The sequence below is a fragment of the Mesoplodon mirus genome (assembly GCF_964341445.2).
Source record: "Mesoplodon mirus genome assembly, chromosome: 11".
In the NCBI taxonomy this organism is placed as follows: domain Eukaryota; kingdom Metazoa; phylum Chordata; class Mammalia; order Artiodactyla; family Ziphiidae; genus Mesoplodon; species Mesoplodon mirus.
In genome coordinates this window covers 35,014,408-35,083,352 of record NC_138987.1, presented here as the reverse complement: position 1 = coordinate 35,083,352, position 68,945 = coordinate 35,014,408, and the positions used below count along the sequence as shown (strand labels likewise).

Here is a 68,945-nt window from a genome sequence, read left to right as displayed (position 1 = left end):
TGCTCAGGTGGGCAAGGTGCTTAAGAGCATGCCTTTGGCACGAAGCCATCCAGCCTCTCCACTCACTAGCTGTATGATCTGAGTAAACTGCTTGCCCTCTCTGAGCCCCGGCTTCCCCATCTGGAAACCGGATACGCTAACACTGCTCACCATAGGCGGTGTGGTGGCCATGAAGCTCGGTGATGTATGTGAAGCAGCCCGCTTCGGATGAGGGCTTCATAAAAACAGCGGTCGTTACTCACTGATCCTTATGCACTTATGATGCTCTTACCAAAAGAGGAACTTAGGAGTGATCTAGTCCCATCTCCCCATGATCCAGATGAGGAAACTGAGGCCCAGAGAGGGGACAACTTACCCATGGTCACATGGCTGGTTGGCACAAGCTGGGGTACGGCGTCCAGGGGCAGCCAGGCCTGTGCTCAGGCTCCAGACAGAGATCTTAGGGGTTGGCAAATCTGGCCCAGGGGCCAAGTCTGGCTCACCGTCTGTTTTTGTACAGCCTGCCGGCTAGGGCTGTTTTTTACAAACCATTTGCAATCGATTTGATGAAGGAAATGTTAACTCTGAACTCCGATGAAGCAAAATGTTATCCCTTCCAAAAAAAAAAAAAAAGAATTCCACCCTCATCAGTAGTAGATCTGTATTAACATCAACAACAACAAAAAAGTCCTTGATTATTTATCATTACATTTGAAATTTTGCCAATTTACAAAGAGTAGAAATTTGTGTTCTCCTGTATACTAGCTTTGATGTTGCATCTTGGCCCCCAAAGCCTGAAATAGTTCTTCTTTACCCTGTCCTTCTATTCCTCATCCTGCCCGGGGGGGCTCTCCAGACTCAACCAGTCTCAGGGCTGATAACCCCCACCCGGCTGTCCTCTGCGGCTGGGGGACCCAGACTGTAGGACTGTGTACTCCCCACCCAGTGCTCGCCCCGTGCTCCCAGCTCTCCTTGCGGCACTGGCCTTGGAACCCAGCTGTCACCCTGGGGGACGTGTGCACGGTGGCCTGGGCGGCGTCCCACCACTGGCTCTGGGCCCCCAGCTGCCTTGAGTACCACGCTCTCCTTTCCAACCCCTTTCGGGAGCCAAGGCCAGCGTGGGTGGCTGAAATCTCCCCGGTAACAGGATCTGCGACCCCTTCCAGCTTCCTCCCCTAACCTGCCGCCCCTCCTCCCTCACCCGCACCTGCGCTCCGGCCCCTCCTCCTGGCCCCTCCTCCGGGCTCCTCCCGCACCCCACTCCTGCTCCCTCCTTCCCTGGCTCTCCATGTCACCATCTGTGGCACAATCCTTCTCTTGTCACTCTCCCTGCCACCCCCTCCTTCTCCTCCCTCCTTCCCCGCTCTCTCTCCCTGCATCTCTTTCTGCATCCCTCCCTCTCACCCTTTCTCTCTCTCTTTCCTCCTCTTTCTCTTCATCCGTCACGCATTTCTCATCACTCCCCCTCATTCTGGCTTTCCACCCACTGCCGTCTTCTCTGTCTCTCCCTCTCTCTCTACCTCCGACCGACCCCCCTTTTCCCTCTCTTTCTATTGGTTTTCTATGGTCCCCTGTTCCCCATTTCTCTTCTTTTTCTTGGGAGGCTTCTCCCTCCTCCCCCACCCCAGGCTCCTGCTTGCAGACCCCCAATCTGTGCCCCTACCCCCCCCCCACCACCCAAGACGTGTCCTGGAGATGGGGGGTGACGCACCAGGCGCTGGTGGGAAGTCAGGGCCGGAGACCAGATGGGAGCGGCTCTGTGGGCAGACGTGGCCGCTGCAGGTCTAGGAGGGGGCTCCATTCACCAGCCGTCTAAAAGTGGGCACAGTGTGGGGAGCCCGGCTAAGGGGTGCTCGGGGGCACTGGGGACTGGGCAGGGAGAGGGGGCAGCAGAATGATAACCGGCTTGGCGGCACGGAGGGGAGCCCTCACCCCATGGGCAGGTAAGGAGGCTGGGGCCTGGATGCGGTCCCAGAGGGTGGGGTGCTGGAGCTCACCCTCTGCGCAGGATGAACTTGGGAGGCTGGGGCTGGGGACTCGGAGAGGGTGGAAGGTCCAGGGAGGAAGGAGGACATCCTGCGACCTCTTCGTGGATAGCGGGGGGCTGGAGGGTGGGCATTAATCTCGGAATCTCATACCATGATTCCAGAATCTTGGAGTCACGGAAGAGCAGAGTGTCGGAGCTGGACAAAACCAGATGCATCATGGCATTTAGCCTCCTTGGCTCAAATGCCAGCTTTCCTGAGCTCCCCCTCTGGGCCGGGCACTGTGCTCAGCACACTCCCATTTAATCTTTACAACAACCCTGGGAGGTGGGTAGGCTTGTCTTCTTCTTTTTTTTTTTTTTTTTGCGGTACGCGGGCCTCTCACTGTTGTGGCCTTTCCCGTTGCGGAGCACAGGCTCCGGACGCGCAGGCTCAGCGGCCATGGCTCACGGGCCCAGCCGCTCTGCGGCATGTGGGATCTTCCCGGACCGGGGCACGAACCCGTGTCCCCTGCATCGGCAGGTGGACTCTCAACCACTGCGCCACCAGTGAAGCCCTTGTCTTCATTTTTATAGGAAAAACTGAGGTCCAGAGATGGGAAGTGAGTAGCCCAAGGTCACACAGCAATTTGGCATCCTCCCTCTGTGGCAGAGCCCAAGACCCCAACTTAGGGTTTGTGGGCTTGTGGGGTGTGTTCCTGTGGGTCAGACCCCAGGTCTGGGGGGGCGGGCACTAAAGATCTGGGCCTCTTTCCTGGGGGCAGGCCCAGGGGAGCAGAGAGAAAGAAGGACTTAGAGTCAGCCAGGTACTATCAGCCTGCATTGTCCAGGGCTGTCTCAGTCCTTGATGTCTCTCAGCCCGAGGCCTTCAGGGAAGCCCACAGGGCTGGGAGGTATGGATGGTTTAGGACCAAACAGAACTGGGCTCACCTTCTGGCCTCCCACTCACCAGCTAAGTGACCTTGCACAGCTTACTGAACCTCTCTGAACCTCAAGTTCCTCCTCTCTAAACCCACCCCCCCCTTGGGCTTGGTGAAGATCTCATGATGTGAGTTCGAGGCCTCTGCCCAGGAGCGCCCTCCTACTTCACTCCTGGTTATACTTGCTGAACGGCTTGGTCTGCTCACATTTGCAGATGTCCTGCGTGCTGTGCTGGGCGCTAGGGTTACAGATATAAATAACTCAGGGTCCTGCGCCCAAGAGCCAGCAATCTAGAGGGGAAGGGGGTGGGAGATAGACAAATGGAGAACGACTGGGGTGTCTGGCATCCCTGAGGGGCTATTCTGAATTGCTGTGGGGCTCAGGGCAACCACTCACCCTCTCTGGACCTCTGTTCCCTCTGGAATAGTCCTCTGAGGAGTCCATCCCCGGCTTTCAGGCAAGCTTGTGCCAAAGATAAACCAGACAAGGAGAAAAAGGCCCTCCTCTCCAAAGGATGAACTAGATCATGCACAGCACCCTAGCTGCTTAAAGAAAAGGTGGCATCTAAATTGCAGGTCTGACTTACCCCAATGGAAAGCTATAATTTCCTTGCTTCTGGCACTCTGGCCCATTAAACTTTGACAGGAAAGATGGGCCCAGATAAGGGTGGAGGCAGGGAGTCTTCTGGGGGGACCAAGGGCTTGGGGAGGGGCTATTTCACCCTGCTGTACAAAGGCAGGGCCTGGCTGGTACACTGTGTTCCCGCCAGGGCCATGTGTGTTAGCACGTGTGGCTGTGGGTACACATGTGTGTGTCTGGGCAGGAGGGGCCGTCCTCAGAGCTCACCCTCAGGCTTCCCCGGGGCAACTGTCCCTGTAGCCTGGAAATTAGGTTTGCCTGGCTCACTGCTCCTCTCTTGGGAGTCTGCTGCTCCCCTCCTTCCTCCAGCCCTGGGCTGTGATTTGTCACCTGGCGGGGATGCTATAAAGAGGATGTGCACACACGGAGGCGAGGTGGATGGACAGGTGACGTAGGACTCCCCAGCCAAGGAAGTCTGGACTCTAAGTTCCCAGATTCACAATTCCAGGTCTAAGAAGGGCTGATTCCAGCGTTCTGGAATTCTGACCTTCTCCATTCAAAGATACAGAGTCTAAAAGTCTATGACTCTACAACTCAGTTCTAAGACTCTAAAATTCTATTTTTAGGTCTCTAAGGGTTTAGGGATGTGGGCCCGTGATCTTAATAGTTCAAGAGCCTGAGGAGCAGTGAGGAGAGCTCTGAATAGGTTGATGGGAGAGCTGGATGCCAGCTGGTCGGCCGGACCAGCTATGACCCTTAGACAAGTGCCTTCTCCAGGCCTGGCCTCAGTCTGCCGGCCTGTGAAATGGAGCGGGCGGGAGGTGGCCTTACGAATCCTCCCAGCTTTGTCCCTTCCTAGCTATGTGACCAGAGTGTATGGACTCAATTTTTTTTTTTTTTTTTTTTTTTTTTAGCCGTATGCGGGCCTCTCACTGTTGTGGCCTCTCCCGTTGCGGAGCACAGGCTCCGGATGCGCAGGCTCAGCGGCCATGGCTCACGGGCCCAGCCGCTCCGCGGCATGTGGGATCTTCCTGGACCAGGGAACGAACCCGTGTCCCCTGCATCGGCAGGCGGACTCTCAACCACTGCGCCACCAGGGAAGCCCTATGGCCCCAATGTTGTTCCCTGTCTGTACTTTGGGGACAACACTAGTGCCTCCTTCATAAGACCCGATAGGATGCTGCATGTCACTGCTTAGCGTGGAACCTTAGCTCCGTGACGAAGGGCTGGCAGGACGGTTAAGACCCTATGCACCCACTGTCCAGACTGCCCCTTGCTTAGTGCCTGGGGTGAGGGCAGGTTGAGGGCTCTCATCAGGCTTGGAGGAGCAGGGAGAGGGTGCTCTGAGCCCGGCCAGCCTGGGGAAGCATCAGGAAGAGCCAGGGCCAAGGGGTTCTTTGCCATTCTTGGCATCACCCCGCCTGGTGCTCAGAGCCCTTGGAAGTCCCAGGTATTGGGCAGGGGCACCGGGCATGCTCACCCACCCAGAGACGTTTGCTCTGAGTTGGGGTGCCTCCCCTTTACAGGAGCTTCGCATGTGAAAAGTGGTGTCCGGACAGGGCAGTGGGGACCATAGGTCTCACTGGAGGCATTTCAGGTCCAGTGTTCGGCGGGCAGGAGAACACGGGAGGAAGGCTCCTCTGAGAGGTTTCCTTCTCCCTTGGGGTTTCTGTAGGGAGAGTCAGGGCAGCCAGCAGCCAAGGGACTGGGGAAGGGGGTGGTCATTTAGATGGAGGGGAGGAGGTCCCGTCGCAGAGAGGCTCCAACTTCCAGCCCTGGCCTCTAACTGGGTCTCCGGAGAGTCAGAAAGTCCTGCTGAGGGAGGCTAACCAATCCTGGGGCAGGAGGTCTCTCCCTGCTGAGGGAGGCTAGCCAATCCTGGGGCAGGAGGTCTCTCCCAGCAGGGCCTGAATTCCCACTATCAGCAATGCATCCTCCCTTTGCGTTAAGATTTGTCCACCGGGGTTCCTCTGATTCATTCGATGCCTCAAACACTGATGCAGAACTTGCGCTTATATGAAAGGGACGAGGGAAAGGACCAGAGCCGAATACTAGCATCTCCACGCTTGAGAGTGAAGTCTAGCAGGGTAGCCAGGAGGAGTCTCAGCTCCTTATAACACACGAGAAGTGTAGTAAGAAGGTGCTCACAGAGTGAATGGGGACACTTGTTCCCACTGTGCCGCTGGGCAAGCTCTTACTCACGTTTCAAGACCCACTTGAAGTGCCCTCTTCTCGGGGGAGCCCGCCCCACCAGCGCAGGGGGGAGCTGGCTATTCTTGTCCTTACCTCCAGGGTGTTGTGAATTTCTCCACCATGGGTCAGCCTTTGGGGCAGAAGGGGCCCCAGCTGCCCACCCCCCCAGGTTCACAGCCAATCATCCTTCACAGCAGGGCCTTTGTCGGGGTGCAGTGGGATAAGCAGGGCTGAGAGAGTCCTCAAGGGCTTTGAGTTCCAGGGGAAGGGACACCTCTGAGCTTGTGGTTCTTAACTCCATTCAGAATCTGAGGAATCTGATGAAAGCGCTTGGGCTCTGCCCAGAAAAAACAAGGATGTATTAACTTTCACCAGAGTTTGGGGGGTTTATGGATCCTCTGAAGTTCATCAAGAGACTTGGGTTCAAGGTTAAGGACCTGTGATATGCAGCAGTGTTTTTCTAGTGTGAGAGCTGAGACCTGTTTGGGGGGTGTCTTAGTCCGTCCAGATTGTCGTAACAGAATACCATAGACTGGGTGGCTTATAAACAACAGAAATTCATTCCTCACCGTTCTGGAGGCTGGGAAGTCCGAGATCAGTGTGCCGGCAGATTCGGTGTCTGGTGAGGACCTGCTTCCTGGTTCATAGGTGGCTGTTTTCTTGCTGTTTCCTTGCATGGCAGAAGGGACATGGGAGCTCTCTGGGGTCTCCTTTAGAAGGGCACTAATCCCATTCATGAGGGCTCTACCCTCGTGACCGAATCACCCCCCAAAGGCCCTCCCATCTAATACCATCACACTGGGGGTTAGTTTTTTTTTGCGGTACGCGGGACTCTCACTATTGTGGCCTCTCCCGTTGCAGAGCACAGGCTCCGGACACGCAGGCTCAGCGGCCACGGCTCACGGGCCCAGCCGCTCTGCATCGGCAGGTGGACTCTCAACCACTGCGCCACCAGGGAAACCCTGGGGGTTAGGATTTTAACATATTAATTTGGCGTGGGGGAGGACACATTCAGTCTATCACAGTGGGTGATCCACTTGGGGCTCTGCCAGCAAGCTAATCACAGGTAGAAAGGGCAGATATTATTTTATGGAACAATATGACGTCATCGGGTTGCAATGTAAAACGCACCGGTGTCAAAAACGTTTGGAAAATGCTGGTATGGAGGAAAGGGCTTATGTTGTCATCAGCTTATCGAATGATCCCTTTACTGAACATTTGTGGAGCACTTGCCCTGTGCACAGGTGAAGGGACACTGGTGTCCAGGTCAGTGCTGGTTCTGCTCTTTGGGGCCAGGCAAGCCGGAGTCCCATGCCACACCCCGCTATGTGGTACAGAGTGGTCGCTTCACCTCTTTGAGACTCAGTTTCCTCATGTGAGAAGTGGGGATACCTTGCCCGCCTCCCTTGCTGGCCTGTGCAGAGTGAATGAGCCGTGACACGTCAAACTCTGGCCAGGTGCCCAGGAAGTCTCCAAGTTCAGTGTGATGGGTGGGGGGCTGAAGAGAGAAAGCCGTGCCCTGCCATGACCAAACTGTGTCCTCCCTCCTCCAGGCCAGTAGCTGACTGCTGACCACCCTCTCTTGGCCATGGACACCCCTGGCTATCCTTCACTGGTGCCGACGCCCTCGGAACCCTGGAACACCTCTTCGGCTTGGCCCCTGGACGCCATCCTCGGAAACGCGTCCGCAGCGCAGAGTGCAGCAGGGCTGGCTGTCAGCGGCATTCTGATCCCACTGGTCTACTTGGTGGTGTGCGTGGTGGGCCTGCTGGGCAACTCACTGGTCATCTACGTGGTCCTGCGACAGACGGCCAGCCCGTCGGTCACCAACATCTACATCCTCAACCTGGCGCTGGCTGATGAGCTTTTCATGCTGGGGCTGCCCTTCCTGGCCGCCCAGAACGCCCTGTCCTACTGGCCCTTCGGGGGCCTCATGTGCCGCCTGGTCATGGCTGTGGACGGCATCAACCAGTTCACCAGCATCTTCTGTCTCACCGTCATGAGCGTGGACCGCTACTTGGCGGTAGCGCATCCCACCCGCTCAGCCCGCTGGCGCACGGCGCCCGTGGCCCGCACAGTCAGTGCGGCTGTCTGGGTGGCCTCAGCCGTGGTAGTGCTGCCCGTGGTGGTCTTCTCGGGCGTGCCCCGTGGCATGAGCACCTGCCACATGCAGTGGCCCGAGCCGGCAGCGGCCTGGCGGGCTGGCTTCATCATCTACACGGCCGTGCTGGGCTTCTTTGGGCCGCTGCTGGTCATTTGCCTCTGCTACCTGCTCATCGTGGTCAAGGTGCGCTCAGCTGGGCGGCGGGTGTGGGCACCCTCGTGCCAGCGGCGGCGGCATTCTGAGCGCAGGGTCACGCGCATGGTGGTGGCCGTGGTGGCACTCTTTGTCCTCTGCTGGATGCCCTTTTATGTGCTCAACATCATCAATGTCGTGTGCCCGTTGCCCGAGGAACCCGCCTTCTTCGGCCTCTACTTCCTGGTGGTGGCACTGCCCTATGCCAACAGCTGTGCCAACCCCATCCTTTACGGCTTCCTCTCCTACCGCTTCAAGCAGGGCTTCCGCAGGGTCCTGCTGCGGCCCTCCCGCCGTGTGCGCAACCAGGAGCCTCCCCTGGGGCCTCCAGAGAAGAGAGAGGAAGAGGAGGATGAGGAAGAGGATGGAGGTGGGGAGGATGGGCAGAAGGGAGCAGGGAAGCATGACGGGCTGAAGGAGATGAATGGCCGGGTCAACCGGATCACGCAGCCGGGTCCCAGCGGACAGGAGCAGCCTCCCAGCGGCCCCACCAGAAAGGAGCGTCAGTTCCTACCCCAAGAACCCTCAGCTGCAGAGAAGTCAGGCCCCCTGCACATCAGCTATCTGTAAGGGCCTGCGGAGGGCCAGGGTAGCCCAAGGACAGGGCAAAGACTGTGGGTACACCTAGGGCATGCCACCTGAGGTGCCAGGGGCCCATGATGGGAAGTTCAGAGGCCTGGGCTCTGATCCCATTGCTGCCGAGACTTGCTGTGTGACCTCAGATAGGTCACTTCCCCTCTCTGGGCCTTGTGTTCTCCTCTGTGACTCAGGGACGGGAGATATGGCCTGGACGAGCTCTATCAGATGAGAAGTCTGGAGGGGCATCACTGCTAGGCTGGGTAGGGTCAGGTTAAAGGGACAGGTACCGACTGGCTTTCCCCTTCCAAAACAGAGCATCCTCAATCTTGGCCCTCAGAGGGATAAACCAAGACCTGGACTTTGCGGGCTCAGAGTCAGGTTCACAAAAGAGAGAGTGGGGGCCCACATTCACAGGGAGTGGTACTGCACCCCCAAATAGGATAAAGTCTTACCTGGTAGGGAGAAGGGGTGTGAGATTGCCCAGGCCCCCAGCAGCTCTCCCCCTCTTGCTGCAAGGCTGTGGGCCAGCTCTTCTCCTCTCTGGGCCTCAGGCCTCACCTGCTAAGCAACCCAGTAACCTCCAGGCCCTCTTGGCCCAGACAATCAATGCCAGGACTCTTGTATTCCCGGACAAGAGGAGAAGAGGTGATTTTCCAGGAAGCTAATTAAGTCGAGCTTCAGGGTCCTTGACTGCTCGGGCCCTTCTGAGGCCCTGAGTCTAATTTTGTACTTGTAGTTTTGTATCCCTTTTCTTAAAGAGGGACCCCATGTTGCATAAGCTTAGGCCACCCAAAGGCTAGCTCAGGCCCTGTTGGGGGCAGCTAATCAATCCTCAAAGCAGCTCACTTTGTGTCCTGTGGCTGGAGGGGGTCTCAGGGTCTTTGAGGGCTCAGGAACCTCCTCATAGGAGAAATCCTCCCTGCTTCTCCTCCCTCGGCGACTAAGGCAGGGACCTGGCCCAGGCAGACTGGAACGGCAGAGTGTCTAAACAGAGCTGGGAGGAGAAGGAAGAAGAAGAGGAGGGAGAGGAAGGGGGAAGAGAAAGGAGGAAGAGAAAGGTGAAGGAGGAGGAGGTGGAGGACAGATCTGCTCCATGACCTTGGGGCCGACCTTGGCCCCTCTGGACTGAGCTCAGTTGCAGCATCAACGAAACATGGTTGCTGGTGCCTGGCCTGATCAAACTCAAGGAAAGGATGCCATCAGGGTAGAAAAGCAAACGCTCTGAAAGGTACAGGCTCAGCCCCCTTGAGGGCCTGCAGTGCTGGTAAGAAGGGCTAGGCCTTGGTGGAAACCTGGGGGCAGAGCTGAGAAGCAAGGCCTGGCTCCCCGGAGAGGTTGGGAGGAGTGGTGCAGCGCTGCAGGCTGGGGAGCAGGCCTCCTGGTCCTCTACATGCCCCGGGGCAGCAGGTCGGGAAGGCCCAAGGAAGACAAGGCTAGAGGAGGCTGGAGTGAGGCCACAGGGAGAGGCCACTGTCCAAGGCTGGGCCTGGGCTGGCCTGGACTCCCTCCCAGAGATGACCCCTTAGAGCCACAGCGAGACTGGTCCTGGAGAGGGTGGTACCTCCAGTTAAATCTCCCAACCCCCCACCCCGCAGAGGGTAGGGGGTCCTCAGGGAAAGCATGGGAACCACAAGTTGGGAGGCCTAGATCTTCAACTCACCTTCAGATCCTGTCTAGCCTTGACCTCTCTGGGCCTCAGTTTCCCATCATAAAATGGAAGTGCTTGTCCCAACGTGCCTGCCTCCTGGGATGTGGGAAGAAAAGGAGTTGTTTGGGGTAAACTGCCATGCACACTGCAATGGCTGGGGGTGGGCCTTAACAGGTTATAGAGTGGAGGCAGCCCCCTGCCAGGCGTGGCCTCCAACCCCTTCTCCTTCATCAAGTGGCTTCTCTGTCTCCAGCCCTTGAGGGTGAGAGCACTACAGGACATGAGGAAGGGAAGTTGGGGGTCAGAGACCAAGGATCAGGAAGGCAGGGCTTGGGGGAGAGTGAGACCCCATCAGGGGGAAAGAAGTTTACAAAACTAGAGCTTGTGTGGAGGTTGGAGGCCCAGTCCTCAGTCTGGTGTTCCCCTGAGGGGGATCTGGGGGTCTGAGGAAAGAGGGCCCCTGGCATTCCAGCATTTCCTGCTTTCCTGGCCAACCCTACTTTCCTGATTCCTGGGGCAAGTGAGCCTGTTCTACAAGGGTGGCTAGGAGGCCCCTTAGGGAAATTCTGACTCTAACTCTTGTCAATAAAGTCAGTGACACATGACAATTGGCCTGGGCCAATTCCTCTGGCGGGCGCTGTGTTTTTAGATGGGTGTGCATGGGTGGGGGTGGGTACGGGCATCCATCTCTATCGGGATGCTCCTTCTCTCCTGTCTCTCAGCTCTGCGTGCCCAGGCCTCTTTGTGTATAGCCTCCCAGAATCCTGGTCCTCCAGGAGTCACAGAAGACGTTCCTGACAAGCCTCGGCCTGCGCCCTTACAGATCTTGATCCAAAGGCAGTAGATAGACTCTCTTCCTGTGTCCAAAGGGCAGATCTCATGCAAGAGAGCTGACTGGTTCTAACTGAGTCACATGATGGCCCCTTGGGCCAATCACCAAAGACAAGGTGATAGAATGCCATGATTGGCCAGATGTGGGTCATGTGCCCATCTTTCCAGCTAGAGAGAAGGTGGGACACTGTGATGGACAGTTTGGCCTGACCAGTGGGGTAGGAGTTGGGTCAGGGACTGACTATCAATGGCAGGGACAGAAGAGCCAGGCAGCAACAATAACGGGATGGGGGAGGGGTGTGTAAACACAGTGCAGGGCACATAATAGGTGCTCAGGGCATCTCAGCCATATCCACGAGTGAATGTGTATTGGCACGTAACACCGAGGGCCTGCTGTGTGTGTGGCAGGTGTGCACGGGGTGGGAGCAGAGGAACTGCTTGAAGCCCAGGTTGTGTGGGGAGTGGGCCTGGGCCAGGGTCCCCTCTCTGGATCCCACAGTCCTCCAGCTTTCCCATCTCACCATATGTCACTACCTGTGCACGCTCTTGTGCATGTGTGTGTGTGTGTGTGTGTGTGTGTGGTGTCCCAATAGCTTTGTCCCTCCAGACAGGGGCTGTGCCTGATGCATCTGTGTTCCCAGGGCCTGGCAGTGCTGTGGGCCCCACATATGACTATTTGGAATAAATGACTGAATGGGGGAAATTCCATTTCTCAATTCCAGGGGGGGAATTTTCACACTGTGACTCTAGCCTCCTTTGGATCTGTGCAATGTGGTGACCCTGAATAAATGGGGGGGGGGCATCAGGGGAATGGAAGGAGTTATATGGGGGTTTGGGGCTGGGATCTGTGGGTTACGGGAACTACAGGGGCTGTGGGCTGAGGGCAGGCTCTGGGGCTGTGAGCCCGAGCTGGCAGGAAGGGGTGGCGATGATCCTCTCTGCCTGATTCCGTCTCTCCAGACATCCAAGTTGCTCAGAAGCAAGACCTTACCTTGAACTTGTCTCTCAGAGACTGTTGCCTGGCAACAGCCCATGGCCACCAGGCTCTGGACCAGAACTTCATATGTCAGCCTCAGCACCAGCAGAAAGGAGTCAGGTGTCTGTAGGCCCTGGGATAGGGGAGGCCAAGGCCCCAGGGCTTCAGGCCCTCCTCACCTCCAAGGGGTGGGGGAGACAGAGGCCACAGTCCCATGGGGAGGTGACAGCCTGGGTGCCACAGGACTCCAGACACAGAAGAAAGCACTCTAAAGGTGGCAAGAACCCCAGGCTATAATGTGAGGAGCTTTCCCTGGAGTTGTGCAAGGCCACGTTCCTGCCAAAACCTCAGGGTGCTCCCCTGTCACTGGCAGGCCCCGGTGAGACTCTTGGTGATTCTACTGGAAGGCCATGGGGTAAACACATCCCCAAAATGTCATGAGACCCAAAGTCAGAAGGCCTGGGACCTAGGCCCACTCTGCCATGAACCTACCACACAGCCTTGGCCATTCACTGCCCTCTCTGGGCAAAGTTCATTAGCGGGGCGGCTGCTCCCGCTAATGCAGTCTGACCGCCGGCTTCCTCTGACACTACTCACTTGTTGTGAGCACCCTCCAGCAAGCCCTGCAGCCTTGGCATAGGCCTGCCTGGCAGGCTAAGGTGGTGTGTACACTGGAGTGAATGTTAGTGACACACTCATGCACATACGTGTGCACGGAGAGCAGGGCCAGTCTTCACTTTTTCACAGGCTCAGAGAAAGTGCCCGGGGCCACACTTGGTCTCCTCCAGGGTCCCAGACACCCCAGGTCCTGGCTCACACAGCCCAGGGACACAGCCTGTACACAGCCAGGAGCTCCTGCCCTCTGGCCATCTTGTTAACAGGAAGGGAAAATGAGGCCTGCAGGAGTACGGGGCCTCTCGGTCCTGCGTTAATGACCAGGAAATATGTCAATATTTGCACACAGGAACTGCTGGCCTTGCTGCGCTTGGTCAGTGTGCCCAGAGCCTGCTTGGTTTCACCATCTGTAAGAGGAGGGGTTGTCTCTGTGCTTGGCGCGGGCCTTCCGCCCGCTCATCAGACAGGGTGGGTCCTTCCTCCTTGCTGACCATGATAAATGGCAGCAATTATGGGGAGAACAAAGCAAACACACAATGCCCTTTGACATGGGTGGTGTGGCAGGTGAGCTCACGGTCACACAATCCATTTCGAGCCTCACAGCCACCACTTCTTAGCTCTGCGTGCCTTTGGGCCAGCCTCAAAACCTCTTGGAGCCTCAATTTCCTCATCCATAAAATGGGCTCGGTAGCCCCATCTCACAGGACTGTCGCAGGGCCGGGAGGCGGCGGGTTGGCTCCTGCCGGCGCCAGCGCTGTGCTCTGTGACCGGCAGGGGGCGCCGCGTAACCTTCCCCTCTCCGCTTGGCGCCCTCAGCCGCTCCGCTCAGCCGGACTCGGCTCTATTCGGCACCACTCGGATCCACTCGGTCAGACCCGGCGATAATCGGACGGACACGCTGGGCTCGGCCGGACTCGGGTCTGCTCGGCCAAGTTCGATTTTGCTCGGTTCTGTTCGACTCCGCCGGGAGCTGGACTCTCAAAGGCCCCTCCCCGGCGCCGCAGCGGCTCCTTTCTCTTGTCTCGCTGTCTGCCGGATAGAGCCGCGGTGGCCGGAGCAGAGCCGCTCCCTCCGTCCACAAGCTGGCGGGTTTCTCCGTGGCGGGGGTCTGGTCTGGCTGAGCCCTAGGTGGTGCCAAGAGTGGCTGCAGCCGGCGGCAGTCTTTTCCCAGGGTTTGAGCCCGAAGCGGGTGGGCATGGAGAGGCTTCCCCGGCTTGGGTGTGGGAGTCACTCCCCTTAATTCTGCGGAGAGAAGCGGGGAGGATGGCGCTGGCCTCCCGCGTGCCTTGGCGACCCCATCATCTGGCTCTGCCACTAGTCAGCCGTGGGGAGGGAGTCAGTTGCTTCATCTGTTTCCCTGAGCCTCAGTTTCCCACTCTAACAACAGGGTCCTCGTCAGGGTCCAGGAGGACTGGGATGGGGCTGGCTCTTTCCTTCTCTGGGCCCCTTGGGGATTCTCTTTCCCCTTCTGTAAAATGGGATTAAACTCGCCCAACTCGGATTAACACCCGTAGGAACAGACATGGGTTGCTGAAAAGCCCAGGACGGAGAAACTGAGTCCGGAGAGCGAAGTTCACCCGGGATGAGCCAGCTAGTCGAAGGAGGGGTATGCAGAGCCAGGAAGCCGAGTGAGCGAGCTGCCTTGGAGAGGGAGGGTCCCATTGGACCCTCTGCCCACTTTGCAGGAAGTGGGGTTTGGAGGAAGAAGTGAGGGAACGGGCGCCCCAGCCAGCCCCTAGCACGTCTTAGTGGGCCCTTCATCTTCCCCCTTCTCCCCTCCTTAGCTCCCTAAGAAGGGGACGGGTGGGGAGCATCACAAGCCCGGGGTGGAATGGGGTGGGTGCCAGGCGCATAGCCTCTCCCCAGTAGGTGGCGCTCACGGTTTCCTTTGTTTAGTTTCTTTATTACCGTCCTAGAACAATTAGATCATTAGCCAAACACGACTTGCATCGTTGACTCCGGGAATCATGTTTTGGGTTCTGTCTCACTTTATGACAGGCACACATTTTATTCTTTAAAAATGCATGAAGGGTTCTTGGTGCTTTGTAAGCACTGACTAAATGTCACTATTTTTCTATCTTCTTCCCAACCTTGGGCTGGAAGGTGGATGTGGCTAGGAGCTTGGTTCTGAGAGTTGGGGAGTGTGTGTCTCATCTGTGTGCATGAGGAGAATGGGCTCATGCCCTCACCATCTTCAGGGTTTAACCCGGGAGAAGCACTGCTTGGTGGCCGGTGTAGAGTACCCCCGCTGGTTATCCCACCAGGTTGCTCAGATGGTCTTGGCCTCCTCATGTTCCTCTGGCTTCGGGTCACCAAGGCTCAGAGGTAGGGAGACATGTCCAAGGACACAAAGCTAGAAGGAGGTGGAGCTGAGACGTAACCCGGTTTTGTCTGCCCCAGGGCTGGGGCTCTGTCTCCACGCTGCCTGGCTGGCCTGCTGGGGAGATCCTCAGAATGGCTGGGAGACCAAGGGCTGATGCACAGATGGGGTAATTTGCGACATGATGAAAGAGAGAGGGAGGAAAAATGTTAGAGTAGTGTATAATATTCCTGAGTCCTACTCTCTTGTCTGCCCTGCCCCCAGCCAGCTGCCTTGGACCAACGGGGATAAGGGACCCTTTTCTGGGGCATTGACGCTGGCTGGGAGTCAAAGGAGCTGGTCCTAGAACCTGATGAGAATCATGTGCTTTTCCAGACCTCAGCCTCCTCACCTGTCAAGTGAGATGAGGCTCCTTCTCTGCAGAGGGGCTGTTGAGCGTGGCAGGGAGCACACAATGGGCCCTGGACCAAACCACTTCTGTGTCCCCGCCCTGCTTCTCCACATCCCCCATCCGTCTTCCCTTCTCTTCGCTTTTTCCTCAGATGCTAGGCTTCCTAAGCCAGATCTCTGTGAGACAGCCAGGAGCTGTGTCCCGCTCCAGTGCTGCTGACTCAGCCCTTTTCCCTCTGGAGGCTGCAGTGAGGCGAGTGGGGAGGGGGCTCCCCCGCCTCCCTCCCTCTGCAACCCTGGCTCCGTGCCCTGGGAATGCTGCCTGGGGCAGGGCCACATAGAGGGCACAGCCAGTGTGGACCTGACAGTTTTCCCAGTGTCCTTAGGCCTTCCATCTGCTTTCCTTTGGGGCCCCTTGAACCCCTAAGTAGGCCTGGGGTGAGGGTGGGGTACTCCAAGTGGGTTGGGAGGGGGAAGCAGCACAAAACTAGAAGCTGGGAGAGTCTGGCTCTCATCCCAACTTGGACTCCAGTCTGCTGTTTGACCTTAAGCCAAAGACTCCCTGCCCTCCCTGGTCACAGTGTCCCTGGTCACAGTGTCCCTGCTGGACAGATTAAGGAATTGGATTAGATCATCTCTAAGGGTCCTTCCAGGCCTGGATATTCTGCTGTGTGTTTATCCCCCAAAGTAATAAAAAAGCAGAAGCTCAGAGATGGGAGATGGTCAAGGACACACAGCCAGGGCTGTTCCATCCTCCACACTTTGCCCAGCTGTGAGAGGGGCCTGGGGGTTAGTGCCCAAAGCCCCAGACTTCAGTAAATCCCCCTAGGTCGCTGCATTCCTGTGCCTCCTGAGAGCGATAATGTCACCACTTCTCTCTGCCCAGGGGGCAGGCCCTGAATTGCAGCCTTTGCCCACAACCGTGCCCAGCTGTGCCATCATGGGAACTCCGGTAGGAAGGAGAGCACTTCCGTTCTGTAGGGTGTGGTTCCTCTTCACCAACTGTGTGACCCTGTGAAAGTCACATCAGCTCCCACCACTAGCTCCCTTTCCCACGAAGAGTAAGAAAATGGATGTAAATACCCTTTGGCTCCCAAAAACCCCTGCAAAGATGAAGCCTGGCCCAGGCAGTAAGTACTCAACAAATGTAGAATGAGAGGGGGCTAGAGGGCGAGGGATGTTTGAGAGAGTCTTTGCACAGAGGTCTCTGACCCCAGGGAACCAGGGCTGCAGCCTTTGCAAAGCCTCCTGCAGCCTAACCAGAAGCAAGCAGAGGCCCAGGGGCATTCTGTACAGACTGCCCTCCTGTGACCTTCTTGGGGGTCATTTCCACGGGGGGATTGGCTGTAGAATACCAAGGAGATGGATAATCATGGCAGCATTTCCAGGCAGAGGAGGAGGACTTTGGTCCCCCATTGGGGGTGAGGCTATTGACCTGGCTGCCACCCTTACCTGATACTCTTACCTGATCTCGGAGGAGGTGAGACCTTCACTCAACAAACATTTACCAAACTTCCTCTTGTGACTGGCACGGATGGGGCTGGGGACTGGAGTTCTACAGACAACTAGGGTCTGAGAGGGGAAGGGACTGGCCAGTGGGTGCCAGTGCCAGGATTTGAACCTGAGGCTACTGGGCTGGTGCCCATGCCCTCTCCGTGCCGCCTGCCTCAGTGACTCAGAACTATCGAGCTCTTCAGCCTAGGCTGGAGCCCCCGGCATGGGGATTCCAGCACTGCCTTCCCTTCCTGAGCAACTTCTGGGGCTCCCTGCCCTTCCCCCTTCCCAGCCTCGATTTCCCATCAGGGGCCTCAGACCCCTTCCTGCGGGAGCTTTATGGGGTCTCTGAATGAAACAAGACCCTCTAGGACCACCAGAGAGTTAAGCCAAGGAAATCCTCAGCTCCCTTTATCACCGGAGAACCCAGAGGCTGGAGGGGAGGGAGCAGGGAGCAGGGGAAGTGGGAAGCCAGCTCAGCCCGCCCCCTCCGCCCTCCTTCCCTCCCTCTGCTCTGCCCCCATCCCTTTCTCCCTCCCTCCTTGGCCAGCCCGCAGGGCCTGGGGTTCTGGGCCAGCAACAAGTTATAATTGCAAACATGGACCAAGGAACCAGAGGCGGCCCAGAGGCCCGGGGTCTGTGAGCTGCTGTTTGGGGCTGCAGGACGCTGGGTGAGTGATGGCAGGTCCTGCAACTTCCCCAGCAGGGCGGAGGGGGTTGGGGTCAGAGCCTGGAATTCCTCTCCTTTCTCCTCTCTTCCTGGACACATCTCACAGCTCGGGGCCCTGCTCTCTCCTTCTGACCCCGGCCAACCCCTCTACGGTCTCCCTTCCCCATTCCCTCCTTTGACTGAGACTTAGCCCTGGTGAAGGGCTGCCCTCCGATGCTCCTGTCTTGGGCCCACCCCTGCCTGGACAGGCACCAACTCAGCTCAGCAGGGCCTGGCCCTTCCCCCACCCCAGAGAGGCCCCAGCTCCCTCATGGAGGCAGCAGGGACCCCCAAATCACCCCCAAGGGCGTGTCCCTCACTCATTTGATCCCTGTGTGACACCTTCCTCCAGGGACAGTCAGTGACCATGGCTGTGGTTATTATTACTTTTGTTAAAGGCTGCTTTGCTTCCTGCTTCCTGCATCCCCCCTCCCCACCCCCCCACCCCCACCAGGTCACAGTTCTGTGTCACAGATTTTTTGACTCTCAGCTGGCTAGGCCAACAGAAATGTCCCCAAACAGTTTTAATCTTCTGGGAACAGTTCTGCTCTTCCTATCCCATGCAGGCCCCGGGGAGAGGTCGTGTTGGGCAGCAGAGAAAGGAACAAGAGTCTTTTACAAGTCAGGCAATTTCCCTGCATTTAAATCCTCCCAAATAACCTGGGGAGGAAGGTGGTGTTGTCTCCTCCTTGTAAATGTCAAGGAGCAAGAAGCCCAGAGATGTTAAGCCACTAGCCCTAGGTCACACAGCTTGTAAAATATTCTGGGATCTCAAGTCCGACTCCAAAGCCTCATCTTTTCCCATGAGGTCACATCTATGGGAAGAAAAAGAGGGGATTTTGCTCTTCTCAAAACCACTGGGTTGTGTAATTTACAAATAAAAGCTAAGGGTCATAATCTCTCGGACAGAAGGGATGTTGATCTCTGAAGATTTGACGTGCCTTATTGATCAGAACCAGGAAAGCGGAACAGGGGCCGGGGGGGCGGGGGAGGCTTGGGAACGGTCACCTTCAGGAGAGGGGTGATGGCTCTGGAGACTGCCTGCCCACCCCTCTCTTCTCCTGCTACTACCCAGCCCCCAGGGAGCGGGGAGGGGGTTGTTGCGGGGGGAGGGCTCCTGCCCCTTTAAAACCCAACTCCTACCTCAGTGTTCAGGTTAGGTTAGAATGGCATTTAAAAAAAATAATAATTTTACCTTCTCTACACGTATTAACCACAGAAAAATATTTTTGCATTGTACTAAATGTTAAAGGAGAACAAAAAGGAAATAAACAAAGAACACCAGAAGTGTAAAAGCCAGTCTGGTTTCAAAAGTGTTTCTGATCCTGCGATAACTCGGTGCCAGCCCCCAAAGACTGCCACCACCTCAAAGGCTCTTTGCCTGGCTTCCTGCCCACCCAGCCCCGGCTTGTCTCCAGTCACTGCTGTCCAGGCTGCTTACTGCCCCTCTCCGTGAACTCTGGATCCCTTCTTGGCCAAGGCCGAAGACAGATCCTCACAAACCGTTGGGCTTCCCTGTTCCTTTTGAATTTTCCAGACCTCCTGGGTCCTGCCCCTTAGTTCCAACTGACCACCTTGGCAGCTGATTGGCAGGTGTATGATGATTGACACAATCACCTTCCAATGAATTTACTCCCTCCTGCTCCTTTCCCTGCAGGGCTTCTTGTGTGAGGTTGAGTTGGTAGGTCGTTGACTGCACAAACATGCTGAGAGAGGAGGTGGGCTGGCACCAGCTACACACCTTCAGCGTGCATTTCTGCAGGGACTTCTTTTGTTTGTTTGTTTCTAATTTGTCCGTCCTGAGGGGCACTTTCCTCTACCTTGCCCCCCAGTGATGGTGGAGTCTGGGGCAAGAAAACAAGCCAGAGGGAGGTTGGGAGGGTGGGAAAAGCATTTTACAGTCTTACTGGCTATCACACATGGGCAGCAGGGCATCTTCCTCACCCACCCCAGCAAAGGCCTCCCAGGGCCCTCGTCTTCTTCGTGGGCCCATGTGTGCCAGAGATGCCCAGGGACTGGGTTCCAGGACATTCAGCCTCCAGGCCCTGCACTACCACAAGTCTCTTTGTGACCTTGGAGAACCTGCTTCCCTGGGTAGGCCTCTGTCTTCTCATCTGTTAAATGGGGGCACTAAAGCCCCCTCCCGGAGTTATGTCAGGAACACACATGCTGTGGGTGGTGGCATCCACAGTGGGCATCAGCAGAGTGTAGATGTCAAGGTAATATATTTCTGTCCCTCCTTCCCTGCTCCAGGTCGCCATGGGGATAGCTGCCCTGGGCCTCCTCTGGGCAGTGCTCGTGCTCCCTCTCTCTGTGTTTGGAATCCCCACCGAAGAGCCCACCTCTGGGGAAGCCGTGGCCTCTAGTTCCCCTGGGCTCTGTCGACGGTGCTGTGACTCTGAGGACCCCCTGGTCCTTGCTGATGCTGCACAGGCGTCCTTGGCCTCTCCGTCCGCCCTCCCGTACATGCTGCCTGAGGTCAGGCCCTACATTAACATCACCATCCTGAAGGGTGAGGACCCACACGTGGCTTGGGCTGGACTGGCCTGGTCGGGGACAGGGAGGGCGTGGGGATCTCTTCCTGGGCTCAGGGAGGTGAGGTGGAAGGAGCAGAAGAAACCAGGACAGAAAACTGTCCCAGACCTTTTCTTTCATTCACACATTTATTAAGTACCTACTGCATACCAGGACCATTCTGAATTCTGGGATGGAGCATGTACACATCAGACAGAGATGCCACCGCTGTGGAGCTTCTGTTCTAGTGGGGGAGGCAGACAGTGAGCAGTAAACATATCACCCAAGTTAATGAGATGGATGGTGATAAAAGCTATGGAAGTGATGAGGTGGAGCAGGGTAAGGGGTGTCTGGAGTGCAGCTGTGGGGGACAGGTTGCATATTAAATGGGGGTGGTCAGTGTAGGTCTCACTGAGAAGGTGGGGAGAAGCCACGTGGATATCTGGGGAAGAGCATTCCAGGCAGAGTGCATAGCAGGTGAAAAGGCCCTGGGGCCAGAGCGGACCTCATGTGTTTAAGGAACAGGGGGCAAGGGGAGGAGCTAGGTTGGAGACAAAACAGATCGGATGTGGGCTCCTCCTCTGAGTGAGATGGGGAGTGGGGGAGGGTTTGAGCAGAGGAGGGACCTGGCCCAGCTTAGGTTTCAAATGGATCACTCTAATTTCTGTGGAGAATAGACAAGGGTAGAATCAGGGAGAGCCGTGGGGGCCACTAGGGCCGCCCAGGCGAGAGCTGGCTGCCTGTCTTCTAAAACCAAATCTCAAGGAAGCTACTTCTGCTGTTGGGGGCTGTGAATGGCTGGTCCTGGGGCCTGACCTTGACATCCTTAACCTCTGTCTTTGCTCACGACAACCCCGCAAGTTCGGTATGTTGTCATTCCTCCCACTTTGCAGGTGGGGAAACTGAGCCTCCGAGAGGGGAGGAGCTCTCCTGGGGTCACACAGCTGTTAGGGGCAGAGCTAGGATTTGTCGCCGAGGACTCCAGAGGGTCAGCTGGCACCTGAGACCCTCGGGCCTTCAGATTTTGTGGTTGAGGACCCCTCTTGTCCTCTCCCTACTTTGCCCACCACCTCACACATCACCGCTTCCCCAAGGCCAACAGAGCCCTCTGTGTGAGGTTGACGAGGTGCTTGGATGCTGACTGTACTCCCCCCTCACTATCCCCCTTAAAACCCCATGTCACCTCTCCTGGGCCAGGCTAGCTGCCTGCTGGGCAGAAGGCGTCTGGCTGGTGTCAGGAGTCCTGGGTCCCAGCCCCAGCTCTTCAGCTCCCTTGCTGTGTGGGGCAGGCTTGTCTCTCCCTCCCTGGGCTCGCTGCCTCATTTGTAAAAAGGAGAAGGTAACCCCCTCTTATAACTACCCTTCATGCCCTTCCTCGGGGCTGGGGCGAAGCAAGTGCTCTGCAAACTGTAAAGTGCAGGGCACATGATGAGGTAGGTAGTTCACCAACGAGGCCAGTGAGGAAGACCTCCACAGAGCCATGGACTCCTTCCTCCCTGCTTCTCTCCAGGCTTCTCCTCCGAGGACCTGTGCCCTCTTTTCTGCCCCTTCTTCCCCTCTTCCCAGCAGCATTGCCGTGGTCATAGGGGACCCCGGGACAACACAGGGCTGTCTAGTTCATTCAGAGGGACGTGGCTAAGGGTGTGATTGCAGGCTCTGTGACAGGCAGCAGGGAAATATTTGGGATCTGGTTCCTCAAGAAGTAGGTGGTAAAAAAATAAAAAGTAGGTGGTCACCTGCTTTTCTTGCATTCAAGGTCAGCCTGGAACAAGGGCTGGCCAGAGGCGTGCCTGCCTGGGAACCAGGGCAGATGCTGCCGGAGCCCAGGGCAGGGGGAGGTGGGCTGGGCAGCGCTGGGTGAATCGTCCTGCTTCGTATCTGCAGAGTTCACCCGGTGCTTTCCCAGAGGGCTCAGGAACACCCCTGTGAGGTGCGCATGATCCTCTTCAAGATACAGACCAAAAAATCCCAGGACACCAACATGAAGGCCCCAGGTCGTGCAGAGGGGCGGTAACGCCCACCAAGGGCTGCCTGGCTCCGACTCTGGACACTTCCTTCCGGGTGATCCCTTCTCTGGGGCAGAAATGGCACGCCCACATCCCCCTGGAGTCCCGCTGGGTGCAGTGACACCTGGGGTCCAGGCCTGGTCTGGCAGAGACCACAGTCAGACCCTCACTGCTGAGGAGGGAGCAGGCTGGCGTGGAGACAGACCACAGTTGGAGTCCTGCTCCCAAGCTGTGCCACCGGGAGAGTCCCTTCACCTCTCTGTGAGTGGAGGTGGACATGGTGTCTCCTTTAGAGGGGCGCTCGGGGTGGCGATGCCTGGCATGCAGTAGGTGCTCAGTAGGTGCTGGCTCTTCTCTGGCCTGCCGTCTCTGGGCAGGGGCGAGCCTTCTGCAAATGCTTAGGAGCCCCCTGGGTGCAGGCGTGGGTGCCTGCCCTGACTTTTCTCCTTTCTGTCTCTGCAGGTGACAAAGGAGACCGAGGCCTGCTGGGCTCGCCCGGGAAGCTGGGCAGGGAGGGCCCCCGGGGGGAGCGCGGCCCCCAGGGCACCAAGGGCGCCAAGGGGCAAGCAGGCAGCCCTGGCGGCCCGTGCCAGATGCGCTTCTCAGCCTTCTCGGTGGGCCGCAAGACGGCCCTGCACAGCAGCGAGGGTTTCCAGCCGCTGCTCTTCGACACGGTCTTCGTGAACCCGGACGGGCACTTCAACCTGGCTGCCGGCCACTTCGTCGCCCCCCTGCGCGGCCTCTACTTCTTCAGCCTCAACGTGCACAGCTGGAACTTCAAGGAGACCTACGTGCACGTCGTGCACAACGACGAGGCAGCCGTCATCCTGTACGCGCAGCCCAGCGACCGCAGCATCATGCAGAGCCAGAGTGTGATGCTGGCCCTGGCACCCGGCGACCGTGTTTGGGCACGGCTCTTCAAGCGTGAGCGCGAGAACGCCGTCTACAGCGACGACATCGACACCTACATCACCTTCAGCGGCCACCTCATCAAGCCCGAGGACGATTAGTGCCTCCCATGGGGCAGCTCTGGCCTGGGGTGGCCACGGGCAAGTCTGTCCCCTGTGGGGCCTCAGTTTGCCTGTCTGTAAATTTGGCCCTGGGACCTGGCATTCTGGGCAGCCTTCCTCCTCTTTCCTTCCCTCCATCACCCCTCCCAGTCTGTTCCTGCCTCTCTCCTCTCTTGGACATTTTCAGAAACCTCTTAACCTAAATCTTCTAGAACTTTCCCAACCTTTTAGACCAGCACTTTTCAAGCTTGAACGTGCATCTGTATCACCTGGGGATTGTGCTAAAATGCTGGTTCTGATTCAGCAGGTGTGGCACGGGTCCAGGATTTCGCATTTCTAGGACGTTCCTGGGTGATGATGGTGCCGCTGGTCTATGGACCCCACTTGAGTAACCAGGTCCTATAACTTTCACAACATTCTGGAATCTTCCAAACATTCTAGAATCTTCCCAACATCCTTAAATTCTCTCACCCTTCTAGGACACCCCCTCCTCTTGTCTCTTGCGCCTTCTCCCTTCTCTCTGAACTCCTGTCTGCGCCCCGACTTTTGCGGCCGCAGTTCATTTATTCAGTCATCACACGCTCACTGAGCGCCCGCTCTGTGCCAGGCTCTGGGAAGGCTGAGGTGAACCAGACACAGGCCCTGCTCTCGGTGAGCACCCAGTCCAGCCAGGGTGGGGAGACACAGATTCTGAAACCAGACCCGGAGAAACACATGGGTCTCTGATCACACAAGTCTGTGTTCTGGGCATTCAGGCACTGTGGCCCCCCATTACCCACCACTCCCCAAGGTTGGCAGGATAGGGTACCCCAGGTGGGGGGTATCCTCTGCCTGTTCCTTTCTTTTGTGCCCAATGCCCATCATTAAAGCAAACCCAGGGGGGCCTTGGTCAGGGGAAAGGTGCTGTGAGGAGAGGACCCAGGGGTTAGGGGGCATTTTGGGGTAAGGGGGCCCAGACCCATAGCTCCCCACACGGCTGGGATGGAAGCCTGTGAGGGCTCCTACCCTCCTCAGCACATGCCCTCCCTCCCCTGCTGCCGGGCAGCTGTCAGGGCCGTGCTCAGCCCGTTTTGCCAAAGGTGCCTGGGCCTCAGTTCTCCCAGGCTCCCAGCCACTGTCAGACACTGACGTCTGTCCCCAGGTGCTCTGACCTCCTTAGTGTCTCTCACCAGCCCAGTGCCTCCGGCTCTCCAGGTGCTGAGGCCCCGAGTGGGCAGCTCCTGCTCAGCAGAGCTGCCTCTGGCGTGCTGCTGCCTTTACAAACGCTGCCGGGCAATGAGCCAGGACAGAGGGCACCGGGCTTTGGACCCCTCAGCAGGTCTGGGGAACCAAAGCGAGCAACATTCCAGGTCAATTGGGGGACCCTCCTCTGAGCCATGATGCCAAGGGAGGCGCTGGGCAAGGCTGAGGCCAAGTGAGGGACATCAGGACTTCTGTCCCTTCCCCCTCTCCCAGGGTGGGACAGCCTGGTGGCCCCCAGCCTTCCCCTCCCGCAACCCCAGGTGGCCCGAACCTCTCCCCAGAGGGAGATGGCCTCCGCCCATTGGTGCTTATGCGGGCTCCGGGGCAGAGGTGGCCCCGGTGGTGGTCTCTGGTGCTTACTCATAGCCAGGGGAGCCATGGCTGCACGGCTGGGGGATGGCAGCAGGGCCTGACCCGGTGCCGTGAAGGCTGGTCCTGTACAACCACCCCCAGCCCGACTTCACCCCAGCCCTGCTTGTCCAGCATGATTAAAAGTTGTGCGTCTTCTTGGCAATTCAGCCTGGCTCTTTCTGCTAGGTTTCCTTTGCCCACCTTGGGAGGGCAGCCCATCCTGTTCTGCTGGGCCCAGGTTCAGGGCCCCAGAGGGACCAAGGCAGCCCAGGGGTCCATTCCAAGTGCTCGCCACCCACAAAAGAACCAGCCCGCCTCGGTCACTCACTCAGCTGGTGTGCCTTGGAGGCAGTGGAACCAGCTCAGGGGCTATTGTGCCGTGCCCTGGCTGTGGCCCTGGGAAAGTCCTCACATCTCGGAGCCTCAGTCTCCTTGTCTGTAAAATGGGAATGATGATCATCTATCTCATGGGGTGGCCACAAGGATTAGAAGAGAGGTTGCCTGGTGAGCACTGCATTCATCCTTTTTTTAAAAAATTTTAATTAATTTGGGCTTCCCTGGTGGCGCAGTGGTTGAGAGTCTGCCTGCCGATGCAGGGGACACGGGTTCGTGCCCTGGTCCGGGAAGATCCCACATGCTGTGGAGCGGCTGGGCTCGTGAGCCATGGCTGCTGAGCCTGCGCATCCGGGGCCTGTGCTCCGCAATGGGAGAGGCCACAACAGTGAGAGGCCCATGTACCGCAAAAAAAAGAAAAAAAAAATCAATCAATCAATTAATTAATTTTTGGCTGCTTTGGGTCTTCGTTGCTGTGTGCCGGCTTTCTCTAGTTGCGGCGAGCGGGGGCTACTGTTCGTTGTGGTGCATGGGCTTCTCATTGCGGTGGCTTCTCTTGTTGCGGAGCATGGGGTCTAGGCACGTGGGCTTCAGTAGTTGTGACATGCGGGCTCAGTAGTTGTGGCTCGCGGGCTCTAGGGTGCAGGCTCAGTAGTTGTGGTGCACGGGCTTAGTTGCTCCATGGCATGTAGGATCTTCCTGGACCAGGGCTCGAACCCGTGTCCCCTGCATTGGCAGACGGGTTCTTAACCATGGCGCCACCAGGGAAGTCCCTGCATTCATCCTTTGAACCACAACTACTGAGCACCTACTGTGTGCTGGGCACGCCGCTAGGCTTAGAGGCTGCAATTGGAGGCACAACCCATCAGCTCCCCATGGAGAACACCCATGGAGTTTATGTTCTAGTGAGGCACTTGGACGTGCTGAACAAACCACAGATCCTCACTTGGGGCTCCTGTCTCATGTTTTGTGTGTAATGTTTGCCAGAGAACAGCTGGATATTCTCTGGTGGAAAGAGCTCCACGTCCTACAACGGGCAGTCTTGGTGGGTTCTGACTTCTAAGCTAGCATAGTAGCTACTCACATAAAAATACCTAATGTAATCCGTGGCGACTCCTCTTATTGGCTTGATGGGGGCATCTGCCCTGCCTGCGTGCCTGTGTTTGATGGCTCTCTGGGTACCACGTGGAAGAGGATGCTATAAAGACAAATCCACCATAACTGCCCCAGGATTCACCTGAGCCTGCAGCCACCCAGGCAGGGGGAGACATAAGTCTTAGTTTCCTTGGAGCCCATCTGGCCCCCGAGGGAGGTTTCCCACCACACCTGAAGGTCTCGCAGCTCTCACCCAAGAGGCCCTAACAGGTCAGAGGCTACTCAGGGGAGCCATCCCACCGCCCACTTTTGGCCCAGGATCTGCTGAAGTATCACTGGCCTCACCAGTACCCCTGCTCCGACATTGGTGGTAAAGGTCACCTCCAGTGCCAGGCAGTAGCCTTTGGTCATGGACTTCATGAGGACTTGATTTGCTGATTACTGAGGCAGAAAAGCTTTTGACACTACTTACCAAGCACCTGCAGGAGGACTGAAGCTTGCCCTTTGCAAGCTGAGGCCAAAGGCCCCAGACATTTCCAGGCCACATTAGTTCAGGGCTCCAAGACTGGCAGCCTTCCGTTGTCTAATTGGACCTGCTACAAACACTTCTCCATCCGTGCTTCAGAGGCGGCCTCTGGTCTGTCTGGGCCAGTAGTTCCCATGGGATCCCAGTTCCTGACTTGGAGGCATATGGTCAGTGGGGGTGGTAAGAGCCACTAGATCTTTGTTATGGAGACTCTCCCGACAGGTAAGTTCTTGGTGAAGGTCCTTCGGCAAGGGCCCTGGGAAACTGGAGGCCCCCCTCAGCCCGCTGCCAGGTCTGTGGGGACAACATCCCCCCGGGATCTGCAACGTGTAGTCCTGGTGACCCCAGCGAGCTAGCGAAATGCCTGTGTAGCCGCCTCCCCACCCCGGGGACCATCCCTTTCTTGTCCTGAGTGAGGACCGACTGTAATGGTGTTTGTGCATTAGCAGCAGCTGGCATGTGGGTCCTTGAAGAGCGGAGAGCGTTTGTTGGATGAATGACTTTTACTGAGTATAGGGGGAGAGGAGCAGCGGGAAGCAAGAACCAGGAATCCTGGGCCAGGGGATAAAATCCTGCGACTCTCCTGTTCCCTCCCCTCCGGCCAGCTCCGCAGGCCTGTCCCAGTAGCCACATGCTGCCACGTGTACATCTGGAGGAAGGGAAAAACACGGGCAGAAACTCAAGAGATCAGAAACAGACGTCAAGAACATCATGGGTGGGGCCGAGCTGGGGAGAGCTGGGGCCAGCTGGTGGCTGCAGGCGCCAGAAAGGAAGGAGGGATTTCCATGACATGAGTCAAGAGGGCACGGAGCTAAGCCAGCGTGGCTGGGAGCAGCTGGTCTGCAAACCCAGGAAGATGGGAGGCTGGGTGGCCAGCAACAAGGCTTGGCGCTGCAGCTCAGGGTCCGGATGAGGTGTGAGGTCGCCTGCAGGTGGTGGCGTGGACAGGAGGAAGTAGTCATTGGGGTGCAGGCACATGGAGGAAACAGGGGACCCTCTGCAGGGAAGCAGCAGTGTTGGTGGCGGTGGGGTCGCTGGTGGCTGACCTTCATCTGGCTGACTGCTCTTCACCGCTGCGGGGAATGAGTTGATGCCGCAAACTCAGATGTACACAGAATAGAACTTGCTTTATCTCTCCATGACTAAGCTTAATTTCCATTCTGCTGAAGTTGAAGAAATGCGATTTTGGCCAGCTGGGGTTCTTCTCTTACCACATTTCCTGGGGGGCTGCATCTGAGCGCCACATCCCAGCCGCGGGAGGGGTCACCTGGCAGTGCACGTCCAAAGGACAATTGTTGAGTGTGTCAATATCCCCTCTGCTCCAGTCTCCCGGTTCCGCCTACATACCCGCTGAACTACGCCCATTCCGCAGAGCCTCCTGGGTCCTCATTCCTCTTGGGACATCCGGGTCCTCTCTGCACGCGTGCTTATCTCACAAATTCTGTATCCCTCAGAGGGCCGTCTGAGCCCAGCCCTATCTGCCTGGATGCACTATCTGGCCATTTCTTCCCTGGGGTCTCAGCCACCTCCCCGGGGTTCTACCTGGGAAGAGAGGAACGGCCCCTCTGAGTCTCAGATGCCCCAGACCTGCTGGGGGTCTTCCCTGGAGTCCCTGCCAGGCTCAGCTGGGAAGGAGGGGCCAGGATCCACATTCACCAGGAACCCCAACACTGACACTCCTTTCCTCCCCTCTGCCTGCCTCCTCCAGGGGCATCTTGGGTGTTTGGGTAGAGGGGACCATGTGTCTACTCAGAGCATCCTCTCCCAAAGCTCTTGGCTGGGAATGCAGCTCTTTACTTCTTATTTTGAAACACAAGTACCTGGACAAGACTCCTTTCCTCTCTCTGCTTTTTGTTACATATCCTTGCTGTGTTTGTTAGGATGATCTTGGGTGCAGGGAACACATATTGAACACAGAGCTTCAGAAAAGGAAAAATAGGGCTTCCCTGGTGGCACAGTGGTTGAGAGTCCGCCTGCCGATGCAGGGGACACGGATTCGTGTCCCGGTCCGGGAAGATCCCACATGCCGCGGAGCGGCTGGGCCCGTGAGCCATGGTCGCTGAGCCTGCGCGTCTGGAGCCTGTGCCCCGCAACGGGAGAGGCCACAACAGTGAGAGGCCCGCGTACCGCAAAAACAAAACAAAACAAAACAAAAAAAGGAAAAATAACCCTAAATCCCAGGGTGGGGCAGCTCTGGGGCTGGTTGATTCAGCAGCTCAGCAAAATCACTGAGGACCCTGATCTGTCCCATATTTCCACTTGGCCCACTTAGTGCAACAGCTTTGTTCTCAAGCCAGCTTCCCTCAGGGCCACAGGATGGCAGCCACAAGGTGGTGGCCACAAGATGGCTGTCCAGGTGTCACATCAGGCATCACGAGGGGGAGTGAAAGAAGAGCTAGAGATTCTTTCACCCAGCAGCCCCTGCTCACTTTTCATTGGCCAGAACTGATCATAGGACCACAACTAACCCAACCCCTGGGAAGGAGAACAGGACGATGGGAAGCAAGATTTGCCTGTGAGCCCCAAGGGTCTAGGCTGAACTCCCGAGTGAGATCAGAAGCGTTGTGGCCTGGGAGAAGTGGTCAAGAGCACTGCTGGTTCATTTCTCATCAAAGCCCTCCATCCACATCATCAGGTGTGGCTATCTTCCTCGGCCAGGGTATCTTGGTTTTAGGAAGACTTCTCAGACTTGGGGGACAGCCTTGGCCCTGAGTGATCCCTGATCACAGTGCTTATCAGTTATTAGCCTTGCCCACTGGGCTTCGAGGTCTTGGGGCACAGGGGCTATAGCAGAACCAAATGTCATCACCTCCGCAAGCCCTCCCCAACCCTCCCCCAAAAGAGTTGAGCTTCCCTGAGTTTAACCGAGGCTGCTGGAGACAGATGCTGCCTGGGTTCAGATCTAACCGGATAAAGGAGAGCAGGTCACCTCCTGACCTCTCTGTGCCTCAGTTTCCTCACCTAGAAAATGGGGATAATAATAACAGCATGTACCCCAGAGAGCTGTCGTGAGGATTAAAGGAGTAAGTATATGAAAATCCTGGTGCAGAGTAGGCTCTTTATAGGTTTAAATATTATCTGAAGGTAGACATCTTATTATACTCATTTTACAGAAGAAGAAACTGTATTTGGATAATTTCCTTCCTGTGTCATATGTTCATTCATTCAACAGTTTGGGGTTCACCACCCATGATGGGCCGTGCTCTGTGCTGGGCAGAGGGGGCAAAGCAGTGAACAAAAGTCCACACGTTCCCTGCCCTCGTGGGGCTTACTCTCTAGTAGGAGAGATGAGCGTTATACAGATCATCACACTAGGACCTCACATTAGGGTAAGTGCTCTCAAGGTAATAATGGAAGAAGCTAATTTGGAAGGTTGGGGGGTTGGTCAGAGACGGCCTCTCTGAGGAAAAGGTGGTTCAGCTGAGCCCCAGGGGGTGAGGGGGGAGACAGAGCCGCAGGCGGAGGGACCCACGTGGGCAAAGGCCTGGAGATGGGAAACTGCTCAGCACTTCCCAGGAACTGAAAGAAAGGCCAGGAGGCAGGAAGGAGCAGGTGGGCAGGACCTGGGGTTTTGGATCTATCCAGTGGGCCGCATCGAAGGAGATTAAGGTCACTGGGTCAGAGGTGGACGCCGGATTCAAACCCATATCCTGAGCTATTATTTCTCGGAGGCTGCAACACCTCCCCAAGCTCTTTGGTCAGTCTCATGACAGGGCAAGACTCCCTTACAGGAGTCTGTGAGGAGCTCGTGCCCTTGCACCTCGATACCCACAGCCAACGGTGTGCCGGAGCCAGATTGCACATCACAGTGTTAGCTTGAGATCGGCAGTACCTACATCATAGAAATTGGCAAATGTTACAATTTTAATGTTTTCAAAAGAAGGCCTTCTTTAAAAATGCAGCCCCCGGTGGTTTGCCAAGCATGTACCTCCATCGCACTGACCATTCAAACTGGGCTGGGGTCCCTGGGCCTCTCACACAAGGTGAAGGGGTGGCCAGGCTTGGGTGGGGCAGGGCCCTCTGAGGGATGTACTTTGGGTGTGGTCCCCAGGCTCAGTTTTCTCTTTCCCTGGCACCCCTCACCACCCCTTTACCCTACCCAGGGCCATTCTCTCTACTTTACCCTGCCCCCTGGTGGCCAGGGTACTTGATAGCTGTAAGGGAGTCCCCAACCCCAGCAGAGCCACTGCTGGAACTGACCGCGGAGCCCAGGCATGGTGGTAGCAAGGTCCTGGGGCTGCCCTGATTCTTCCCTTCCCGAGATTTGGTTGGGGCTCAAGCTCCTTGCCTTCATTTCCAGTGTCACCTGTTTTCAATGATAACTAACAGGGGTTGAATTCTAAAAGGACCTCAGCTAATGTACCCCAGGTCCGCAGAAATGCAAACCACTTACCTGAGAGGGAGCACTGAAGGACAATAGGTCATGGCAAGTCTGTCACCACTAATCAAGAGTCTCCAGGAGGCTCTAGGCGTCTAAAAACACCTGGGACAAGTCAGATCCTCTCGAGGGCTCCTAGTTAATGGGAAAGCCTAGACCTGCGGGCAAACTAGGGAAGTACAGTACACTGGGGACTATAAAAGAAGCTTGTATATGGTGCAAGGTTTGTATAAAGGTGAGTAGCTCAGAAGAGAGAGCAACCAACTCTATCCATATATGTTTGGGTCTTGAAGGATGAGTAGGAGTTTGCTAGGAGGAAGGTGAAGAAGAAGGTTGCAGGTAGCATTCCGTTTTGTTCAATCCAATCCACAAATCCCGCAAATACTTTTTGAGAGCAAGTCCACCTCATCCCATGTGGAACTCCTAGGCTGGCACGAGCAAAGGTGTGGACTGGGGATCTTGGGGCACATTTCAGGGACCTATCAGTTGCTATGCAAATTTAGGAGACACTCTATATTTTTATCCCTTCTCCAGTTCTGCCTGGCTCCGCCCTTCTTTCAGATTTTCACATCACCTTCTCGTGAGGTCTCCTCTAGCCACCTCATTTAAACCTGTGCTCCCTATCTCAGGTATCCTGCTCTTTCCTTTCCCCGGCGTTTGTCTTCTCCTAACTCCCTACGGAAGTTGCTTGGCTGTTGCATTTATGGTCCCTGGCCGCCCACCACCGCTGCCTCCCCACCTCCCCATCCCCACTAGACTGTAAGCTCTACCCTGTTATAGTCCATGAGCCTAGAAGAGAACTTGCCACATAGTAGGTACTCAGTAAAAATTCGTTGACTGGATAGATACAAGTCCTAGAATTTGGGGAGTTTAAGGGTATATGCGGGGAGGTCTTCCCTGCTTGCCCCAGTCAAGCAAGGATCTGTTTTATTTTTCCCCGGAATGTGTTTTATTTAAATTAGGCCTACTCTATGTCTTTTTTTTTTTTTTTTTTCAGTACGCGGGCTTCTCACTGTTGTGACCTCTCCCATTGCGGAGCACAGGCTCAGGACTTGCAGGCTCAGCGGCCATGGCTCACGGGCCCAGCCGCTCCGCAACATGTGGGATCCTCCTGGACCGGGGCACGAACCCGTGTGCCCCGCATCGGCAGGCAGACTCTCAACCACTGCACCACCAGGGAAACCCTCTATGTCTTTTTATACTCATTATGACCACATTTTCTAAAGACAAAATTGCCTATATAGTCTTAAAAATGATTTCTCCTGCCTTGTTACTTTATTTAGATCAAATCTTGAAAGGTTTAGAATCAAATCACATGAACTTACTCTTATCATTTGATACTAGGACTGTCCTGAAAATTCAACGTGACAGTCATTGTACTGACATGCTCCCTTAGTTATAGTTATGTGCATGTTTGTCCTACTCCCTTACTAAGAGACACTTCCTTGAGTTAGACAGACTTCAGGTCCCACACGTCCTGTAACTCCCCCAGTGCCCAGCACGGTGCTGCCAGCAGGTGCTCAGTAAATCCCTGTTAGGTTAATGAAGGGATGAATAAACACCTTCTCAACCCAGTGCCAAGACCTTCCTTCTTCCATCCTTCCAAGCTTCCCTCTATTCATTCCTCCATCCCTCCCTCTATCCATCCATCCCTTCATCTGGCCTTCCATTCATCCCTCCCTCCCTCCCTCCATCCCTCCCTCCATCCCTCCCTCCATCCTTCCCTCCATCCATCTATCCCTCCATCTCTCCCTCCATCCACCCATTCTTTCAACAAATACAATTTGATCACCTACCCTGAGCCACACATGGCTTTAGGTGCCAGAGAAGCCATGGGTCTCCATGGACTTGACCTGTGACCTTGAGGAGCCATAATCCAGCCAGGAGGACAGACCCCAAACAAATCCTTTACCAGTGCCCAACCAATTATAAATGAGAGCAAATGCCTGGCGGAGAAGGGCAGGTGCTGGGACTGAACAGGTCCGTGTCTGCTTTAGGCAGGGTGGGGCTGGCCCGGGAAGGCTGCAGCAGGAGCTCAGTGGGAGCGTGGGTGAGGGTCAAGGCAGGGAAGAGCGTTGAGCCCTCCAGGAGTTGACAGGCAGCCAGGGGCAGGGGCAGTGCGGCTGGGTCTTTCAGGGCAAGGAGGTGAGTTTGCATCACAAGTGCAGTGGGAAGCCTTTGGGGGCTTTTAAGCGGGGACAGGACATTATCTGATTTTCATTCTAAGAGGACAGCAGCTGAGGCCAGAAGCATGGCAGTGGTACTTGGGAGGCAGAGGCACGGCCGGATGAGCAGGACAAGGGAGATGGAGGGCCGAGAATGTGGATGGGGCCAGGAAGTGCAGGACTGTGAGTCCTCGACACTCAGGGGTGGTTAGGGTTGGAGGTGGAGGTTTCGCCTTCCCCAGGGCTAAGGGAAGGAGATACAGGAGGAGCAGAGGGCCGGGGCCTGGGGCTGTCTCAGGAACCCATTGCTGCTCTGTTCTGACTAGAGGAAGGTGAGGAACCACCTGGGTTAAGTTCCCTGCTCTGAATCTGAGGGTTAAGTGGGATGAAGGAATCTGGGAGGCTGGAGGCCAGGGTTTAAACCTCTGCCATGCTGTGTGTCCTCAAGCTGATAGGTGTCTCTTTCTGGGTTCAGACTCGTCATCTCTACAGGGAGAGGATAGACCTGAGAGTCTCCAGGATCCCTTGCAGGTCACTGCTCTTGGCTTTCCTTGGGCTTCCCTCATGCTGCCTTCCTGGAATCAGGGGGCCCTGCTTGCTTCCCCCTCTCATCCTGTGGGCGCCTGGAGCCCCCAGGGAGGAAGCAGTCACTGTCTACTTTGGGCCATTCTCCTTGCCTTCACCCCACCTCCCTCCTGCAGAACAAGCCCGGTGTGGAGGCTCGGGAGGCACGCATCGCCCTCTGGTGGCAACTTCTGGGCCCACATGTCACCGTGCCCTGCAGTGTTTTAACTCAAGCGTTTTTTTGTTTGTTTGTTTTTTTAAAATATTTATTTATTTAGTTGCATCCGGTCTTAGTTGTGGCAGTCCGGCTCCTTAGTTGTGGCTTTTCGGCTACTTAGTTGTGGCATGCGAACCCTTAGTTGCGGTATGCATGTGGGATCTAGTTCCCTGAGTGGGGATGGAACCTGGGCCCCCTGCATTGGGAGCACAGAGTCTTAACCACTGTGCCACCAGGGAAGTCCCAACTCAAGTGTTCTTAAGGCATTTATTAAGCGCCCTTTGTGTGCAGAGTACTGAAGCAGGCGTGGAGGAGGTGCGCAGTGAGGGGGAGGGGGAAGGAATCCTGCGTGGGTGCTCAGAGCTCAACTCTAGAGTCGCTGACCTGCCCTCAGATCCTGATTACGAGGAAGTCCTGCGTGTCCTCATCTCTACGTGGGAGCCATGGTAGAGGGGGCTCCTGTGGTTGCAATGGGCATTAAACGGCATCGTGCATGGAGCGCATATCAGCCTCACTCCCGGCCCAGGACATGCAGGCTGTGTTTATTATACACGCATGCTCGGGGCCTTCAACAGAGACTGCTGTCAAGAGGGGTACACTGCTGTGTGCGTGGACACGCTGGCCTCGGGGTTCCTCCAGGCAGGGTGGAGCTCAGCTACTGAGGAGCCCCTTTCCAGAGCTGGCCAGTGCTCTGGTGGAGGGTCCCCCAAGCAGCTGCTGGGGGAATGGATCCCCCAGCTGTGCAGGCCCCCTGCAGATACACTCCTGATTAATGGCGGCATCTCCAAGAAGCCAGGACTTCAAGGGCCTAAAGGTGCGGGGGCCCGTCTGGTACAGCTGACGCCTTGGGCGTATGAGGCATCTCTCACTCCCCAGGTTGCAGCAGGGCCTGCTGGATCTGCATGGCTCAGGTGTGCTTCAAGGAGACCCACCTGTACATAGATGTACTGGCTTGAATAACTACATCTGTATGCACACCAGAGATGGCCTGGCTTTTCCCCTATGGGAAGAAACGATCTCCTCAACACAGGGGGAATTCAGGGGAGTTTGGGCATTCTGGGTGAGATGCTGTGGAGGGGAGCTTGGCATCAGATGAGGGTTGGACTGGGGGACGCTTAAAGCTCTGGGCAGGGAATTCCTTGGTGGTCCAGTGGTTAGGACTCCAAGCTTCCACTCCATGGGGCACAGATTCGATCCCTAGTTGCGGAGCTAAGATCCCACATGCCGTGAGGTGCGGCCCAAACAAACAAACAAAAACAAAAAAAATATTTATTAAAAAAAAAAAGCTTCAGGCATCTGCTTCAGCCACAAGGGCCACTTTACACCTGTGTCTACTGCCCCCTCTGCCCCTTTGCTCAGGCTGGTTTCTGACCCTTGCCCTGTGTTAGACATTTCAGCCTTCAAGGTCTGGCTCAAACCTGCCTCCACCACGAGGCCTGCCCTGAAAAGGCAGCTGCACGGGGACTGTCTGAACACCTCCAGTTAAAGTTATACTCACCCATGTGACCATTTCCTGTCTCCCGTATCCTCAACTAGGCCCTGGATCCCCTGAGGCAGACTTGAATCTTGAGGATCTTTTGTAGCTGCCATAACTCCCAGCCCAGAGCTGGGATGATACAGATGCGTGATGAATGCTCCATGCAGATTGTTAGGTGTTCTTACCTCCTGTGCCTGGGAGACTCAGACAGGAGTCTCAGACATGATTCAGACTCTCCCTGGAGAGGCAAGGTGAAATGGTAGGAAGGCTGGAGTGGGTTCTGGAAGGCCAGAGCGACACAAACAGGACAGGTACTGAATGGCCAGCAGTGCCTGGAATTCCCATTCCAAAGGCAGTGACAGCCCAGCAATTAGGAGAGTGTCCTCTGGAGCCAGATGGCCTGGGTTCAGGTCCCAGCCCTGGCACTTACCACCTGTGTGGCCATGGGCAAAATATTTAACCTCTCTGTGCCTTAGTTTCCTCATCTGTAAAATAGGATCATAAGAGTACCTACCTGAAAGTGCTGTTGTCAGGATGAAATGAGTTAATACGATGCTTCTCAAACTTCCACGTGCACAGAAATCACCTGGGGACCTGGATAAAATGCAGATTTGGACTCAGTCTGGGGTGGGACCTGAGATACTGCATTTCTGACAAGCACCTGGGGATGCCGGTGCTGTCGGACCTCAAACCGCACTTGGCATATTCGGGAATTAATACCTGAAAACTAAGAACAGGGCCTGGAGCATAGTAAGGAGTGGGGAAGCGTTGTCAGCACTGTTACCTGGCACCTCTCAGGGAAGGCTTCTAGAACTTTCTGCCCTCTTTCAGCTCACCTTCTCGGTGCTCTCCTCTCTGGAGTCTTGGTGATGCTGGAGCCCCTGCTGTCTGAGGTGGGCTGTTCTGAAACTTCTTGGTGGTCTGTGCTCTGGGCACCGAGAAGGGACAGGTGTTGGAGGGCAGGCAAAGGGCGGTTTCAGGAGAGAGCTGAGAAGGAGGCAGGAAGAGGGCCTGGCGGCAGGGCGGCTCAGCAGGCCCACTCACTCGAGTGTCCGGGCTCGCCCCGGTGTGAACTTCACAGCCTAAACCACATACCTTGCAGCTTCCCCTGCCCTCTCTGCTCCTGCCGCCCCCTGCTTCCTGCGAGAAGGGCACAGGTGGCTTCAGCCAGGGGCCAGCAGGACTTCTGGGCTGGAACCACAGGCCTGAAGCCCTCAGCCACTTCCTCCTGAAGGAAGTGTCCCTTGGCCTCTTCCTAGCCCTGCTCCCCTGCCTCTGGGCCCTGGTGCACTGGCCAGGCCTGGTTGGTCCTCGAGCCCTGGCTCAGGCAGGGGTAAGGCTGGGGTTCCTAGGTGCTTCTGAAGAGGTAGAGGTTGGGAGATAGGGGAGTGAAGAGACCGGGGGCAGGTGGTATAGAGAGAGAATCCTGTGCTGGGGGCCTGGATGGCCGAGCGTCTGACTCAGCTCTGCCTTTGAGAGCTGCCCCTCCCTGAGCACCCTCATCCCACAGTCTTTGTTTTCTACCTCCCAGGGTTGTTTCCAGGGGTCCCATGTGGCGACCTATGAAAAGTGGGTATACAAATCACCTTCATCAGTCAGAAGTGGGTGAGGGCTTCCGGGCGGGTACAGTTGGTTGCTGCCCAAGTTCCAGTTTAGGTCATTTCCCGGAGAGCATCTCCAGGCCCCGAGGAATGAGCTAGTCACAGCGTTCCTCCGGCCTTGCCCCGAGAGAGGGTGACGCAGCCTGGGGCCCTTCATCCTCTGCTGCTTTCAGGTTGGCTCATGAGCTCCCTGGGGCCCATGAGATCAAGGTCACTGGTTTAAGCCACGTGTAGGGGAGGAGGTAAACTTCCCTCCTTTCCACTCAGGCGGCCGCCCTGACCCTGCCTAGTTCTCTCCTAAATGGGGGGCTTCAGGGTGGGTGTGCAAAGCATCCTCATGCCAGGAGCCCCTCCTGAGGGCTGAGAAGAGTCTCTCCCACCCCCCGCCTCCCCCCACCCTGCCCACCCCTGCCAGGGAAGGAAGATGCCCAGTTCAGATTCCTCCAATCAGAGGATGCCTTTCCTGGAAGAACTTGCAGGATCATCTGACCTGATCCCATTCTTGTAGGGCTGGGAGGCTAGGAAGCTGGGTCCAAAGAGGGGAAGCCTGGAGCCTTTGGTTCTTGCTTGTTTAGCATCATCTGGCCCCTGTTTCTGGTAGCAGCACCCATTTCCCTTTGGAGATTACCCTCCTGCATTAGGTAAGGCCTTGGTCAAGCTGTCAATCAAAGTACCCCATCCAGCCTCTCCAGACAAGGGGTGGGCATTTGACCTCATCACAGCCAATGATGCTCTTTGAATTCTAGTGGAATGAGGCCAGGAAACAGCTGGATGTTGGTGCCTTGGAGGCAGCTTTGCTGCCAGGCCTCCGCAGCCGATCTGGAGTCTGCTCCCCGAGGGCCGGGTCTTCAGCTGCCTCCAGAGCCTGTGAACCACTCCTTCCAGAGCCTTCTATTTCTGTTTCACCCAAGTTAGCCCCAGCCTGTTCCTGTGGTCTGTAGCCCCAGAATAGTGATTACCGCAGGGAAGGACATGCGACTCGGGAGCTGGGGGCACTGCTGGGACCCAGGTCTCTAGACTCCTAGCCAGTGTTCATGTCCCCTGGGAGGAGCCCCTGGCCTGGGAGAAGCGGCAGGGCTGAAATGAAGTGGAATCGAAGAGAAGATAAGTGTGTTCTCAGCTCTGGCCCGGTTGGTGTTGGGCCCGGGGGTTTGTGGTTTGACTGCCGGGCAGGATGGGAGGAGGCGCGTGGAGGCGGGAAGGGGTCAGCTGGCGCTTGAGGCTCCCCGCCGCCCTCACATGTGCCCAGCACCCCTGGCACGTGGTAGAAACTCTGCTCCGGGTGGGGATGAGGGGCGCAGGCCCCCCAGGGAAGGAGGATCTGGTAAACAGAGCATGCGCTGACCTGCTTCGGGTAAGCCAGGGTGGGTTTGTGCCTCGGGGCAGTGGGAGGACTCACAACGGGCCACGTCTAACTCACCCCGAAAGTGAAACCAGACACCCACCAAACACAGGGGCCTCTGCTAGTTGTGAAACCTCCGGCAGGCTGTCTCTTTATTAACCAGCACCCAAAGTGGAAACCAGTCAGCGAGAGAGATTCAAAGTCAGCCAGCCAGCTGGGGTGTGCATGGGCCTCCCAGGCCTTGGAAGTCAGGCGTTCAATCACCGAGCCAGCCAGGAAGACATCCAGCTGTGAGCACCTCTTTAGAATCATGTACCACTTGAGAACACGAGGCAGGTTTTTGTTTTAGACCCTCCTGTGTTGCTCCCGAGACCCAGTGCACATGCCTGGCCATCAGGCCTCTGTTACAGTGAAGACCTTATTCCAAGGGTCACAGCAGAGAGAAAACCCCGGGCAGACACACTCTCTTGTGCCCTCTTGCTCTGTTCCCACCTCGCCATCATCCAGGCTGGTCAGCCCTAGCTGAAGGCTGAGGTGGGGAGGGGTGGGGGGCTGGTAATTAAAGACGATGTCGAGTCTTAATCTGCTTGCTAAGTGACTGTTCCTCCCTGCCTGGCTAAAGCACCTGTGTCAGTTGGGAATCTCAGGTACAAACCGTAGAGCCCAAGCTGGCCATTTTCATTAGAAAAGCATTCTATTCAGGACCTTCTGCAGCTCAGGGATCTCTATAAACCAGGCTTGGAGGGGTGCAGCGTCCGAGATGTGATGCTCTGATGTCACCCTCACCAGCGTCCTGGAGTTCTCTGCCTCCTCACCGGTATCCCTGGCTCCATCCCGAGGTCTGCAGTGGAGACTCCTGATTGGGCGAGCCCAGTGACGTGCTCACCGCTCCGCTGCAAGGGAGGCTGGGAAAGTAAAGCTTGGGCTTGTTGCTTGGGACCTAGGGCTCCTAAAGAGGTAAACACCACAAATACAGGAAAGGTTTGCAAAGCTGCCGTGTGACCACGGTGAAAAATAAATATCCGGCCAGTACCTGAGAAGAAACCTCCCCGACAGAGGGTCCTCGTCAGCCCTCAGCCTCACCCCTCCCTCTGGAAGTCCCCTTCCTCATACTTTGTGGTCAACGGTGTGTTCTGTGCGGCAGGCCTGGTGGTGGTGTTTTGCTGTGGGTTGAAGTTAGAATTAATGACCACTATTTTAAGTGAGAGAATTTCATATTTAAAAAAAAATCACAGTTTTCCGCTTTTTTTGAAAATTGAGAATTTTCTGGCAGTATTGAGCCAACGTTCCCATCTGCCATCTCCCATATAGATGGAGTCCCCAGTTTGTCATGGTCTCTATCTGCCAGCCTCAGGCTTCAGTTCCTGTCTGGCCCCCATGGCATCTGAGTTGCGGTCCCCCACCCAAACCCATGGTGAGGGAGAGATGAGGCTGCCTCCCTCACCCAAAAGTCCTTGATGTTGGGAGGCCAGGAGAGTCAGATGTATGTTACTTAATTGCCAATTGTCCAAAAACTCCACTTGGTCCCTGATGTCTATACAGTCCAGTAGGGTTGGCTATCGAGAGGGCCTGCGAACCTGTATGAGTAGAAACGATGTCAAAGGAAGCCTGTTTTAAGCTTGGTGGAGCCCCCGTGGGAGCACACAGCAGGGGAGGCTTCAAGCTGCAGATGCAGGGGAATAAGGACAGGGCCTCCCCCTACCACCACGCTTCCCCAAGTGCCACCCAAAGGGGCCCTCTTCCACGAATCCTTGAGGCTGGCCCAGCACCTTCCAAGGCTTTGCACTTGCCTGGAGCTCCCCTTCCTCGGGCTCAGTTTGGCCCCTTTGTTCTGAAGGAGACTTGTGGTCTTTTCTGCATCCTCATGTTGGCCGTTTCAGGATATGCCAAAATATAGTTGGAGGTGGCAATGAGACCGACATGCCAGGATGCCAAGAGTCAGGGACCAGGGGAAGATTTCACAGTCTCTCTCTGTGATGCTGGGCCAGGCAGTACCCAGATCTAGCCCACCTTGCACTTGCCCACAGCCTGAAGCAGCATCTTCACTGCTCAGGAGAGTTCAGGGTCCCCATTCTCTAAGGGGGTGGGGAGTCTAGGGTCCCTGGCCCTGGAGCCAGGCTTGACTGGGTGCATCATTCCAGAGCTGGGGTGAATTTCTGACCCCATTTACTGCTCTCCTCCAAGCAGACGCTGCGGGCAGTGCCGACAGCCAGGCACAATCTCCATAACGGGACATTTAAAATTTTTCCGATTCCTTAATAAAAACACCAAGAATAAAAAAGCAAGCAAGCATAACCTGTAGATAGAGAGGAACTTCTCACAGACACTTTGCAAACATCACACGTCCTCTTTCCTCGCTGCAACACCTAGATTGTCTTCTGAGAAAGATCACAGATCTTGGTGAAACCTACTTAAGAATAAGAACAAGTGAAAAGATCTTTTTCTACCTGTTTCTCACGGGAAAGGGGGAAACCATTGCAGGTGCTGTCAGAGGGTCTTCGGAGCTTTCCTGACTGTCCCCATAACAAGACTCTGGCCTGGCAGTCAGGAGATGGGGGCTAGGAGTCAGCGTGACTGTGGACAAAACGCTTCCCTCCCTGGGTGCCATCGGCACCGGGACGTGGCTCCCGGGCCTGGTGACTCCAGAACATTTTCAGGTTCCTCAGGAGAGCTTGGAAATAACCAGGGGTAGTAGGAAGCCTGGTGTTTGGGGAGCCCTGAGGGGAGCTGCAGCGCCCACCAAGGGTCCCACACATTTACATTTTAGTTTTGGGTCTAATTTTATTTATTTTCTTAAGTAGGTATTATGTTCCTGTGAAACAAAGTTCAAAAGGGACAAAAAGTTATTCAGGAAATTTCCTTCCCCTCCTCTGCTTCCTGGGTCTCCCAGCTTCCCTCCCTGAAGGAAAATGCTGCTACCAGACCCTAGGAATTCGTTCCAGAACAACTCGGTGCACGTGCATGCCAGGTCGCAGACACGCTCACATACACAACACACGCTCACTTGCACACACATTCTCACAAACGCACAATAGGCGCACACCTGCACTCCCCCTCACGCCCGCAGATGCTCACACACAGACAGGCTCACTTTTACACCCGTCAGGCACTCACACCTATTCACCCTCCCCTACACTCACACGCACCCTTACGAATGCATGCACACACGCCCATAGGCTTCCCTCACAAACGTGCACCCACACCCTGGCACACGCCCTCTCACATTCACACACTCACTCACGGTTACCCCCGTCCTTCTACACGAGCACGGGCCCACTACACACTTTGAACTGATCTTGGCTTCTTCTCACCCGGCTACACATCCTGGGGATTGTTCCACGTCAGGAACGGAGAGCTGTCCCTTCCTTTTTGTCATGGTGACCCTGTATTCCACCAGGTGGTTGTCTCTAATTTCCTCACCAACAGTCCTCTGGGGCTGAAGGCTTAGGCCACCCCCAGGCTCGTTACTGTGTGAATTCCTTCGCCCACTTTTCCCACGTGGCACCATCTCTCTGTAGGATGAGTCTGAGACGCAGCACTGCCGGGTCATGTGCTGGAGACATTGGTAGATGTTGTCAGGCTGCCTCCCAGAGAGGAATGCCAGCAAGGCAAACCACCCTTGTGACTGGTTCTTCCTGGCAAACCTTTTGAAACTTCAACTATTATTCCCTGGGTTGTTTCTAACTTGCTGTTTCTGGATCCTTTAGGCTACTAGAGATTTAGAAACCTTGGTTCTTTTGCTTTTTTACTTCCTCCTTTGCATCTTGACACCTCTGTATGTCAGGTCATTTTCTAGGCTCTGGGGCAATCTGGATGCATCAGACATGGTTCCTGTTCTCAGGGGACTTCCAGTGTAGACACATGAACAGAAGGTCGTGACATGAGATGAGGTAACTGTCGTGTGCATCGAATCCGACCTGGCTGGGGTGGGGGATCCGGGAAGACCTGGTTTTGAATCGGGGAGTTGAGAGTCCAGAAGAGTGGGGTGGAAATGGGGTGACCCACTTTGTCCCAATGTTAGCACTGAGAGTCCCGTGTCCTGGAAACCGCTTTGGCAGTGGGACAGCTGGTTCCCTGGAGCTGTGCTGGTGAGGAACCAGAACAGGGAATGAATTTCTATGTGAACGTCATGGTTTGCACGAGACATGAGTTGCTTGGGGCACTGGTGTTGGAGTAGCCAGTGAACCGGGCCACTCATGGAGGAACACCGATGAACACCGGTATTCAGGTCTGGAGTCTGGGAGGCCGGCAAGCAGGTGACACTGGCAAAGTAGAGACAGCAAGGGTGACAGCTTGGCAGTGGGGGGTGAGAGAGAGGAAGGAGCCACAGAGGAGGGTCACATTCTGGCTCCGGGACTGGTGGGTGGCATGTCCCAGGGAAAAGAAATGGTCTGCAGGGGGTTGGCTGGGAGGAGAGCCCTGGGGGCAGTCAGCCAGCAGACTGCTCTTTCTCCTCTTGTCCTGCTCTGACCACTCTGCAGTTCTGACCTACCTTGTGCTCCCCATCTGATGTGAGGGGCACCCCACAGTCTGTGGGGTGGGGTGGACCAGGCTGAGGGCTGGATGCAAAATCATCCATGGCATTGCCTCCTGACCAGGGACTGGGACCCATATCTGGTTACCAGTGAAGCCTGGCTCTGTGGTGGTAGGACTTTCTCCAGCTGAGGAGTCAGCCACCTGCTGACTTTTGGCCCCTGGGAGGGGTGGGGCTCAAGGACTTGAGAGTGGAAGTGGGAGGGTCCGCCAGATACACAACTGTGCTGTCATGGCTGAGCAAGGCAGGGAGGGGGGCCGGCAGGGGGTGGGGTGAGTGACCCAGGAGATACTGGAGGTCTTCCTGATGGCAGAGGACAGTCACAGAAGAGAGAGTTAATGGTCCCTCCAAACCTGTTCTCTCCAGCCTGTGTACCCTCCAGGCACATTTCAAAGCCTCCTTTGCAGCTGGGTTTGTCATGTGACTCAGTTATAGCCAATGGGCTGTAAGTTAGAAGTGTCCAGGGCAACTCCGCGGAAGGGTCCTGACAGGTAGAGGATGCCCTTCTTTGCTCCTTCCCCCATCTTCCAGCTGCAGGAATGCACATGTGATGGACGGAGCTTGAACCGCTCCCTTGGTCCACGAGGTAGGAGAAAGGTATTGAGGATGCCCCAGTAGCAAGACAGAGTGAGCTCAGGATCCTGATGACAGCATAGAGCCCTTCCAGCAGCTGTGGAAGGCCTGCCTCTGGATGGCTTTTATGTGAGAGAGAAACTCCTCTCTCACTTTAGGGCACTGTTATCCTCTTCAGTTCGCAGCTGGACTGAATTCTAACTGGGACACTGTTGGAGAGTGGGAGGGGTGGCGGCAGCAAGGGAGATGAGGTGGTAGTTCGGGGGTCTGGGTTGGCACAAGTCAGAGTGATGACAGGGTCCCAGGGTGGGCCTGGGCCTGGGCCGAGATATGGAGTCGGACAGAGGGTCCTTGGGGAGAAGATTTTGCAGGAGTCCTGAAGTCTCCCAGGAGTTGTAACGCAGAGGAGGGGGAGGGGGCTTTTGGTAGATGTCAGTGCTGAGGAGGGCATAGGGTCTGGCAGCCTGGCTTGATCCCCCAAAAAGGCAGCCCCGTGATGGGTAGGTGGAAATGTCATGGTCAGGAGGGGACGCAGGAGCCAAAAGAGCCCACATGCACTTGCCCCATGGCTCCTGTGAAAGTGGGGTCTCTGGGCAGGCGTCAGGGCTAGTCCACAAAAGCTGAGGGTGCAGGCAGTTGGTTCACAATGGGACACAGAGGACACAGTGTGGAAGGTGCTGGACAGGCAGTCACAGGAACGAGGGGTTGATGTGCTTGGTGGTTTGGGTGCTGGGAGGGGAGGGGGCCTACTGGAGGAGGCTGGGTCCAACCCCTGGAACTCTGGAGACAAAGGTCTGGGCAGGCCTGAGTGGGTTCTGTCAGTCCCCTGCCGTCGGAGAAGTTTCTGGATTCCTCTTCAGGTCACCTCAGAAAGAATCTGATGTCCTCCATTCTAATCCTGGCTGGTTCTAATCCTGGCTCTGCCACATTCTGGTTGGGTGACCCATGAGCCTCAGTATCCTTGCCTGTAAAATGGGAAGGAAGGCACTAGCTCTGTAGAGAGCAGGGGAGGAGCTAGGTGGGTATCAGTGTGTACACAGTGGGTAGAGTTGGGGAGCTTGGCATGCTTGCTGAATGGCAGTCATGCCAGAGCTGGAGGGAAGTTCAGAGATGAGTGCACGGCCAGTTCGTTTGGGATTTCGAGGCCAAGATTAAGAGTCTGGATTTTATTCTAAATGCACTGGAAACTACTGGAAGGTTGTAAAGGGAGTGGTGCGGTGAAATGACCTGATTTGAGTTTGGGAAAGATTGATCTGGCTGCTGAGTGGGGAAACAGACTGGAGGGATCAGCAGGGGGGAGGTCAGTAAGGGGGTCACCGTGGACCTGGCTGTGGGGAGGGTGGAGGCTGGGACTGGGGTGGGGACTGAATAACGCATTTGGTTGTCTCTGTCAGCTTGTTCCCCACCCAAGCCCTGGGGCCTCTCCCTGGCCTGCCCTTCCCAACCCCCTCACCTGGCTTTAACGTCCAGCTCAGGTACCTGCGGGCACTTTCCCTATTAGTCAGGGTAAAGCCCGCTAACTGCTGAAACAAGAGCCTCCAAATCTCAGAGGTCCAACACAATAAAAGTGTATTTCTTGCTCATGTGACTGTCCGATGTGGATTGTCTGGGGAGTAGGGGGTGAAGGTCTGTCCTTCAGGTGGCTCCCCCCCGCCCCGCCCTGCAGGGCTTCACTTCCTCCAGTGGGTTCTTGCAAGATAGGGGGAGGGGAGGAGAGGGGGAGGGATGGAGAGGTGGAGGGAGGAACACCAAAGAGGACCAAACTGAGGTTTTTTAGGCCTGAAAGTAAACTAAATCACTTGCACCCACATCTCACTGGCCAGACTCTTGTCACATGGCCACATCTAACTGCAGGGAGGCTGGCATATAGAGTCTAGCTGATGCCCAGGCTGGAGGGGCACAGTGGGGTCAGGGGATACATTCCCACGCTGTCTCCATGCTGCAACCCACCACCCCATGCTCCACAGCTCTGAGGTTTCGGGGTGGGGGATGCAAAGCGTGTGCAATGTTGAACTTTTCCCAGCTCTCCATAGCCCACCACCTGCCTCTCCACCTGAGGCATCCTAGCCTGGGTCCTTGGGGAAAAGCAGAGCCCCCAGGGCCTGAGTCAGAAGATTCTGAGTCTGGGGGCTGCCCCATTCATAGCTACACTTGCTGCACCCTGACACCCAGGGCACGTGGCTGCTTAGAGCCGCCTCCCCTTTTCCTACCCCAGCCTGCCTGCATGCTGCTCATAGAAGCAAGGCTGGCATCAGTCACCTCAGGCTCCTCCGTGCCTGGCTTGGCCACTGGGCATCCTGGGTGCTCAGTAAATGTTTACAGGATGAAGGAGAGAAGGAGAGAGGGACAGATGGATGGAGGACGAGGAGCCTTGGGCAGTACATGCAGGGCGGGCCAAGGCCATCCCCATGGACAAAACTGTTACAAGCTGGGCGCGTGATTTCTGCCTTCACCTGGAGATGGATTTTTCTTTTTATTTATTTTTATTTTTATTATTATTATTATTTTTTGCGGTACGCGGGCCTCTCACTGTTGTGGCCTCTCCCGTTGCTCAGCACAGGCTCCGGACGCGCAGCCTCAGCGGCCATGGCTCACGGGCCTAGCTGCTCTGCGGCATGTGGGATCTTCCCGGACCGGGGCACGAACCCGTGTCCCCTGCATCGGCAGGCGGACTCTCAACCACTGTGCCACCAGGGAAGCCCTCTTTTTATTTTTTATTGAAGTATAGTTGAGTGATCGCTTCTCGGCATTTTGGCTAGGATCAAGGGAAGTAGAGTTGATTTACAATGCTGTGTTCATTTCTGCTGCACAGCAAAGTGACTCAGTTATACACATATATACATTCTTTTTTATATTGTTTTCCATTATGGTTTATCCTGGGATATTGGATATAGTTCCCTGTGCTATACAGTAGGACTTTGTTGTTTATCCGTTCTGTATGTAATAGTTTGCATCTACTGACCCCAAACTCCCAGTCCATCCCTTCCCCTTCCCCTTCCCCCTCCCCCTTCCCCCTCCCCCTTGGCAACCACAAGTCTGTTCTTGTCTGTGGGTCTGTTTCTGTTTTGCAGATAGGTTCATTTGTACCATAGTTTAGATTCCACATATAAGTGATATCACATGATATTTGTCTATTTGTCTTTCTTGGATTTTTTCTTTATATGCATTTTTTAAAGTTTTAACTGAATTCATGAATTTGGGGGTGGGAAATACATGCACGTGGTATAAAAGTGTCTACAGCGAAGAACGGCCTTCCTGCCCCTTCCTTACCTGGCTTTCCTCTCTGGGAGAACCAGCATTCTCCATTTCTTGAGGAGCTTCCAGAACTATTCTAGGCTTAATAAATCTCGTTTATTATTCCCATCTTTGTGGTGCTTCTGCTTATTACCCTCTCCTGCAGTCAGAAAGCCTTGCTCTAGGGGAGAGGAGAAGTGGGCTTATTGTGAGCCTACTACGCGTGGTCACCAGGTGAGGTGCTTTACGCTCTCCTGCTGTTTGGTTCTCCTGACACCCCTGCAGGAACTGTTACCCCTCATTCTACAGGTATGGACATTGAAACACAGGGAAGCAGGTCACTCAGCTTCCAAGCAGCCTCGAATCGGGTCCTGCTTCCCGCTTGGAAGGGAGTCGGCCTGAGTCTCTCCTCGAGGTCTTCAATGCTCTTTTCTCACTTCTCTGCAGACAGAAACTTCTGCAGAGCTGTTCTTTCTACCCTCCCTCCTGTTCTCCCCATTCCCTTTTCTGGGAGAAACAGCAGCTCACAGGAAGACCCCCGGAGGCAGAGTTGAAAATCAGGGGACAACAGAGCTGCTTCTTCTGACACTGGATGGAGCCTCACGGGGTCCCTGGGCCTGTGACACTGCACATAGATAGACATGCACCTTTCCAAAGAGGGATCTGTCACTTTTAATCATTAAAAAAAAAAAAAAAGGCCTGAACTGATCCCTCCTCCCCAAAAAGGAGGAAAAAGGGATTATAAACCATGACTTGAGAAGAAGAGGAAGGTTCTAGAATGTTCAATAAGTAACCATCAAATTGTTTGCAAAGCCCACCAGATAGTCACCTCTGAATGCTAAACTGAGTAAGGGGCTTCCTGGAAGGCTGGGTGAAAAGGGAAGTCTCAGCAAGTTGGGGTGTCTTATCCCATGTCTGGGGTACACCTAAAGGGACATGTTTGTGTGAGGTCTGGGTGTTACTGTGTGTGACCGGATGAAGGTCTCAGAGGCTTGAGGTGGCCTGTGAGATGGAGTAGGAGGGAAAAGAAGGGGCCTTGCCCCCATGGGCTCCTGTATGCAGCAAGGCATCTATCTGAGAGTGAGAGACAGCATGTGTGTGAGGGTGTATACTCACGCCTCCTGCCGCAATACGCACAGTGCCCCCCCCCGACCCCCCCATTCCCTCACCACCCCCAGCGGAGGAGGGAGATCTTTATCTGGCCCCTGGTGCTACAGGAGTTTCAGGCTTTCTAACCAGCCAGATCTCCCCCGCCTCCCCACCCCAGGCCTTGCCCCCTCCATCCTCTGCACAGGAAGTGGGCTGGCCCTGGGGTTTTAGTCTGGCGGCTGGCCCCATCAGCCGTCTACTACCTGGGCCGAGGGAGCCGGAGCTGGGCCCTGGGGAGATGGCTGCAGTCCCAGCAGTGGAGAGAAGCAGAGAGACCACGCCGCAACCCCATGTCCCAGCTAGGTAAAGTCTCACCTTGCCCTTACCCTGCCCCTACCCGGTCCCCGGGTACCAGGGGCTCCCTCCTGGCCCCTGCCACCAGCCAGGGGGCTGGAGGTGAAGGTCACGGGGATGACTTTCAGCTCTGACTCAGATCCTCCAGAAGTTTCTGCCTGAACTCCCATCTGCCAGCCTTCACCCCCAACCTTAACTTAGAATCCCCCAGTGACAAGGCAGGCCCTGCTCTCATGGCTCTGGCTTGAGGAAAAGCTGGTCCCTGGTCCTAGGCTTTCCCTCCCTCCCAGCTCTCCCCATGGGAGGCCGGGGGCTACTTGGGATGAGGGGTTTCCCCAGGCCCTGTGCTGGGCCCCCCAACCCAGAGGGGTGGGGAAGGAGGTGGGAGTCCTGGGAGGGGCAAGGCCAGCTGAGTCTCAGATGTGCTGGATGCCCAGAGGAGGTGTGGGATGTGGGTGGGAGAGATGTGGCTTACACCGGGAGGTGCCCCTGTGTAAAGGATACCTTAGGAAGCTGTGGGGCGAGGGGAAAAGAGAGGGATGCCTCTGAGACCTGGCTATGAAGTGAGTGTGCTGCGAGGTTTCTGGGAGCCCTGGGCTGGAGGCTGGACCCCTGGGTTCAAGTTCAGCTTTGTCCCTCACTTGGCTGTGTGACCAGGCAGGTCAGTAGGCTCTCCAGGTGCTTCCAGAGGGGATGGGACTCCATCTCTGGGGCTCCCTGCGGGTCAGGCTCTCCCTCCACTCCTGGGGACCGAGACCTCCCACCCTTAACTGTGTTTGGAGCATCTGAGAAGCAGAGCCATCCCCAAGGGTCCCCCTACTTCCCCCACAACCAGCATCCCACGCCCAGCTGGGGAGGCGCCCCCAGACTTAAACAGCAAGAGGGAGCCCCGTGGTGGGGGGTTTGGCCAGAGAGGATGAGGGGAGACGGGGTCCATCAAGGTCAGAGATCAGGTAGGACGTGTCTCCGGCTACCAAGCTCATGCTTCATGTCCTCCCCCAGGCGCCCTGTACCCTACATCCCATGATGTCAGCCCTGGCAGAGCCTCAGACTACAACTGACTGAGTTCAAATCCCAGCTTTACCCCAAGAGGCTTAACGAGTACCTCAGTCTCCTCATCTGATAAAAGGAGTCATAATGGTACCTACTCATGGGGTTGCTGTGAACTTTAAATGAGGTAATATCTGCAAAGCGCTAATGACAGTGCCGGGCAGCGTGAGGGCTGAGTATTAGTCAGTATCACCACTATCATCATCTTCATCTTCATCATCACCATCACCATTATCACCATCGTCACCATTGTTATCCTCTTCTTCTAACTTGACATCAGACGACCTGGGTTTGAGTCCCATCCCTTGGGCAGCTCTGAGCATTAGTCTTGGTATCTATCAAATGATGACAACACGCGCTCTCAGGGCTGCGGTGGGGACCTAGTGAGTCAGTAAGTGTGATCGGCTTTGCAGTCACAAAGGGCAGGGCACACGTGCGTGGGTGTGCGTGAGGATCCACGATGGAAGGCACTGGGGACTCAGAGGTCCCACTTGCCCTCCCTGAGGCTGGGCCTCTTCCTTGCTCTGTGACTTTGAGCAGGTTCCTTAACCTACCTGAGACTCAGTTTCCTCCTCTGCAGGAGGGTGCAGCCTTGGGGACTGCTAGCAGCCCTCCTCACCCTGCCCCCTGCATCCTCCTTGCGCTTTGCCCTCTTGGGGTTCACTGCTGCACTCTTTCGGCTATAGGTGGAGGGGAGCTCATTCTAGATGATGCTATTTCTCCTGCCCAACTCGCTTTGGCTGGGGCTGTGGTTTGGCCCTGACCTTCCTGTGATCTTGCACATCTTTGCCTCCACCCACCTCCTCTCACCCTGAGGCTCTGTGCCAGATCCTGTCCTGGTCCTGGCTGGCCCTGCTGGCGAGGGTCCGGCCCCAGGTGACACCCTCCAGGGGATCCACAGGGCTCCTACCCCAGGGCCAGGATCAATGAGTAAGGGGCACAGGGGTCTTGCTGGAGCCCCTTGCCTGGGCTCTGTGCCCTTTGGGGTCCCAACCCTGCGCCCTTTGCTATAGGGGGTTGGAGGGTCCAAAGAAAGAGGCAACCAGGTCCGCTCCGGGAGTGTTGCCCTGTGGGGATAGTGGGACGGGCAAGGAGGTGCCCCCGGGTACTTCTCTGGGCTCCTTTCCACACACAGGCCAGATGCCCACTGGTCGGCCAGGCCCCTGCCGGCCCCTGACTCCCCGGGGTGGGGATGGATACTGTGGGCCTTACCTCTGGGGCCAGCGCCTGGGACAGGGTCTGGGCAGGGCAGAACGATGTGAGGGAATGGGCTTTGGGCTGGAGCGCGGGGACCGGAATCCCAGCTCTGCCTCTTCTGCGATGTGACCTTGGGCGGGTTAACAGCTTGGAGCCTTGGTCTCCTCATCTGTGTAAGGGGACAATGCACGCACCCAGCCCCTGTTGCTGGGCAGATTACATAAGCTGGTGTACGGGAAGTGCCTGGCACAGGGTGGGTGTTCAGTCCCTACCCCCCACTCCACTCTCTCCACGAGTACTGCTGCGAGGTATTGTTGTGAGGCAGTCAGCACACGTTTAGTGGACTCCAGGCAGTCTACTCTGGCTCAGATTCCACAGCTGCCTCTTATCCGCTGTGTGACCTTAGGTAATCTGCCTCACCTCTCTGTGCCTCAGTTTCTCATCTGAAAAATGGGGATAATGAGCGTATCTCCAGTAGATGCTCTTATTGCTGTAGTTAAAGAATTTGAAATAGAGCCCAGCGTAGAGGAACCTCTTGACAAATAGCTTTGGTGTGATTAAGGGAGCAGCCAGGTAGAGAGGAGGTGGGTTCTAATTCCAGCTCTGAGCTGGCCTCCCTATGTGGACGTAAGCAAATCTTTCCTCTTTCTAGGCCTCAGTTTCCCCAACTTTTGAACAAGGGGCTGGGCCTGCTCTGAGAGTCCTTTCAGCAATGACAACATGGGTCCCAGAATCTCAAAAGGGAAGGAAAGAACATGTATGGGATAGAGGGACCAACAGATACAAAGGCCCTAAGGCTGGCATGGTGGAAGCAGAGGGGTGCACCTTGAGAGGACAGGGCCCAGCCTGTCTCTTGGGCAGGGGAGGACGTGGCTGGGTGCTCACTCATGTTCTCTCCCCTTCTTCCTCCAACCAGGGCTCCCTTCCCCAGCTCCCACCCGTGGATATGATGGCGGCTCCTGCTCTGTCCTGGTGTCTGTCCCTCCTTGTCCTCCTCTGGCCCCTGGCCATCCCTCGGGCATCTACATCGGTGAACGGTGAGGACCCTGGCATCTGGACCGCTGTGCTTTCCCTCAGGGAGGAGGCCAAGGCCCTTCTAGAACTTCTTCCAGGACCCCTAAGCTCCATCTACTGGGGCAGGAGGCGGGGGGGAGCGGGGCAGTGGGACCACAGACCAGGTATCCACCTTCTCCCTCGGCCCTCCACCTGCCCGCACCACACCCACGTGCCCCTCCAAGCCACAGGAAGACACTGTCTTCTTCTTCTTTTTTTTTTAAGATGTTGGGGGTAGGAGTTTATTAATTAATTAATTTATTTTTGCTGTGTTGCATCTTCGTTTCTGTGCGAGGGCTTTCTCTAGTTGTGGCAAGCGGGGGCCACTCTTCACCGCGGGGCGTGGGCCTCTCACTATGGTGACCTCTCTTGTTGCGGAGCACAGGCTCCAGACGCGCAGGCTCAGTAGTTGTGGCTCACGGGCCTAGTTGCTCCACGGCATGTGGGATCCTCCGAGACCAGGGCTTGAACCCGTGTCCCCTGCATTAGCAGGCAGATTCTCAACCACTGCGCCACCAGGGAAGCCCAACACCGTCTTCTTGTCTCTGGATTCACGAACCCCTTCTCTGCCTGCCAGGATTGACTACTTCCTCACCTGGTAGGTGCAGGAGTGTCGGGCGAACCCCAGAGGGCCATGGGCACCCTACAGCCAGCCACGCACGCTTCATCTTACCAGCAGATGCTTCCAAGCTCACGTGCTTCTACAACTCGAGAGCCAATATCTCCTGTGCCTGGAGCCAGGATGGGGGACTGCAGGTCACGACCTGCCACATCCATGCCCAGCCGGATAAAAGGTGTGTGGGGGGTCGACAGACAAATGTACAGAATCTCAGGGAGGTGAGATCTGATCGTCACTGACTTTTAGACTATTGAAATCCTAGCTCTCAGACCCCAAGAGCTCTGCACTTTGAGAATCTTGGACTAATAGGACCCACAGACTCTTGGTGTCACAGGAGTCTGGAAGAACTCGGGGGTCGGATATTTAGACTCCTGGAACCTGAATGGCAGTGGGGCGTGCAGTCCAGGCTGCAGTGGAGGGGCTGGGCATGAGCCAGACGAGGTAGTTTGGGGACACTGAGCTGCTCACCTGCTATGCCGAGGCTGGACTCAGTGTTGGAGGCAAAGGGGGCAACAGGGCGATCCTCAAACTTTCTGAGTAACCTGGGATTGTGACAGATGCCTAGGGCAGCTGTGGGGATAGGGAACTGGGGCGTGGCTGGGGAGACTGGAGACTGGGAAGGAGGTGGTGGAGTGTCACCGTGATCCAAACATCCTGGTGGCAGCCAGCAGAGGTGGCTTTGGCTCCCAGGGGGATGGTGATTACAAGGGGCTCTGAAGGCACCATCAAGGATCATCTTCACCCTAAACCCTCTGGGGAGACTTTGGAGGACTTTAGGCGGGGAAGGCCGTGTGTCCTGAACTGGTTTGTTTCTAGATCAGTTTAGCCGCTGTGAGGCCTGGCTGGGATGAAGAGGCAGGAAAATATGCTCACGAAGGGAGGTGGGCACGTGGGGGTTGGCATAGAGCCTGGGCACAGACCAGCAATGCTGCATGGGGACTCTCCCAAGGGCCAGCTCTGGGGGGGGTCCCTCTTTTTCTTCTAAGGGGGTTCTTTTGTCTTGAAAGGCAGTGGAACGAATCCTGTGAGCTGCTCCCAGTGAAGCCGGGATCCTGGGCATGTAACCTCATCCTAGGACCCCCAGATGTGAGTAGCCATAGCTGAGGGGAGAGGCCAGGAGGCCGGTGGGTGCAGAGGGGGCGTCCTTCCGGGGAAGGAGCTGGGGCCCAGCAAGCCCAGTGGCCAGGGGCTGCGGCAGAGCCGGCTTCTGGGGCGGAAGAGGCAGAAGGAGGGAGGTGGCATCCAAGGAGAACAGAGGCCTGACCTGGGGGTCGAGGGATCTGAGGTACGTGAGGCATCGGCCACTCTGCCTCCGCTCCTGCTGTGTCCCCCGTGCTTTGTGGAGCCTGTGATACTCCTGGCTTCCTTATCAAGTGGGGAGAGCACCTACTAGTCATCATAACCTCCATATCCGACACCTCCCGAGGTCTGGGCAAGTACAGGGTGGGGTGGGGTTAGCAGCGTGGATTGCACAGCTGGACGGTCCGGGTTCCATCCCTGGCTCCAACGTATACCAGCTGGGTGATGTTGAGCATCTTCTGAGTCCCAGTTAACCCTTCTGTAAAAGGGAATAATAACGATCCTTGCCTGGTAGGGTTGTTCTGAGGATCAAGCGAATGCCACCCAGAACGGGACATGCACTTGACACGATTGCCAGGGGATCCTTACGACCGGGCGTGGGTACCAGCACTGTCCCCTTCTTACCAGTGAGGAAACTGAGGCTCAGAGAGGTGAGGTCCCTGCCCAAGTCACATAACCAGGGAGAGGCAGAGCTGGGATTGAACCCAGGTCTGTGAGACCCCCAGCCTGGGCCTTTCAACCTTGCACTAGGCTGCCTCTCAAAGAGCAGGAGGCTGTGTCCATGTGGGTGTGCATCACATTATTGTCTGGCAAACCCTTCTTGGCAGCGGTGGGCACCAGGGATGCCCAGGCCACAGTTTCCAACCCTTATCAGGTTCTATACATTCTCTAGGAGCAGGAGAATGTGGAGATGAGCTCACATGACACAGTGTGTAGCTGATAAAGGCAGAGCCCCTCGAACCAGATTGCTGTGCCCATCCCCTTGAGCTCTGCAGATGGTCTGGCTTCAGATCCTGGCCCCATCTAGCTGTGTGGCCTTAGGCAAGTCCCTCGGCCTCTCTGTGCTTCAGTCTCCTCACCTGTAGGATGAGAATAGTAATTATGTCCGTCTCATTGGGTACTGAGAAAATTAAATGAGATAATATACGTGAGGTGCTTAATAGAGTGCCTGGCACAGGGTCAGTACTCAGCAGAATGTATAATTGGCATCTTTGCAACAATGACAATTACATTAATAATAATACAGTAAGTCCCCTACATACGAACCTTCAAGCTGCAAACTTCCAAAGGTGCGTGTGTGCGTTTGCATGTCTAATCGTGTAAGTTAGGTCACGTGTCTGGCGTACATTGTCACGTGTGTGCATCCTCTACAAGTGGTTGTGCTTTTTGCACTTTACTGTACAGTACTGTATAGAGTACAGTAGTACAGGATCTTTATTTCAAGCCCGGGATGCCTGGTGGAAGCAAGCATAAAAGCAGTGGCATATAGCCGATTGTGTTAGTTGGGTACCTAGGCTAACTTTGTTGGACTTAACGAACAAATTGGACTTACGAACGTGCTCTCGGAACGGGACTCGTTCATATGTAGGGGACTTACTCTAATAATGTGATGGTACTATTATTATCTGGGAAAATCTGGCCCCCGCAGCAGCTGGTAGACGGCTGGGGCAGGGTCCTCGGGCTGGAGACAAAGCAGTTGTTCTCCCCTCCAGGAACTCTGACGATCAAGGTCAAGGTTTGCTCACAGTGGGCCCTGCGGCAGGTCAGAGGGGCTGTGCCCGGGGTCCTGGGCCTGAAAACACCACCCCGGACCCCGGAATGCAGATGCTAACAGAGCCTGCACCAGACCCTCCTCCTGCAGGGCTGCAGAGCTGCCCTCCGCACAGGGAGGAGGCCGCCATAAGCTGTTCACTTGGCCAGGGCTACAGTCTCTGTGGGGCTCTGGATGCAGAGGCCTGAGTTTGCATCCAGGCTCCCCTGCTGACCAGTTGTGTGATTTGAGGCAAGTCCCTTAACCAATCCCAGCCTCAGGTTTCTAACCTGCAGTGTGTGGATGGACAGCTGTGAGCATCAGCCAGAGAAGCGCCTAAGGTACCTGAACAGTGCCTGCCCACAGGAGATGCTCAGTTCCTGGCCATTTCCTTCCAGAAAAGTGAGGGTGCGGGGCTGGAGAGAGATGGGAGAGGAAGTTTTCACACTCAGAGCTATAATGCAAGCGTAGGTCCGGACCTGCACCTTCTTGGGGGCTCATCCTGCTTGCACACCTCTTGTGATGGGGAACTCCCTCCCTCCCAAGGCAGCTCACTTCACTTGGATCAGGGATTGACAAATTACTATGGCCCATGGGCCAAAACCAGCCTGCTGCCTGTTTTTATAAATAAAGTTTTATTGGCACACAGCCAAGTGCATTCGCTCTCATGTTTTCTCATGGCTGTTTTCACACGACAACGGCAAAGTTGAATAGTTGTGACAGAGACCACATGACCTGCAAAGTCAAAAATATTAACTAACTGACCCTTTTCAGAAAGCTTGCTGAGCCCTGCCTTAGGCGGAGGGGCTCAGGGAGGGGATCCAGCTTGTCGCAGTCGCGGTCTCCCCTCCTGTCTTCCCCCGTCCTCATCCCAGCAGCCTCCCCGTCCCCGCACCAGCTGCTGGCAGCTACATCCCTGGCCTCCTTCCCTTGCAGTCTCAGAAACTGACCATAGTTGACGTCATCAGCTTGACCGTGATGTGCCGCGAAGGGGAGAGGTGGAGGAGGATGATGACCCAGAATTTCAAGCCCTTTGACAACAGTGAGAGAGGACTCCAGGGTGGGGCTGGGAGGGGGTTGGAGGGGTGGGCACCTCCCTCCCTGTCTCCTGCTCTGGGATCACCCTGCTCCATTCTCTCCCCATCAGCTTCCATGCCTACATCTGACCAACCCACTGCCCGCTGAACTTGGGATGAAGTCCCGGGTCCCTACTCTGGCGTTCAAGGCCACTTGGCCTGGCCTCCCTCTCCAGCACGCCTCCTCTCATGGCCTATATTCCTGCCACACCAAAGCCCAGCTCTCCAGATTCAAGTTGCCCATCCATGCCTCTGAGTCCTTACACGCGCTGGCCCCACTGCTTGGAAGGCTCTTCCCACCCGGAAAATTCCCACTCACCCTTCAAGGCTCAGTGAAGAGTCACCTCCTCCAGGAGTCCTTCCCAGACTCCCCCACCTCTTTCAGGGTGTTTATGTCCTGGGTCTTTGCTGCCTGATTATGGGTCTGTCTCCCTCATTGGGCTGTGAACTTCCCTGAGGGTAGAGCCTCTGCCATCCCTATGTCTCCATTCTGAATACTCAGCATCAGGCTCGATCTGGGCAGTGCTCTGGGAAGGTTTGTTGAACAACTGCGTGCCCTGCCCCACCCCCAGCCTTCACCCCCTTCCCTTCCCGAACTTGGAGGTCATCTCTAGGTAAGAGACGGGGGCAGAGGGTGTGATCCAGGGTCCTACATGCAGCCCTGCCTTAATTGAGTGTAATCTGATTGGCAGATCATTTAACATGTCTGAGCCTCAGTTTCCTCATCTGTAAAGTGGGAATAACCAATTACCCGCTGCCCGTGGTTGCTGTAAGGAGTCTATAAGCCAAGACACAGAAACTACTTAGCACATGCTCAATAAACATTTGCTTATTATTATTTGTGTGGTTCTACAGAGTCCCAGAAGTATAAAAATTTAGAACAATTGAACTTCAGAATCATACAATCTTACAATCATATAAGGTTGATGAGATAGAATTAAATAAAATAAATGAGATGATCCAGGTAAAACTCTCTGATCAATTCTGAGTGCAGAGAAAGGCTGTCTTGATTCATTCATTCAGCAGGTATTTAATCAAGGGCCTACCATGTGCCAGGTAATGTTCCAGGCACCAAGGATACCCGAAAGAATCAAGTCGTTGCCCTCAGTGAGCTCAGAGTCTGGTGGGGGAGACAGAAAATGAATAAAGGACCAGAAGTAGATGTTTAATACGTTGGGTGTTGATAAGTGCTAGGAAGAGAAATGAAACAGGTGAGGGGGACAGAGAGTGGTGGGTGGTTGGGGAAGGCTTCTCTGAATATGTGATATTTGAGCAGGGACCTGCCAGTCTCCGGGGAAAGGGAACGCAGGGAGGGAGGAGCAGCACGTGCAAAGGTGGAGGTGGGAGCCCGGCACGGTTTCTCATCTCAGCATCAGCCTCCGGTGTCCCCCAAGCTTTTTCTCTCTCCTTTTTTCTCTTCCCGTCTCCAGTTCGTCTGATGCCCCCCCACTCCCTCCAAGTCGTCCACATAGGGACCCGCAGATGCAACGTAACCTGGAATGTCTCCCAGTTCTCCCACTACATTCAAAGCAATGTGGAGTTTGAGGTCCGGACAAGGTCCCCGGGCCACAGCTGGGAGGTGAGTACCTAGCTCCATCCCGACCTGCCCTGATTCCTTCCTGTCCTCATCACCCTGTCCATCCTTCATCTCAGCAAAGCCACAGAAGGCACTAAGCAACCCCTGCCACTCCTCTGTACTGCCTGCCCTGCTTCCCCCTCCCTCCGTGTGTCCCCTGACACCCCAGGGGTCCAGCTGGTGGTGGATTCCAGGCAAGATTTACAAAGCCAAGAGGCAGGCGACTGCCCTCTTTGGAGATTTCAGAGGCCCTGGGCAGCCACCCTTCCCTCTTCAAATCCAGTGTGGTCCAAGTCCACGGGAGTTGGGACTTCCTGATGGTCCAGTGGTTAAGACTCCACCCTTCCCCTGTAGGGGGCGTGGGTTCGATCCCTGGTCGGGGAAATAAGGTCCCACATGCCAAGGGGTGCTGCCAAAAAAAAAACCCCCAAAAACCAAAAACAAGTCCATAGGGGTTGGTTGGTTACTCATTCACTTATCCATTCCTTTATTCGCTCACTCACTCAACAAACATTCACTGAGTACCTACAACGTGCTAGATGCGGGGAGAGAGTGGAGGGCGGGCCTGATGGGCTGCCTGCTCTCAGGAAACTCACATGGGGGATGGGGGCAGACAGTCGGCACCCAGAAAGAGGAGACTATGGGATGTTGATACATACTATCATGAAAATTAAATGTGATAACGCAGTTGAGAAGGGCTGGGCCAGGCTACTTCAGACTCAGGTGACTAGGGAAGGCCTTTCTGAGATCTGGGGCTCAAGCAGGAGCTGACCTTTTGAGGATCTGGGGAGGGTCTTCCAAGCAGAAGAAAAAGCCATTGCAAAGGCAAGACATAGCCTGTGTGTCTAGGGCACCGGAAGAAAAGCAAAAAGGGTGATACAGAGGTGGGAGAAGTGTTTGGGAAATCCCTCTTTCTGGTCGAGGGGTGAATAGACTATAGCAGAGCACGGGGGTGGGGGGGAGGGGAAGCAGGGCGACCTTGTATGGTGCCCAGAGGTGGTGGGAGCTCAGACCTGGAGGAGAAAGGAGTGGAGAGAAGGCGGAAGGGTGCAGAAATAGTTTCCAGAGGTGGAACCAGGTTCTGGACGTGGAACCAGCTGATTGGCAGATGGCTTTGGATGTGGGAGGGGTTTAGGATGACCCTGGAGTTTTGGGCCCCAGCAACTGGGTAGTCAGGCAGCCTTTCTGTAGGATGAGGGGACAGTGGAGGGCAGGTGGCTGGAGGGAAGAAAGGAAGGTGCTGTTCTGCTCGGCGTCTCGGCCAGCCCTGCCACAGGAGGTGAGGTAGGCAGTGGGGACCCCTCTGGTCTGACAGCCCTGTTTCTGCCCCAGGACACCCCACTGCTGAGCCTCAGGCAGAACCAGCAATGGATCTCCCTGGAGACGCTGGCTCCAGACACGCTGTATGAGCTTCAGGTGCGGGCCAGGCCCCAGCTAGGCAGCCACGAGGCTTGGAGCCCCTGGAGCCAGCCCCTGGTCTTCAGGACAAGGCCTGCAGGTACTGATGGGGAGCTGGGGTGGGGATGCAACTCCGGCAGGAGGCAGTGGCTGGTGCCGGGAGGCTTGGGGTGTAGGTATGGAGCCCTTTGGCCATAATTAGCTCACTTGATGTGACCCACAGGGTGGGCAACATGGGCGTGTTTTACAGATGGGAACAGGGAATCAGTGAGGGGGTGGGACTTGCCATTGGCCTTGTGAGTTAGTGGGGAGGCCGGTGAGGCTCCTTCCACTCTCTCCACCCTGAAACTTCAAACTCTTGGTTTCTGCCGAGGTCAGGGGTGGGCTGTTTTCACCTGTTAGCCTGTTTCCTCATCTGTAAAGTGGGTACCATGGTACCGAGGCAGGGAAGCTGTGAGGAAGCATGTTGGTTGCGATGCCCCATGTTGGCTGGGCACACAGCAGTTCTGCTGGACCAGCTGGGACCCTGTAAAGGCCTTGGGTCAGAGGTCGGCCTGTCCCTCAGCACCAGGTCATGGGTGGGGGATGCTGGATTGAGCTAGGGTGGGTGGGGGCACTTCTCTAACCCCTCCCCTTCTCCTCCTCCCACCCCGGGCAGCAACCAGGAAGAAGACCCTGCTCCTTCCTTGGATGGACCACATCGTGTTGGGCCTCGGCTGCACTTTTGTTTTCGCCCTCTTGGTTTACTTTCTGACCATCTTTCGGTACAACAGGCCGTGGTAAGAGCGCTCCCTTCCCTGTCCTTCATCCTCCTGTCTGACACGACCCCCTACCCGCCAGGTCAGGTTCTGGGCTGAGCCCCCTGCTCTCACTCTCCAGTGCTCCCTCTGCCCTCCCAAGAGCCCTCCCTGCCTAACACCTGGCCTTTCCGCCAAAGATGGAAGCCCATGGAACCAGCCCGAGGGGAGTGGGGCAGGGAGAGCCCCACGGGAGCCCTGCCCAGAGCATCATGCCCAGGGCTTGAGTATGTGTGTGCTCACGTGCCAGCTGCCTGTGTGTTGGGGGGGTCCTCATGCGTCTGAGCACTCATTTGTTTATTCCTTTATTTACTGAGTCCTAGACCTGGGCTGGGTACGGTGCTGATGCTGGGAACGCAAGGGCAACCACAGGCATGTCGTCCCATCTTCATGGACCCACAGTCCCATGGGGGAAGGCAGATACATCTTAATCATGCACGTTTGTAACGACACACGTGATTAGGCTGGTGAAGGAAGGAAGGTACCATATGTACTGAAAGCAGACAACAGGGAAAGGAACCTCAGCTAAGGGGTGGGCGGGAGTCGGGGGGGTGCTTCTCTGAGGAAGTAATGATTCCACTGAAATCTGGAGGAGAAGTGAACCAAGCAGGGAAGGGTCAGGGAGCACACCTCAGGAGGAGGAAATAGCTTGTGCAAAGATCCTGGGTGGGAACAAGGCAGGAGCATTCCAGGAACTGAAAATGCAGGGAGGTGGGTGTGGCCAGAGACCAGAAAGGAGTTCGGGACCTGAGCCTGGACCTCTGGGTGGCAGCCAGGTTTTCTGGGGTCTTGAGGCTATGGCATACAACTTGAGGCAGATGCACACAGATACTGGGGAACTTAGCTTGGCAAGCAGAGCATGGGCTGGAATTCAGCCTCCATTCACCACCACCCCCACCCCCCAAAAAACCCCAGGTGCCCTTGGGCAGTGCACAGCTTGAACCACCGTCCATGGCAGCCTTGACTAGGTGGCCCACCATCTGGCCTCTCTCCTACCTCCCTCCTCTTGGTTCAGTCTGCTCCAGTCTTCTTTGTCCCCTACTGCTCTGGCTTGCATGGTCCCCCACCCTCACATCCTTCTCTTGCATGGCATCCTGCCCTCTGTCTCCACATTACAATGAATGGTAAACTTGCACACTTGCTTCACTGTCTAGCTCCCCATTAGAATATCAGTTCCTTAAGGGCAGGGACATTCTCTGTTGGCTGTTTTTGTGTCCCCAGTGCCCAGCACAATACCCTCCCTTACTGGGCACACAATCAATACCGACAAAATAAATGAACAGCTCGGCGCCCTGCCCTCAGAGCTGCGGGGCTGATGGCAGGACACTGCGGCCCCCTTCCCTTCTCACCCTCCTCCCCTCCCTTCCTCTCCCCTGTCCAGGCTGAAGAAGGTTCTGAAGTGTCACATCCCAGACCCCTCGGAGTTCTTTTCCCAGCTGAGCTCCGAGCATGGAGGAGATTTCCAGGTAGGAGTCTGGAGGTGGAGGACACAGTAGGCAGCTGGCACGGGCTGGCCAGAGGGTGGGCAGTGGTGTGGAATGGGTGGGGAGGAGGTGCAGGAACAGCAGGTTTTTGCCCTTTGTGGAAGAAGAAATGTAAAGTGAGCTGCCTTGCGTGTGGGCACGGGCCCCTTTCCCCGGTGTTCTCAGGCAACTCCCGTCTGAGCCAGACTGCCTAGGCTCTAACCCTGGCTCCACCACTTCCTGGCTGTGTGGCCTTGGGCAAGTTATAGAACCTCTCGGTGTCTCAGTTTCCTCACCTGTAAACTGATGGGTGGTGGGGGGGGATAATGTTACTATGTGTATGGTCCCAAGGACATTGCCTGGCACACAGCAAGTGCTCACGAAGCTCTAGCCAGAATTACTGGCACCAGGCTGTTGATGGAGCAGGATTTGCCAGGTGCAAGTTCTCTCCACCCCGCTCCCTGTGCAGACCTGCTCCGTGGGGCTAGTGCTTTCCCTGCTCTTTGCAGAAACTCCCTGGCCAGGCTCCGTGACTTATCACAGACGTTAGCAAGGCCTCCAGGCATTTCTAGTTACAAAACACAGATTCATTTTAAAAGTGCACGCCCACATGTCAGAACACTCAGCCCCATTTAAAGTTTAGTCGTCTCCCCTCCCTCAGCCCACACATGCTTCAGGAAGGAAGTTTCTACGGGGTAGGGGGATGTGGTGGGCTGCTTCTACCACCCCACCCCCACTCTAGGCTCCGTGGATCGGTGTTGGTGGGTGGGGGGTGAGGTGGGGGCAGAGAGAAGCCAGGAGGAAAGTTGAGGGGCTGGAAAACCATGCTGGACCAGAGCTGTCAGGAGCTGGCTTTGGTGTTCTCTATCAGGGCTGATCAGAGCCCCTTCTGGAATTCTTTGGAAGACTCCCAAGACTGGGGGTAGCTTACCTACAGCACTCTTGATGTGGGGGAATGTATCTCCTTAAAATGCCTCCTTCAGCCCTAAATGTGGTGAGCCCCCCATCAACAGAGGTATTCAAGTCAGCCTTGGCTGACTATGTGTCAGCCACATGGCAGAAGGGATTCCTACATTGGAACCGGCTGGAGGCAGGACTACATGCATCCTCAGACCTCTTCTGCCTTGAAGTCCTTCTCATTCTATGGGCTTAGGACATTTTGAGGTGGGACTGGGGTCCTTTCTAGAGAGTTGCAAGCCACTCCATCTTCCCACGAGGTCATCCCCAGGTCTAGATGCCTGGCCCAGGCCTGCTGTGGAGGGGGTATCCTGAGGAGGCCCTGGGGATGCATGATGTGACTGGGGGCTGGCCAAGAGGGACCCCACCCTCTCCTTTGCATGTGGGTGACAGGCCAGCTGCTCTCTCTCTCTCTGCCCCAGAACCTCTGGCTCCAAGACTGCAAGGCCCACTGCCCTGCCTGTGGGACCTGGGAGTGCGTGTGCCAGTGTATGTGAAGGGGGATGAGTTTCTTCCTGTGCCCCCCGCCCACCTGCGCTTCAGGGCATTGTGGATGGAGGCCTAGGCCCAGGAAGTGCCTGACCACACACACCTCTGAGGGTGGCCCAGCGAGGCCCAGCACACCAGTGCCGGCCCCAGGCCTGCCCTCTTCTTCTTCTGGCCACTGCACAGCACTGCTGCCTGGCCCTGCCCTCCGCTGCTGCTTCTAGCGTTGGAGCCACACCTGACCTGGCTCTTGCCCTACCTCCCTAGCCTGCTATCCCTCTTTGCCATCCTTAGTTTGTCCTCGCTGTCCCTCTCTCTCGGCCTTTTCTCTGTCACATGAACTCCTGGTTTGGGGGAGGGGGTAGATTTTGTCGAGTGGCTCAGCCCCGGGAACTCGCTCCGGGGATGGAGAACCAGGATGTTTCTCTTCTGGTCCATTAATTCATCTGCAGAACATCAACTGGGCCCCTAGGCCCTGTGCTGGGCACAAGAGTGCAGGGGGCCTGGTCCCATCAGGCCTGGTCCCTGTACTGGGGGGACCACAGTCCAGCTGCAGAGGGCTCCCAGGACAGAAGGCTGTTGGGGGTTCTCAAGTGCACCCTCTTGAGGCCCCATCACCCTGCCCTGAGGGGTGAACACTCCCCTACACCTCTGCTGGGTAGTCTGCATTTTACCTGTGCCAGGTATTTCCACCTTCATTTTCTTCTTTAACATCTCTCTGCTGGCCCATAGTGAGGAAGTCAGGAAAAAGGCAGCTAAATGTTGTGGAATTGAGGCTCAGAGAGGTGCAGTGAACTGCCCAGGGTCACACAGCTACAGAGTGCCAGCGCCAGGGCTGGAACCCGGGTCTCCCTGTTCCTTGCCAGGCCTCTGTGGACTCCAGAGCAACTGAGAAGTGCTCTGATGGGTGCTTTCCTCTCTCTGTGGATGGAGGGCGTGGGGGGCGGGTGTGGAGGGCTGCAGGGTACCAGGAGGGAGTGGTCAACTGGGGGACAATTAGCTCCCCACTGGAGATGGTTCCATGGCAGTGTGAGTGGGGAACCTGGGGCCCAGCTCTTCCACCTGCTGGCTGTGTGATCAGGGCCAGGGCACAGGCCCTCTCTGGGCATCTGTATGGTGACCGTGATGTGCTCTCGGGACGCTTTCTGCTTCAGCAGTGGTTGGTTGGTTCACACACTTGCACTGGTCCCCACCAGACACTCTGAGGATTCTACCAATTGCTATGTTCCCAGGACCGAGAGCGGCACCAGGCTCACAGGAGCTGCTCGATAAACAGTCACACGTTGAACCAAGACATCCCCTGGGCACCTACAGCGAGCTAGGAAGGCCTGTGCTGGGGCTGGGAAACAGCCACTCCCCCTGGGCTGATGCAGAGGGTTCCCCAAACCAGTGCGCAGGGTTTGTGTGTGTGTGTGTGTGTTTGGGAGGTGGGGGCTACAGTCAAGGAGGGCTTCCTGGAGGGGGCAGCCCTGAGCGGACTGCTGAAGGAGGACGAGTTAGGGGATGTTGCTGAGTCTGGAAGAGGTGGCCGCTCACCCTCCCTCTGTTCTTTCTCCTGGCAGAAGTGGCTCTCCTCACCCTTCCCCTCATCCTCCTTCAGTCCCAGCGGCCCAGTGCCCGAGATCTCCCCACTGGAGGTGCTGGACAGGGACGCCAAGGCCACGCAGCTGCTCCTTCTGCAGCAGCAGGACAAGGGCTCGTCATCCTCAACCGAGACCAGCGGCCACTCGGTGACCAGCTGCTTCACCAACCAGGGCTACTTCTTCTTCCACCTCCCAGACGCGCTGGAGATCGAGGCCTGCCAGGTGTACTTTGCCTACGACCCCTTCACGGAGGAGCCCGATGAGGGTGGGCCCGGGGTGCCAGAGGGGGCTCTCCTCCCACCCCTGCCGCCTCCGCCAGGGGAGGAGGATGCCTACTGCACCTTCCCCTCTGGGGACGACCTGCTGCTCTTCTCCCCCAGTCTCCTCGGTGGCCCAGGCCCCCCGAACACTGCCCTGGGGGGCATTGGGGCTGGTGAAGAGAGGCTGCCCCCCGCCCCGCAGGAGGCAGTTCCTGGAGACTGGGCCCCCCAATCCCTGGGGCCCGCCACCCCGGAAGCCCCTGACCTGGTGGATTTGCAGTCATCCCCGGAGCATGCGCTGGGAGAAGCAGGAGAGGAGGTGCCTGTCCGCAGCCCGAGGGAGGGGGCTGGCTTCCCCTGGGCCAGCTCTCCTGGGCAAGGCCAAGTCCGGGACCCCACCTCCTGCCTGACCCTGAACACTGATGCCTACCTGTCCCTCCAAGAGCTCCAGGATCAGGACCCGGCTCACACAGTGTAGACAGACGGCCAGGGCTGGGAGACAGGTGGCCTTCTGCTGTTGCACCAGGCCCAGCTGAGGACTCTCTGTCTGTGAGGCTTGTCCATTGCTGACAAGTGTCCGGCTCAGTGTCCGGCTGCCCCCAGCCATCTCTGGCCAGAGGGCCCTCACGCAGCCTTGCATACGCGGCTGTTCACTTCCACACCTCATTTGCTGCTCCCTGGTCCTAAGGCCCAAGGCAAGAACTTCGGGGGGAGAGGCACTTTGACTCCGCACTCCCTCATCAGTCGTGGAGTCCTGCAGGTTTTGCCTCTGAAGCGTCCCTCCTCTCCAGCCCTGCAGCTCCTCTTCAGGGAGAATTCGGGGTTCTCCACGGGCCTTCACCCTGCGCTCCTCACAGGGCTTCCTGCCCCAGTCACACCCCCTCGCACCCACCTACCACAGGACAACCAGAGTGCTCTTTCTAGAACACAAAGAGGGCTATGCTGCTCCGGGTTTAAAACCCTGCCGTGGCTCCCCACTGCCCTCAGCACCACTTCTTGGCCCTCCCCTTGCCCCTCCAGCATCGTGTTGGGACATTCCCTTCTGGTAGCCTCCCAAGAGTCCTACTGAGCCGCTTGGAGCTCCCTCATTCCCCCACACCTTTACACATGCTCTTCCCTGTGCCTGGGGTGCCCTCTCATCCCTCATCTAGGTGACAAGCTCCCTTTATCCTTCAAGTGTCAGTTCTGTTTCCCTGGAAGGGAAACACCACCTCCTTCAATGTGCGCAAACTTTGAGATTCGGTGCTGGAGGGAGAGGCTCTCAGGGTCACAGGGTGGCTGAACAAAGTGGCCCTGTCACTTCCCCTTTGGGATCTCTTGTGACCTTTGAATGTTTGGCTACAACATCCTTAACGCTGTGGCCCAAGTATGGACACAAATGCCCCAGCAAAGTGGACACCGGCTGGATCTTTCCACAGTGGCTTCACAGTAAGCATGCTGCTGGAAAGCAAACCCCTCCTAGTGGCAGGTCCTGATGCTGTCACAGGGAGCCCTCCCTTGGACCCCTCCCACTCCAGCCTCCACTGGTCTTTTCTGCAGCTCAGGGGCTGGCACACCACCTCCAGATGGCAGCTCCACTCACTACACTTGGCACAGTGCACTTGGCACTCCATCATATTCCCCGGGTGAACTGATGAACTATCTGGCATCATCTTGCCTGGGCTCCCTGTGCCCAGCTGCCTTCATGCAGGGGGTACCATCCACCTCACAGGAGCACTCCTGGCGCCTTGACATTTCTGAGGTCAAGACTTGGAGAGGCGGCGATCCAGGCCCATTAGATTCCAGCATGCCCGCTTCAGCGAGAGGCTCATCCCCTCACGTGGCAGTCGCCCCCGCCACACACAGCTAACCCCTTCCTTCTCGGTGCTCCCCACCACCCGTCCACTTCTCTTCCCTCTGTCCCTGGCACTGATCACACCTGTGATGCCTATCACAGCCTCTCTTCTTGACTAGAGTTCTACGGAAGGCACGAACCCCAGCAGGTCCCAGCTAACCCCAAAAACACAGTGCCTGCATTTATAGGCCATGCTTGCAGCTGATTGGGCACCTGACACAAGCCCACCCATAGGTTCATCAGCAGCCTATGAGATGACTTAGAACAGAAGCTGTGTCCAATCAGGGAGGCCGGGCCTGAGCTGGCCAATCAGGTTTCTCTCGGTCTTGGGCATTTGAATACAGGGCGGGAGGGTGGCCCCAAGGAGCAGGTGCATGTGGAGAAGAGCCCCAAAAAGCTAGAGAGGAGTTAGCAGAGGGGCCTGGGCTCCTATTACTGATACTCCTGCTCCCCAGGGGGTTACTGCATTTCACTCAGGATTCCTGTTTCTTCTGTGTCCCAAATAAACTCCCTTTTCCTGAGGTTGTCTGAGTCTTGGATCCTTACCATGGAATAGCTTAATTACCGGGCCATCGCACTTCCCACCTCCTGCCATATGATGCTGTGTGTTCTGGGCCATAAGTCTCCTCAGTCCTGAGGAGAGCATCAGACCCAAGCTCAGTGCCCACAGCTTTGCTGTGTGTCCTCGGGCAAACCAGGAAATCTCTCTACAAGTGAATTTCCACTTTGCAGAATTCTTGGGAGGGTTACATTTCTCAGGCTTTGGTCATGTGTGTATATATATATATTTTAATGATTTGTGTGTACCATCTTTTTTATTGTTTACTTAATATTTTTCTTTAAATCAATTCACTTTTTGTTTAATACTTTTATTTAAAGAAAAAATTTTATATTGGTTCTGTAAATGGGAAAACTGATATTCAGTATAAATAAAAGATAATGGTACAAAGTAAGTACACTAAAACAAAATGTTTCAATTTATTGCCTGCTGGAAATCTGCTCTATCTCTTAGTTTAAAGGGGAGATAAGCAAGTGTTGGGAAGCTGATGAAGACATGCCAAAACCAAACAGAGACTTCTTCCTTGAGAAAATGCAGAAGGATTGTAAGGGAAATATCTTTTTCACTAAAAGGAGTCAGATTTATCTTATTCGGTGTCCAGGCACCATCTGATATGGCCTCATGGGAAAATATTGCTCTTGATTTTATACCTATCTATCTCAAGTATCCTTGACTCTGAAAAGTTGGACCAGATCATGAATAGCAATATCTGGCATTCATAAAACTGCACTCATGGCAGACATTGCTAATCAATTGCAGTGGTGCCTGGCAGACATTGCTAATTGACCACAGTCCTCCTTTCTCTGGAGCTTGGATGCAGCCTTAGATTCTGTAGGCAGGCCAGATTGCTCATAGCTGGTACCTGGTGACATGTCTAGACCAGATAATCCCTCAGGTTCCTTCCACAACAGAAACTATTGTTCCTGGGCTTCCCTGGTGGCGCAGTGGTTGAGAATCTGCCTGCCAATGCAGGGGACACGGGTTCGAGCCCTGGTCTGGGAAGATCCCACATGCCGCGGAGCAACTAGGCCCGTGAGCCACAACTACTGAGCCTGCGCGTCTGGAGCCTGTGCTCCGCAACAAGAGAGGCTGCGACAGTTTGAGGCCCATGTACAGCGATGAAGAGTGGCCCCTGCTCGCCGCAACTACAGACAGCCCTCGCACAGAAACGAAGACCCAACAAAGCCATAAATAAACAAACAAACAAATAAATAAATAAGATAAGAAACTATTGTTCCTGACTCCGATTTTCTAGGCAGGGAAAACTGAGGCTGATATGGTGGAGACTGGAAAGCTGAGAGGGCCCTATGAGCGGGTACACCCAGGGAACCCAGCTGTCCTTACTGTGTCTGATGGGAGACCTGAGCTGGTAGTGAGTGGCATAAGGGGGACCACCTTACACCAAGTGGAGATGGACTGATGGGCTAGAAGCCACAGTGTGAATGTCCAGTGTGGATTAGAGTATGGGCCTTGGGAGATGGAGCAAGGAGGGAGCAGCTGGCAGGGGTGGAAGGAATGAAGGAGAGACAGGCTTGCCTGGGTCAGATTGCAGGAGGGAGGAGTGGCACCAGCTGGGGACCAGGCAGCCTAGGGCCTTGGAGAGCTGTCAGATGCAGAGCAGGAAGCAGGAGGCAGCCAGGGCAGATAGGGGTATAAAAGAAAAGGGAGGAGAGGTGGGAGGGCCCACCAGCCCCTCAGGTCTCCAATTTCTTGAGCTGTATTTGTTCCTTCACTTCCTCAAACCCCCACTATCTCTGCTCTCCTCCTACCTCTCAATTCCCACTCTAAGCAACTTCCAATGTCTGCAGTTACCAAGCAAATTATGGTGAACCAGTTCATAGCTAGGATGAATAACTTACCACTGTCCTCCTAATTATTGGGGACAACCAGGACAACTTCAAAAATCATCAAGAAGCACATTTAAAAAGTGGGAAGAGGGCTTCCCTGGTGGCGCAGTGGTTGAGAGTCTGCCTGCTGATGTGGGGGACGCGGGTTCGTGCCCCAGTCCAGGAGGATCCCACATGCTGCGGAGCGGCTGGGCCCATGAGCCATAGCCGCTGAGCCTGCGCATCTGGAGCTTGTGCTCCG

The 68,945-nt window shown here is 55.9% G+C and overlaps 3 protein-coding genes across 3 annotated transcripts; all 3 read left to right on the top strand.

The window, feature by feature from the left end:
* Positions 1 to 7,244: 7,244 nt before the first annotated feature.
* On the top strand, positions 7,245 to 8,522 carry SSTR3 (somatostatin receptor 3; the record flags this gene model as incomplete). The annotated part of the gene is made up of 1 exon (XM_082635977.1): positions 7,245 to 8,522. One exon carries the CDS (start codon positions 7,245 to 7,247, stop codon positions 8,520 to 8,522), a length of 1,278 nt encoding a protein of 425 aa, XP_082492103.1.
* An 8,795-nt stretch (positions 8,523 to 17,317) lies between these two features.
* C1QTNF6 (C1q and TNF related 6) lies at positions 17,318 to 24,800 on the top strand. Its single transcript, XM_082636161.1, has 3 exons — positions 17,318 to 17,476; positions 19,768 to 20,026; positions 22,497 to 24,800. Exons 2-3 carry the CDS (start codon positions 19,774 to 19,776, stop codon positions 23,042 to 23,044), a joined length of 801 nt encoding a protein of 266 aa, XP_082492287.1. The 5' UTR covers positions 17,318 to 17,476; positions 19,768 to 19,773; the 3' UTR covers positions 23,045 to 24,800.
* Positions 24,801 to 48,036: 23,236 nt separating this feature from the next.
* Positions 48,037 to 67,252, top strand: IL2RB (interleukin 2 receptor subunit beta). The gene is made up of 10 exons (XM_082634957.1): positions 48,037 to 48,128; positions 51,283 to 51,403; positions 51,997 to 52,213; positions 53,046 to 53,124; positions 55,805 to 55,910; positions 57,375 to 57,523; positions 58,853 to 59,018; positions 59,577 to 59,697; positions 61,097 to 61,181; positions 64,184 to 67,252. Exons 2-10 carry the CDS (start codon positions 51,313 to 51,315, stop codon positions 64,940 to 64,942), a joined length of 1,773 nt encoding a protein of 590 aa, XP_082491083.1. The 5' UTR covers positions 48,037 to 48,128; positions 51,283 to 51,312; the 3' UTR covers positions 64,943 to 67,252.
* Positions 67,253 to 68,945: the final 1,693 nt, after the last annotated feature.

Excerpts from the sequence above, each read along its gene's own strand:
- C1QTNF6 (XM_082636161.1), top strand. The coding sequence starts at position 19,774 with ATGGGGATAGCTGCCCTGGGCCTCCTCTGGGCAGTGCTCGTGCTCCCT. Across the intron at positions 20,027-22,496 it reads TAACATCACCATCCTGAAGG|GTGACAAAGGAGACCGAGGC; the intron begins GTGAGGACCCAC and ends CTGTCTCTGCAG.
- IL2RB (XM_082634957.1), top strand. The coding sequence starts at position 51,313 with ATGATGGCGGCTCCTGCTCTGTCCTGGTGTCTGTCCCTCCTTGTCCTC. Across the intron at positions 55,911-57,374 it reads TTTCAAGCCCTTTGACAACA|TTCGTCTGATGCCCCCCCAC; the intron begins GTGAGAGAGGAC and ends TCCCGTCTCCAG. Across the intron at positions 59,019-59,576 it reads CTTCAGGACAAGGCCTGCAG|CAACCAGGAAGAAGACCCTG; the intron begins GTACTGATGGGG and ends CACCCCGGGCAG.